Source organism: Melozone crissalis, unplaced genomic scaffold (assembly GCF_028551555.1).
Source record: "Melozone crissalis strain CALT ecotype California unplaced genomic scaffold, PUWL_Pcris_2 ptg000034l_1, whole genome shotgun sequence".
Taxonomy (NCBI): domain Eukaryota; kingdom Metazoa; phylum Chordata; class Aves; order Passeriformes; family Passerellidae; genus Melozone; species Melozone crissalis.
The window spans coordinates 19,060,414-19,132,502 of NW_026535812.1; the positions used below are offsets into that span (position 1 = coordinate 19,060,414).

General features: G+C 40.2%; 2 protein-coding genes across 2 annotated transcripts; one reads left to right on the forward strand and one right to left on the reverse strand.

The window, feature by feature from the left end:
• Positions 1-12,744: 12,744 nt before the first annotated feature.
• On the forward strand, positions 12,745-31,354 carry CCDC39 (coiled-coil domain containing 39). Its single transcript, XM_054282345.1, has 20 exons — positions 12,745-12,934; positions 13,312-13,431; positions 14,466-14,612; positions 15,632-15,790; positions 16,769-16,861; positions 16,948-17,076; positions 17,605-17,796; positions 19,480-19,583; positions 19,885-20,017; positions 22,921-23,115; positions 23,782-23,946; positions 24,510-24,647; positions 25,462-25,670; positions 26,857-26,980; positions 27,694-27,853; positions 28,154-28,260; positions 29,536-29,676; positions 29,812-29,991; positions 30,216-30,298; positions 30,908-31,354. Exons 1-20 carry the CDS (start codon positions 12,833-12,835, stop codon positions 31,065-31,067), a joined length of 2,841 nt encoding a protein of 946 aa, XP_054138320.1. The 5' UTR covers positions 12,745-12,832; the 3' UTR covers positions 31,068-31,354.
• An 81-nt stretch (positions 31,355-31,435) lies between these two features.
• Positions 31,436-40,550, reverse strand: TTC14 (tetratricopeptide repeat domain 14). The gene is made up of 12 exons (XM_054282346.1): positions 40,381-40,550; positions 40,181-40,302; positions 39,766-39,965; positions 39,304-39,388; positions 39,085-39,214; positions 38,345-38,497; positions 37,615-37,686; positions 36,460-36,579; positions 36,259-36,381; positions 35,423-35,540; positions 33,360-33,469; positions 31,436-32,935 (listed from the first exon to the last, which is right to left on the reverse strand). The coding sequence occupies exons 1-12, from the start codon at positions 40,536-40,538 to the stop codon at positions 31,978-31,980; spliced, it is 2,349 nt and encodes a 782-aa protein (XP_054138321.1). The 5' UTR covers positions 40,539-40,550; the 3' UTR covers positions 31,436-31,977.
• Between the last annotated feature and the right edge of the window lie 31,539 nt (positions 40,551-72,089).

A 72,089-nucleotide genomic window follows, 5' to 3' on the forward strand; every position in this document is an offset into this window, starting at 1 on the left:
CTGATTTTCAGGGTTTAATTAATAATAACAGTGAAAATTAATGTGAGTAGAATTAAAGCCACTGTCATAGCTCTGCTGCATATTAATTCCTGATTTTAAGTCTCTACAACATGTGGGACTGATCTGGCTTCCTCTCCTCAGTCAAAACTCCTTTCACAATGTAAAATTCCTCACTGGAGACAGTGGATATTTGTCTGAACATAGAAAGTGTGCTCAGGCTCTGAAATACCTATGGCATTTATACAGTAAATTAAATGAACATTTCAGAAAGTCAAGAATTATAAAATTGCATAAAGTTTTGGAATAAATGCCCTTGAGTTCAGTTTAAGCTCATATACCTGAAAACCAATGAACACTCAAAATTTCTCAGTCAATTCTCTCCCAGCAATTGACTCAATGTAAGTTTATCCATCTATCTTTCGAATATTTATAACTATAATTACTTGGGTTTTTTTCTAAGTAAGAATTAAGGCATTAACTCCTTAATGGAAGATGTAGTAAATATTGGGGAATGGAACTGGAACTTCCCTGGAACTGCAAGAGCAAATCTGCTACTGAAACAAAGGCTTCTGGAATTTTGGATTTAGGTGCAAATAATTTAGAACATAGAACATTCCATGAGATAATTCCCTGAAAATAAGCACTGGTATCTCACCATACAACACAAGGAAATTTAATCTTTCACATAAAAGGATCAAATAAAACTACCTCAGTGTGGAAGTCAGTGTGGAGAGGGACCTGGCAGAATACTAGAGGATATTCCGTTCTCTTCAAAGTAAATAGTATTACAGCTAAAAAATGTGAAAGCATGAAATTTTCTCAACACTGCTGTGAGAAACAGACCCAGAAATCCCAGACGTATGCAAAACACTGTAGTGAAGGGTGGAGACAGTACATTCAGAAATTGCTAAAAATGTTAAGAACACTTTGTTTCACATAAAAGAACCTATTGTAAAATTCTTTTTTCCCCAGATTCTAAAATAATAAGTGGCATTATTTCATCTTACATTAAAACCTATGTTGTAAGTCAATATCACACATTTCAGAGGTTAATAGATAAAGAAAATCAATGCTATTCACTGTTAGGACTGCCAAGTAGGTCAAGGAAGTTCACAACTAAGAAACTTTCATGTAATGAAAAGTGAGAATTTATATAGTTAATGAAATCTATGCTGTTGCACAAATGAGAAATAAAGCTGACTTAATTAAAAATTCACATTATATTGTATATAGTGATAAATATTAGGCTGGAAGCAAATGACAGAGAATTTAATCTGTTTTCAGTGAAGCTGGATACATTTGAAGCACAACACAAAAAGGGGAGGTAGAAGGTTAACAATCAAAAAGGCTCTGTGGTGGTTTTCTACCTGCACTGTCTTGATATCTAAATGTGGGGATCCACTGTGGTTGTCACAGTGCAAGTCACTAAAAGACAGTCTTTGATCTGCAGAACTTAAAATCTAAAAAGAGAATTTGGTTAAAATGTTGGAAAAGGAAGAATTATCATTCAAAATGTTAGGAAAGAAAGAATTGTTATACTTTTTCAATCTAGAATTGAGGCTGTAGTTCCAGAGCAAGCTAAACCAGAAGTACATTGTATTGGAGGCAGCTAAATGATTGCTAGTGTTAAAACTAGGAAAATGATTCAAATCTATATGTGAAACCCTTAGAGGTGGGGAATAATGCTCTTTATGATTTGCTAACATCACTAACCAGTCTTCATAGAGACAAACTACCAACCAAACCAGAGCAAACTACACCATTAATCTGGAGTGAATCTTGCTCTGCTTCCACAGTCTTTCAGAACTTAAAGAATTGAAAAACCAAAGCAGAACTTGGCATGAGGACATAGTTTGCTGTAATCAATATTAAAAGCAGGGAATTTCTCAAAAGATGGAAAAAGCCAGTAACTGTTTGTGTATATCTATTGCTGAGCTATGAGCCCTTGTGTTAGATTAAGCTAAGTACCACAGCATCACATTCTCCTCTCTTGTGTTCTCAGTCACATGGCAAACATCTGGTGATCCAAGTGAAATCACGAACTGGATAATTTCTATTTGGATGTTACTTTTTGGCTCCTCTTATCCCTGCAGCTGGAGCATTTCCTTCCAGCAGCTCTATGCTGTTTTGTGAGCAACGCTGGAAAAATGCCACAAATTTATGAAAAACTTTGAAGGGGTTCAGCGTTAATGACTTCTGCTTTCCAATCAGTACAGCTTGAATCAATGGCACCGCTGCTCAATGTAAACAGGCAAAATGGGAATTTTACAGAGCAAGACTATTTGTATGTAACATCAAAACTAGCACAAAGTCCTTTCCATAAGAGTGCAAATCACATTTAGAGTAAGACCAGAGAGAAAAGCAAGATTACTTTGTGATGATTTACTGAAAAGTTCACTACACTCTTTGCTTGATAACGAATTTCACTCATATTGTCATGTACTTCAGGTTTTATCAACAGAGTGATCAGCTGCCAAAATCATGATTTTAGCACATCAGAACAAAGGTGAAAAAATGAAAAATAGTACACATTATTATTTGATTTTCTGCAAGCAATCATAAAATATTATTATTTTACTACAAGTACTGCCTAACCACAAATTCCAAAAAAACAGAAAAAGGAAGGGAGAAAAGATGGAGGATGATGCTGGTGGGAGGATGAACGTGAATTCAGGTATATGAAATATTGTCTTGTTATGTGATAAGATTTTGCTTCCATCAGAATAATAAATGGGAAGTGATTGCTAAATGCATTTCCACTGCAAAGGGAAAAAAGCAGTTTCTAGTATGTTGCACTTGCAACAATCTGATTTTTTTTTGGCTTGCCATTGTTTACAGTATCTTATGTACTTTAGGGATAAATACAAGACAAGCAGCATCTTTTGTTGCCTCTCAAGTCACCCTTCCTGGCTGGTCTATGTGTGCTTTCTAAGAGCTGTACACACTGACAACAACTGTGAGTGGGTCCAAGCAGCCTTCTCCTGCTTTTGGACATGAATAAAAGCATGGCCCAATTGTAAATAATGAAAGGATTTACTGGTCAGGCCAGGCTCCAGAAGCTGTAGCACACACCAGGGAACAGCTAGGCTTGGTGCCTCAAGTTCCCATGTGGTACAACAATTACAGAAGTACACAGATCTTGGTCCATTCCCCTCTGCTTACATTTAGCCTCTGGCTGCTTCTGCTCATACAGCTGCTCCTCTCAAGGCCATGGATATGCTTTTGAGTTAGCAGGAGTCACTGGACAGGGAGGCAGAGAGAAGTTGCTTTTGTCAGAACTTTTGTAAAGAACTTGCAGGGAATCCTTCAAGAAATCAGTTCTCTGAATTGAAACTTTTCCCTGGAGTTTATTCATTTTAGCAAAACTTTCAGAAAGGAAAGCATCTCAAGTCAGTATTTGTGACAAAAAAAAGGAAAGAGGTGCATGGCCAGCATCCCAGGATAGAGGTACCAGCCTGGAATGCCAAAGACAAAGCATTCAAGTGAACCTGAGGCAGCATTTGTTCAGTTGTAAATCCAACGCTGTGCTTACAGAACACCTTCATTTTCAGGATTGCTGTCAATAGAGAAGTTGTTTGGGTGCATGAGACTCCTGGCTGTTGGCTCAGGTTACGTCCTGATGGAGCAATCCATCAGGAGCCATCTTTCCTGAGATGTGCCGTGCTGGGTGAGAGCCCAGCCTGCCCAGATCCCCCAGCCTCAGGGAAGATGTAAACAGGAGCTTGTGGTGAGTATTGAGGAGCAATGACTGGAAAGCTGCCTAAGGACTGTGAAAGTGCTCTCCCAACGTCCATTTGATAATGAAGTTACTCCAATGGCTTCAGTGAAATTATCCTTACTTTACATAGGAGTCAGAGGAAAATGAAGCTGCCTCAAACTGTAAAACCTACCTTGTACATCTAATCATGCAAATTAAATTAAAAACCCCCATGGAAATAGTCCAAAGAACTTTCTCTGCATGTGGCTGTAAGTCACTTAAGCCATTCAGTGAGACAGGATAATGGCCATCACTTTTCACTTGGCCAGTTCATATTGTGGCACTGGGAGGAAGACAGTCTGTCAAGTTTTTGTCTGCAGTGTCTGATTTTTCACCACACTGCTCCTGCCCTCCCTCCATTGTGTCAGGAGTGCATTAGGTGTTGGAAGGGCAACAAGAGGCTCAGCCAGTGGGTGGGGAGGCTGGAGAAGGGGAATTGAATTGTAGGCAGCCTGCAGAGTCTGCAGTAGTTGGAAAGGCTGTGCTGGCTCCCTTTGTGGCTGATACCTATCTGTGTCCCTGTGCTATATTACATGGAAGGGATTAGAAACAGGATTTCTGATATTTCAGCTGACATGACAGGAGTGATAATTTCATGCAACTATGTTGCAACCTAAATTCAAATATTCCACCTTTTAAAGGGATTGTATATATTTTCATCTGTGCTCTTAGGCTCAGAACCTTTTCCTGAAATGACTGATACAAAAATAAAATGCACTTCAAAGAGGCTAATACATAGATAATGTCCTGTCTCTCTAAGTGTACCTTACTCACACCCTAATGACTTAAATGACTACATGAAATGGCAATAAGTGTTAAAATAACCTCCAAAACCTCCATGGATCATAGTTTATAAAAGTTTGGGAGATCTTTTGAAAATCAAAAATCAGAGTTTTTGTTTCATTTTTGGGGATGCTTTTCATTTTTAACAAAGGCCAAAAAAATAAAGAAACAAAGTCATAAAAATATCTCAACTCTGAGTAGAAGGTATCAAGGTCACTGGCTATAAATATAAATAATGCTGCTTCATAAATCTTAAACAGCTTACTGCAACTACTAATATAACTTTAAAGTATTTACAAGATTAATCTTTTTAAAGTAAATTACAGGATCATAATATCAAACAAGATTATGCTCTGTCCTATATAGCATTTTACTATGCACATAGCAGTTACATGACAGCAAATATGCACTTCAGAGGTATCAAGTAGCTACTGCATGAAGGGGGTGACACTGCATGCCAAATCCCAAGCACAGCAACAAGTCTTGGGGCCATCTGATCTCCCCATACAAAATACTTTGTTAAACCTTGATAGTCTCATTGTATGTTTAATGGGGAATGCATCATTTTTCATGCCTCCATAGAAATATGCATTGAGTATCCCAATATAATATACAGGTGTAAGATTTTCTAACTGCTGGCTGAAGTAATTGAAGCAGAAGTAATACCAGGAATACTACAATGCACACAGTATCTTTGGATCCTGTCCTTGGGACAGAATGAAGGAACTTCTGCTAGGTTCTATGCATTCTAGGGCTTTTGCAATGGCATTTTCTGTGTTGGAATCATGCAGCTCGCAGTGTGCTCCAGGTAAATTTTAGCACAGGTCTGTTGGTTCAGGTGAGCCCTGTGCCTTATTCTAGCTAAGGATCTTGTTCACTGTAAGGTTTGGCCAGCATGAGAAGCAAATCTCTCAGCAGAGGCAAGCAAGATCACCACAGAAATCCAGTTAGTAATTAGACCAATAAGCACCCTTCTAGAGCACTGAATAGTGATAAAATTTTTAAATAGAAAGATTTGCTTGCTAAAAATTTTCAGTAGTAAAGAGAACCAAGCTCCCTTTCCCATCCAAAAGCCTTAACCCACTTGATTTATGCCACTATTTCAGTAGGGCCTTGCCCAGCAGAACAAACACACTGCAGAGAAGCCCAGAGTGTGCCTGTGATTCCAGACCAGAGTGCACATCAGGATGCTGCTCTCAGAAGCTCCACCTCACTATGTTACTGTAACTTCTACTTTCCCTGAGACACCCATAGATGGTGTTTGCAGTAAAGGACCACACCTGTTTCTGTGCCCTGCAACAAAAGCCCTGAGGATGTTCCTGTCCCTTTCTCCTCTGCAGCTCCCCAAGCAGAATCTGTTGCCTTGACAACTCTGGGGTGTTCTCTGGCTCCATGGATGCTGGCAGGAGGAAGGCAAATTTCCCTCCACAAAATACAGAACTGCTAAGGAATAAACAACTAAAAGTGTTCTGATTCCTTCAGTAGTGACAAAACCAGAAAGCAAATGAAGAAACTTGCTACAAACACAGAATTTTACAAGCCAAAAGCAGAAGGATTCAAGCACTGAGAATTCACCAACACAAGTAGGGAACAGAAGAAATTGCAATTGCTCGAGATTTCAGCAAAGAGCTGGGAATGGCTGAGGTCAGGCTCAGGCTCTTCTCTTTGATCACCCTTCTCTAACTGCAAGACCTCTGGCCTTCCAAGGCACCACCCTTGCTGTACCATGACACTCTTTGTAAAGAAGGTGATAAAAACAAGAATGAAAACAAAATTAAAACAACACAAAAAGAAATTTTAAAAGCTTTGCAGTTTTCACTGCTTTTGTGTATAACCTTTCATAATATTAAGTAGAACAAACTTCCTTTATTTCTAATTTTGAGCTGCATTTTTATTTTTTACTTCAACTCTCCTTCAAATAAACATATTTTTGAAGCAAAAAAGAAGATACAAGAAAACTGATGGTCAGGAAAGAGATCACAGTAGCTGCACTCCACTAGAAAGGACAGCAGACAGAGGTGATGTATGTAACACAAAGCAAACATGGTGCCTTGAAGCTCTGGTTTTGTGTGTCCAGTAACTGAGCTGAGTGCTACTCAGCTGTGTGACCATTCTGTCACATCTCACTGCATCCTTGAGGAACATCACATCCATTGAAGGACAGATATGCTGTTGTAATCTTTAAATTCCTCATTACCTTAAGCACATATAAGCACAAAAGCTTTTGGCTTTTCTCATTTATCAAACCTTCCCCTCCTTCAAGGGTTAGCCAAAGCACAAGCTGTGCTATATCTACTGCCAACAGATATCTAATGATAACAGATTATGTGCATCCTTTACCAGAAATAAAGGATTTTTGAAAGTATCCATTAGTAATTAGAGCTGGATTTTCAGAGCCAATAAAAGCTAAAAGTACAGGAAAAGCTACTCACAACTTTATGATGCCAATGAAATCTGTAATAAAAAAGCAATGCACGCTGTATTGAAAAAGGCTGCAGCATATCAATAAACACATCTGACAAAAGCATCTAACACCACTGAAGCTCCAGCATGCATTATTGTATTTTATTCAAGGAAAGCATAGACAAAAGCTACTGGAGCAACATTTCTGCTAGCAGTTAAATTTAACATGTAACCAGGTATGACCAGGCTTCATGATACACCAACCTGCTAGTCAAACTAATAGCACTTCTATTTTAAGCTAAATGAAAGGGGATTAGAGTAAGAAAACTCCCTCTATTGACCGCTGACATTGTTTATTACATAAAAGGTAATTGCTTGGAGAAGATTCCAGCTCTTTTTGCTGCAGAAAATGTCTTGGTTTGCTGTTAACCCTTCTCCCATTACAGTGCGGCCACACTTGTGCCACTGCTCACAGAGGCATAGAGAGCCTTCTGCATGATTGAGGGCAAGAACTTTGTAATGCACTACCTTTATCTGTCATATTTTGGTCTACAGCAGTAAATTTTGTATGCCTCTACTGACTACTCCCTGGAAATATGGTAAAGATGTGGCCTTTTATACAAAGATAAGGTACACAGAAATGATATCCAGAGAAAATATGGTAATAGAAAAGAACAGGCTCAAACAACAATGAACAGCTCACAGTCAAATCCAAAAGCATTAGAAGATTTCAGGCTGTGTTGGTAGAGTACAAATCCATCTTGGATCAAATTATTCACCCATTTACTGTGGTCCCTCGCTTGGCCTGGCAATTAGTTCAACTGTGGAATGCTACTTAGGAGTACATTCACAATCCCTACATATTCTCTGCAGCACAAATGCACTTTGGGAAGGAAGAACTGGATCCAGGCTGCCCATTGTAAACAAAACAGCCATTACTTCCCCAGAGGTGCTAAAGCTGTGCCTAGAAGTAAAATAAAATATATAAAAATTAAAAATAATTACAAATAAAACATTTCTAATTTCCTACTTGGTATTCTAGGCAATATGAGGGAATTTACTTAACCTCTTCATGCTTCTGTTTTGTCATCTCTAAAACAAGGATCACACTACTGCCTTCATAGGACTCACTGCTATTTTTTTGGGTCTGAATGAGCCATGAATTTTTCTGATCTATGTAACATACATGTGGAGCTTGGAAATTCTGTGCATTCCTGTAAGACAATTCTCTCTTGTTAGGCCATAGAAAAAGCTCATCTGTTAAGCAGAAAGTTTTGTTAGCAAAATTAATTCAGCAAAACAACAACAAATAAGGAAAACCAAAATCTGATCTTTAACACATTGTTGAGGAACTTACCTGCACAGACAGAAGGTAGAAATTAATGTCAGTGGATGGGCCTGATTTGCAGAAAGAGATTTTTCCATTTTGTTTAAGAAACAAAGTGAAGGAAAAAGCTATTTTTAGAATTACAATTTGAAATGCCTGTTGGAAAAATTAGGAAAAGCAAAAGTATATTTTGCCCTCTTTTTTTCGTACCACTTCTGATTCATCATTGCATGACACAATTTTTGCAACAACTTACAGTAAAATATTGAAATTGCTTTAATCCCTTAGGGATGTAAGCTACTTTGTACATGCGTAAATAAACTGCTTTATGCTAAGCACTGAGTCTCAGACTCTTCCCCAAAATTGTTTAAAGTAATTTTGGATATAATTAGCAACCCCTGAGAACGCAATTAGTCTATGCCTGGCAATTCTGCAGTAATGATTCCCCTCTTGTCAAATGGGTTTTAAATTGAAAGGTCATTTTGGATAATAATTTCTATGATTTTACCTCTCTTTCCCCTCAAAGTTAAAACTTGAGTTAACTTGTGGTGTCTTAAGGGAAATGAACATGTTTTCTTGGAGAGTTTTCGAAAGGTAAAACCTTGATCAATACAGAAATCTTTCAGAGCTGCAGTTTTGTTTCTCAGAGTAAGTCCTTAGCTTTACTTCCAAATTCCTCAGAAAGCTGCTACTCATAGCATCAAACACAAGGGTGATTTTTAACAAGTTTTGTGCTTGAGTCTGTAGAATTTGCTCCCCTAATGCACAATGCTGCATTTTCCTTTGCATTTGTCTGCTTTCACTGAGTACAAGCAGGCCCTCAGTTATCCTTCAGCTGACTGGTGTCAATGATAATAACAATACATTTTTATTTTTCGACCACTCAAATCTAAAGGCAAGTTAGCTCTGCACATGTATGCACCCACACACAAATGTAAGTAATATGTGAACATTTCCAAAGGACAACAAGTCCTTTTGGAATAGTAATGAATAGAGAAATCATCTTGTGCCCTGCATGAGATAGGTGCATTTCAAAATTTTCCTGTATAGCTTCCATGAAAATTGGCCCCTAAGCAAGGGTGTGAGTCATTGATGAATACAGCTCTGAGGCTTCACGCTGTGCAGCAAGAGCTGTAAAAGGCATTAGAGGAACAGAGGGGAGGAGGAGGAGAGAGAGAGAGGGTTAGGAGGTTATTAAATAAAACCCGGTAATGGTTTTACACGAACGTGTTCTGAGCAGCGTTGGGAGCAGGCACACCCGGGCAGGGGCTGCTCTGCCCTCCGCAATCGCTCCTGCCCCGCCAAGGGCGCTGCTCTCGCTGCTGCCCTCCCGGCACCTGCGAGGAACACGAGTTACCCTATGGCACACTGTCCTGTAGTAACTTTTCAATTGAATCTTGCAGCAAAAGGATGGGGATTTTGTCCTCCTCACCCATCACACAAAAGCCAGTGCACTGTACCAGCAATATTGCGGCCTTTGCCAGCACAACTGTGCAAAAAGTGTAGAACAGGATAAAGAGAATAAATTTAAGCTTCCTCAAACTTCAAAAGAATTTGATTTTGGCTCATATTTGTCCTTTTTTCCCCCCAAGATCAATATATGAAATTGCTGATAATTTATATCATTCGCTGGTTAGTGATAAACAGAACTGATAACACATCAGACCTGAATTATGAGCAATTCTCATTTTTCATGCAGTTGTGCTTCTCCTCCCCAAGTCAGGAGCTCCAGGTTTCAATAAAGACATTGGGACTTTGGTCAATACTTCAGTCATTATCATGCCAGATCCTCCATCCTTCAGACTTCCTGCAGGTCCTGATCTCACACTCACTTGTGTGGTTCCCTCAATCTCTCTTCCTATTTTTGCTTCTTCCATTTTGCAGCAGCCTTAGTGCACCCATCTGAAAGAGAAGATACAGTGTGGGTCATTGCATCCCATCATCAAACACCCTGCCACTTGCAGGTTCATGTGGGAAATTGATTATCAACAATGATTAACTGACAACAACTGGCTACACTAGGTTAGTTATAAATAATCCAGCAAAACATTAAATGAGTCTTTTTTCAGAGGATAGCTTAGATGTACAGTCAGGAAAAAATATTTCCCCATATTTTATATAGCAAAGGTATCATGTATTAGGAAGAAATCCACAACTGAAATCTTTATTTTCACACAGATAACTGTTTAAGGAGATTACATAAACAAAAATGATGGTTTTTAACAAGTACAAGAGGAGCTTTAAGTCTTTTGAAGGCCAGAAACAGTGGTACTAAATTTAACTCTTTTGAACAAATGGGGACAGTGGTCTACATAAGTGAAAATGCAACCCAAAAGGAATATCAACAGAAAAACTGTTTCTCATGCTACAAGTACTCCTGTTCCTCTAATACCTTTAAGAGATATAAAAAAAAAAAAAAAAATGAAAAAAAACCAAGCTTCTGTGTATATGTATATGTGTATATATATAAGAACAGAAATTTTATATTCCCTTTAACTGAAGAGTCGATAACTGACTGGAGCTATTTTAAAAAGAGACACCAATAAAACCCCCCTGAATCCACAGACATGCAGCACCATCTGGTGGATTAGCAGGTCTGGCAAACAGTTCTGCATTTCCTGCATTTACTGAACACATTTCCACAGGCAGGAGAAGAGAGAAACCATGCAAACAAAAGCATCTCATGGAGATTTGTTTAGTCAGCATCAGGCAAGAGAAAGTGAGGAGGGTGGAATTTCCATGAAAATTGTGAAATAACACTCTTTACTCATATAACACTTTATACTTTTCAGACACTATATATAAATCTGGACTCAAAAATTTGTGAACAGTACACTTATGATGACAAAAATTCAAAAGTTTGGTATGCAATTTAGCTAACTGCTCCAAGATTTATTTAATTTGATTTCCTTCATACATGCATGAAGGCACATGTTTTTAAATTACCATTTTTTCACTTGCTTAGTGAACAGGACTGATTGCTCACCTGATAACAGTTTTCCAATAATTTGCTTTCTTCTTCTCAGGCACTATATGGTCTCATGTTCTTTCACACAAAAGCTCAGCTTGGAGAATACATGATTATCAGGTGCTCGTCACTGCAAAGCCACAATGAATTACAGGTGTCAGTTTAAAACCCCTGCAAGGCAAGTTGCATTTATTCTTCACATACAGTGAGTAAAAGGAGCTTCTCACTTAGGGTAGAAAAGGAAAGGGCCCTTATATGTACACAGGGATGTGCCGTTGTAGTCTCTGCTGTCTCTCTAGTAGCTTGTAGTGTCTTTAGAATTGCACCTTCCCATTGAGCCAGGTCACCTCCCTGCACTCTGCAATAGGTGGCTCTTGGCACACAGCCCTTGAGGGGGTCAAAAGGCTCAGTCCTCTGCAGACACTCACCCAACACTGTCCAAGCAGCTGAGGCTCAGCTGAGGCTCCCTCCTTGTCATCACAGCCCTGCATCACCTCTGCACGCATCCCTTTGTGCTAATCCCCATTTCTGACACTGTGCTGAGAGCTGCTGGTCCTAAGATGTTGTTTTGAAAAGACACCTGGCTACACATGTCCAGCTTCTAGAAGTCTCCTTCATGTATGCTAGAATCAGGAATATATGTGTATATATATATACATATATCTTAAATATGAATTTTCTGCTATAGAAGTTTCCCTTCCTCTTAATGGCCATATATCCCAGCTATCTTTCTGCACCATCTGCATCTTTTTCTTGCCCACATTGGTAATGAAGGTCCCATCATCCCTCGTTCCTCTGGAAGGCACTAACTGTACTCAGCACATCATTCTCACAATCAGTCACGTCATCAGTGAGCTGCAGACTGGGAAAGGGTACATATAGCAAGATCAAAACACGGGTCACTGGCCATCACAACTCCACACATCCCAGAGGGCAAGCAGGAAGGTGGCAGAGGGCTCCTTGCTGCCAGTTATTGTCTCAAGACACTGTGTTATCCTTGATGCTTCAAAAATATAATTCAGTGCTTCTTACAAGCATCCACAGTCAGCCATGCCAGGTAGGACAAGAGGCAAAAAAGATCTTCCTCATGACATCTGTATTTTTTTCGCAGGTAGCTTGAGGCACTGAACCCTGTACTATCTGTTTATTTTTAAGAAATCTTTTTAAGCTGCCGGCGGCTCTGGGCTCTGGGGGTGACACCCTCCCCTGCAGCACAGCCACGAACGGCACAGCCCGTGCCCGGCCCGCTGATCCCCAACGAGCCGCGTCCATCCTCAGCGGGCCCGGCCCGGCTCGGCTCGGCTCGGCTCGGCCCGGCTCGGCCCGGCTCGGCTCGGCTCGGCCCGGCTCGGCTCGGCTCGGCTCGGCCCGGCTCGGCTCGGCCCGGCTCGGCTCGGCTCGGCTCGGCCCGGCTCGGCCCGGCTCGGCCCGGCTCGGCCCGGCTCGGCTCGGCTCGGCCTGCGGGCGCAGCAGGGGCGGCGCCGCCCGAGGCCCCTCCCGGCCGGAGCCGCCGTTGTCGCCGTTGCCAAGCGCCCGGAGCCGCCTCAGCCCCGGGCCTGCCGCAGCCCCGGCCCTTGCGGGCCCCTCCGCGACCATGGAGAACCCCACGGCCGCCTCGGTGCTGGCCGATCTGCAGTGGGATCCCGGCTATGCTCTGCCTGTGGCCAACGCCGAGAACAAGGCGCTGGAGGAAGAAGTGAGTGCGGGGAGAGGAGCCCGGCCTTCCCCCGGGACGGGGAGGGATGGATGGATGGATGGATGGATGGATGGATGGATGGATGGATGGATGGATGGATGGATGGAAACCTCACGGGTTCCGCGGAGCTGCCCGGGGATCGGGAGGGCGATTCCCGCATCCCCCGAGCCCCGCAGGAGCAGTGGTGCGAGTTGTCCCTTCACTTAGCAAACTCCGGATTTTCTCCTGAAATCCCTAATTTCACTGCTTTGGAGGGATGCAGCAGCTACTTCTTACGTAATTTTTTCATTAATACTTGCAGTGACTGTATTTAGGTAATTGCAGGCAATAAACACTTGACCACAAACAGTAACTTGTCGATTCTGACTCTTAAACAGCTGCACAAGTTGCAAAAGGAAAAAGAGAACCTGCAGAATGAGCTGACCGACTGTGAGGAGCGCATAGAGGCAATGACGTCTCATTTGAAAAACGTGAGACAAGAGATAAACTTCTCTCAGGTAAATCACCCACCCCCTCTGGCAGGTCTGTTTAGACAGACAGCCCTGTAACCTGAGTATCTCTCTGTGCCTGGTGTCCCTAACTATTTTGCCAGCTTTGTTAGAGATTTGTTAGGCCTTTATTCCAGGATTTCCACAGGAAACAAAAGTTAAGCTACGTACCTCAGTGATATTATTTGATGGTCATTAAGACCATCCAAATTCAAAGTACTGTACCTAGGAAAAAGGCAGGAGGGGTGCATTTTAGAATTCTTCCTGAATGGGGACTTTTGTAGATATTAATAGAAAAAAAAAATTGGTCAAGGAAACACCAGTGTAAGGGGAAAAAAATTATAATCTTTATAATGGTGAAGCATTAGTTGTGAAATGCTGGTGAAGACTTAATTCACAGACCTGAAAAATGAATTGAGATGGTCAAGATCTAAGTCTTTACCTACATTCTGAATTAACTGACCAAAAGGGCTGGTTTAGATTTCTAAAGAGTCTTGAGACAAAGATTTACACCTTTCAGATGAAATATCCTGGTGGAAAAGTCTTAAGAAACTTCTCTGCAGCTGAACAACTTCTTGTTTTTTTTGGCCAGGTTCAAACATTAATTTGAATTAAAGGAAAGAAAGGTTAAGCAATATCCAGGTATTGTTATAGCAGGGGAGATCTCTCTCAGCACAGAATGATAGAATAATTTTTATGCTGTGCCTCCTGGATCTGATCACCAGTAAAGTCACTGGTGATCAAGAGCATCAGGATTTTGGTGCTGAAATGTTAAGATTCTAAATCTTGGGTGAAAAATCTTAGAATTGAGTTTTTAGGGCTACAAAAGGGCTACAATCTGTGCATACTTGATACAATGTGTACATATATATAAATAACAATATGTGTATTTAAGATACTAAAATCAAATCAATAAATTTTCTCTGAAAATTCCTTCATTTACATGGTGAAACCATCTCTGACTTGGGATTCAATTATATAGAAAAGATTGCTGATGTGTGCCTTTTGTTTATTGTAAAATACTGCACTTTATTATTCTGCAGTCTCTTTACAAAGCCAAAGAGAGTGAAATTGAAACTGAACATCACTTTAAAGCCCTTGCTGAGAGAGAATATGGACGTCTCAAAAGCGACATTAAACGACTGAAAGATGAGATAGCTTCCTTGAGAGAAAAGAGAAACACTCAAGAAGTAAGGTTTGAAATGTTTGGAAGGGAGCACTTATATTGCAAAATTTTATGGCTTGTCCTCACTTGCACATGGTAGTATGTCATTAATAGTTAATTATAACAAAGCTTATAAACTGTAGTAGATGATCTGGATGGGCTTTTCCCTGTGCAGGCAAGTAAAATGAGGATGTTATTGCATAGACTGGTCAAGACTTAGCAAATATTAATTAGATATTGAAAGAAATCTGTTCTTAATGCCAGATACACAGCCATGCATCCATCTCACTGTATTTCTAATTCTCATAGGTACTTTCTTAATGGTTTAAAAATCAAATGGTTGGTGGCAAATCTTCTCTGCATAAAATAAACTTGGGTCATAATTTCAAGATAAAAGATTTGGTTTAAGTTACAAAGTAATCTAATGCTACTCAGTTACAGGTGGTCTTCTGGGTTTGAAACGGTCTCTTTTTCTTTCTATTCATTATTTAATTATTTTTTTAGATTTTCTCTTTTTCTTCTTAAGTCTGTTTGTAACTCCAGTCTCTCAGAATGGGTAGCAGGATGAAGATATTCACACTGTTCATCTGGATCTAGATTCTTTCATTTTTGTGTCAGGATGTCTCTTCACAGTCATGTGAAGAGGTCACATTTGAAAATTGATATGTAGGATAAGGGTCTTACATAAGGTCTAACAACTGGGCCTCAGTGAGTAAGGGAGAAACTTTCCCTTTGGATGCCTCAGATCAGTTTATTATATGGAACAAATACCCTGCAGATGGGTATATCTTGCCAGAGGTTGACTTTTATGTTTAAAATTATTTGCATTTTAAATTTGTAGCAACTTACTGGCTTGTTTCTTCTTTAAGACCAGGATGTCCAATAGCATTCCTCAAATATAATTATTAAAAAAGAAAACTATCAATTCTGTGGACAAGATGTGGGCAGACTTGTTAGCAGTAGCTTGAACTGGTTGCTTCAATTACTACTCAATGGATATTAGATATTTGATATTGAACCTTTCATTTTCTCTTCTTTTATTAGAATACTATAATAAAGCACACTAAGAAGCTGGAAAACTTAAAACAACAGATGGACTGGGATGAGGAACTTCTGGAGAGCTGGCTAAAGGAATTAAACCGCACAGATAATGATGCCAGTGCAATCCAGAAGTATGCACTGCAAGATGAAGGGAAACTAGGAGTAAGTACAAATGACAGCAATTTTCAGAAGCAAAAGGAAGAATCATTTTACCACTTGAAGACCTTGTTATGTTACCAAGTCAGATAAAATGAAGACAAGATTTTGTACAACACTGCTTTGAACCTGGTTTCCATTTGGCACAACGGTGCAATTCCATATGAGACTCATTTTGAAGTTGAGAGAGCAGGTTTTACAATAATGAGAGACACAATTGAAGACATTAACTTGCTTATTCATCTGCATAAGATTTAAGTTTAAATTTTTTTGAGAGGATGCACAAATAGATAATGAAGTCTAGAAAACGGGGCCACTGAATTAAAAGAAGTTAGTTCAAAAATTCACCCAAGTATGAGTGAATAGTGTAGGATTTCCCTTTAGAACTGAATTTATTACTATTGCTGTTGCATTTATTAATATTGCTGAGAACAAATTACAGATGCTTCAGTAAAGCTATCTGGGATAATGGAAGACATAAACATATATGTCTGTACAAAGAGGAATTCCAATCAAAAGTTCAGAGTTTATTAGGGTGAGTTCCCAAGTATATTATTAATAAAGAGGTAAGTAACCCTGGTTATTACTCTTTTTAAATATTCTTTTTTCTTTATTTATTAATATTATTATTTTAAAATTTTCATTAAATAGAGTAAGGAGAAATTTGATTTTTACTCATTAAATACTTAATCCAAAAACTTTGGTTTACACAATCACTCTCACTGCTGTATGCCAAGGACACCACACACACATTTAAACACAGTTGAGGGTTACTTTGGTCTTGCTGAAGTTTGGTTCTTATGGCCAGTTGTATTGACTGAAAATTTTGGAGTCTACACTGTCAATTTTTTGTTTTCTAAAACACAATCAAATTGATGCCTCAATAATTTAAGCCCTGACTGTAGCAGGGCTTTAAGAATTTATAAAATGTGATCTATTTTCAAATACTTCGTTTTCAAATATTTTCATGTCCTTTCATTTTAGGCATTAAACCTTCAGATAGAAAAGTTGACCATGGAAGCAAACCAGAAGCGCAGGGCTCTGGACAATGAGCTTACAGAAACCATCACAGCCCAGGTTTGTGCTTAAGGTTCTCAAAGATCCCTTGTTTATATGTAGCATTTTTAACTTCAGAAATCATGGAGGTATTTTCTTTTAAACAGATGGAGCTTGACAGAGCAGCTGAGGATTTTCGCAGGGTTCATCAAGAAAGGCAAGAAGTCATCAGGCAATGGGAGAATGCAATTCATCAGATGCAGAAAAGAGATCAGGAGATAGATCAATGTGCTTTGGTAAAACTGCTGTAACTGATCCATTTCCGGGGTTTGGGTTTGATGTGGGGTGTTTTTTTTGTTTTTTTGGTTTTTTTAACATCAAAACTCCAGTATAATTTTCTGGGTAGCTAATGTTTTACTTAACCTTTAAAATGCAAAATTTTCACTGAGTAGCTATAAATCTGTCAGATAGTAAGCATCATTAATGCTGGTAATTTTCCTGTTTAATTTCATCTGTTTCAAGTCTACCTGAAGTTCTGCTTAGCTTCTTTTTTCCCCAATTCAATCAATAAAGAATTATTTTATTTTCATAAGAGTTTACAGTGTCTTTTTGTTTTTAAATTATTGGAATATTTTGGAAGTTTCCTGTCCAAAACCACTGTAGTGTTTGGTGTGATGTATCCATGGAATAAAGTAATTTTAAGAATGATAACTGGGCTGTCTCAGGAAAATAGTAATCATAATAGGAATTGATCTTCTGGTTGTACCCTTTATTAATCTAACACAACTCATGCAAGCAAATCTAAAAAGTTTTTATCCTGACAGCTAATTGCAGAGATAAAACAGGAGATCCGAAACAAGGAAATTTTGCTGAGAGAGAAGACTGCCTTTTTGGTAAATGAAACTGTTAACAACATGGAATATGAAAAGAAAATCCTCACTGCTGAGCGGGAAGCAAACAACCTCCGAAAGGAGTTCCAGGCTCAGGATACTCGAAGGACTCAGCTGCAGGATGAGGTAAGGGGACCAAACAGTTCAGGAAAACAGACTGAAACTAGAACTGAGCACCAGATGGAGGAAATACAGGATGGATGGATGGATGGATGGATGGAAACCTCACGGGTTCCGCGGAGCTGCCCGGGGAATAGCATCTCCTTTTCTCTGGTTTTATACTAGGCTCTTAATAATTCAGCATAATGTTGCTTTTCTCAGCCAAGTCCTGTTTATTGGGATCTGAACCCTCAACTTAATCCAGTCATTGAGAGTGGTGAAAAGGTTGGAATGTATTCTCTGTTGTGTGGGTGTAAAATGGATAAATTCTCTCTTAAATGGTCTAACACTGTTAGATGCCTCAGGAGGCTTCTTTCCTTTAGCAGACATAGACTGCAGTGTTGGATAAAGATGAGAGAAATGTCTTCCAGATTCCAAACAATTCCTGTCCTGTGCTCTCAGGGGTGTGAGTTGATGGCCTGGTAGTGAGGTTACAATTCCTGGGGAAAACACCCACTGCTTTCACGTGGATTTCTAATCAAGAGGCAGTGGGACAGGGCTGCCCTGTGAACAAGCCATGCTTGATGCTGTCCACATAGAATCTGCACTTACATCTGGGAATAAGCTGCACTGCTTAATTACTTAAATGCCTGTAGAAGTATTTCTAAGAAGTAATTCAAGTTTCATGGCTCTGCTGAGAAGGGTTACACTTGTATTACCTGAGTAAATTTTTTCTTAACAAGAAAATGGTAACACTGGGGTACTCAGCAAGCTTGGTGATTTTTGAGAAACCCTGCATCTGCTGTTGCCTTAACTTTGGGATAGCTTTTCTGTAGCAGGTGGTTTATAGACTGATCTCCTAATTAAACTGTAGGTAGCTCAAACAAGGTGTAAGCTATTAGATTACCCTGTAATTCATGCAAGCTTGAGGGTTTGTAAAATTGGTCGGTTTTCATCTCAAGCTGTGAGATTCTTGCTTGAAGTTTTTCACAATTAATACTCCATGATGGTATAATAGAATCGTCTCCCGTTATTAGAATATCTGTGGGATGCATGTGAGAAACAAGGAGGGAAGGAGACAGTTCAGCCAACAACTTGTGACCTCTAAGAAACCTGCTATACATGCTCCTGATCAGTTTTCTTCATCTGTGAAAGTGAAAACAATTGAATTCATGCTGCTAAGTGATACTGTGAAGATGAAAGAGCTACTGATTGTATTCTTATCCCATTTAATAAGTGTATGCTGTCATGTATTTATTACCAAATTAAATATCTGTGTATTTTTGTCACAGTGATATCTTAATCAAAATCATTTTATGTATCCAGCAAAGTTTGACATAGAAATGTTTATTAGATATATAAGATTATCCATGTTCACAAAGAACCTCAGCCAAGTCAACTGTGCAATATAAAACCATGGTTCCACTTACACAGATGCTGTTGGACAAGAATTGCAGTCCATAGCACCTCCATAATTCATGTTCTTAATTATTATTATTTTTTACTAGTACTCATACTGTGTCATTTCTCTATTGAATTTACTAGCTGGGCCAATTTACAGTACCTCAGAATTTGCAGCACTCCTCATTTGGAGACCACTGTTTAAAAGCAATGGAATACTTTCCAATAAATAGGAAAATATAATTTTAAGCATCTTAACATGTACCAAAGTAAGTAAGAGCTTTCTTGCTCTATTTTTTCATTTATTAGCTGCAGAATTTGAAATCTGTTGTGAACAGAACTGCTTCTGATCTAGAGTCTTTGAGAACACAAATTACCAATCTGAAGAAAGAAATTCAGGGAAAACAAGCCAGGTAAGAAACAGACCTTTAAAGATAACTTTTTTAAGGCTCAATAATACAACCAAATCCTTGAGATAGAAAAGAACCTTAAATAATGTTGATGACTGAAACCTCCAACTTTCTGGTTATTCAGGCATAGATTTAGTACTGGGCAATTTAGGCAAAGTAATCTTGGTAATTCTTGTGGGGGAAAACCAATCAGGGCCTTGCTTATCACAGATTGAAGTTTAGACTGAGGGTCAGTCTGATTTGCTGCTTCCTTTTGGCAGCATTGTCTAGGGAACCTCCATTTAACCTCTGTTATTTTGTTTAGCTTAAAACTGCTTAATGAAAAAAATGCAAGTCTTTCTGATAAACTGAAGCTTGCAATTGAGGAGACACTCACAGCAGAAGAGAAAGCTTTGAAGTTGGAAGAAATATTGAAAGAAGAAGAAAAAAGTGTTGAGGTAAAATGTTTTTTGTGGTTTCTAGAAATGAGGAGTTGTTTCTATTTGCATGCTTTATATTTTAAAATTATCTTTTTAATTTAAAAATTTTCTATTAAAATGAAATTAAACTATTGATAGGACTTGTAGCTATTTCATCAAATATTGAAGTGTGCGTGTAGATATGTCTGTGCTGAGAAAACTCTGAAAGAAAATAAATGATCCTAATAATTCCAACTATATTATTTCAGGATACTGATACCCATCAATAGATTTTTTAAAGAGTGAGAATCTTGTCAGGATGACTTTTCAGTATCACTGCCACCAAAAACTTCTTGGATCTAGTAAAACACCACCAAAATTTATAAACCTGCAAAGAGCTGCAATTTTGGCAAACAGTTTAAAAATATTTAGAAATCTTTTAATCAGATTTGGCTGGCCTGGTCTGCTCTTCATTATTTTAATTCTACTACATGATACTCTGACACATCCAGCTTGTGGACTGTTAAATAATTACTGGCTCACTTTAGATTCTTTTTTGTGAATAAAGATTTTGATCTGGGAAGTGACATATACAAGCTATAATAAGGTGACTTTTTTTTAACATGCCTAATAATACTTTTCTAAAACTGAAAGCCCACTTCTTAGGCTGCAAATTAAGTATAGGGAAAAAAAATTCTGTATCATCTGCTTAGCTGTAAAGAGATTTTGAATAAATGCAGTGTTGTAATGCAATCTTCTGAACTTTCCTGAGTTTCAGGAAATCCTTATGCTGTTTTGTCATTTTGCTACTAATTCTCTTAAAGTATTTTCAGTACTTAGCTTCTGACTGAACATGACAGAAATAGTCTTTTACATTTTGCTGGAAAACTGAGGACTGGATATTCTGAAGCTTTCATTGCTCCAGAATGACCAGGTTAAATTAATGTGGCAGCAGGTGTCCCACACGACTGACAACAAAGCTGTACCTCTGCATGTTCTCTCATACCACTGCATGCTCTCTTTTTTCTTCTCCATTTTGTGTTTCCTAGAGCATGCATGTGAAATGATGCCTTGCAGTAGAGTGAATGTCATTTTTCAAACTTTTTAACTCCACAGGCATTAATCACACATTTTAAATACACTTTCAGAAACTAGAGATGGGATGTCTTTCCTTTATAGAGAGTTTCTTAAATTACAGGCCTTGCTGTTTTGGCTTTTCAGATAATTTGAAAACAACTAATGATGTAGCATTTCATTAAAATGAAAACCTTCTTTTCTTCCCCTTTAGACAGTTTCCAGGGTGGCAAAAGCCTTAGCAGGGTTTCTTTACCCATGTCTGTGGCAGATAACCTAAGATGACATTGAGCCTGGCAGCTCTACAGCTGCAGAGGAATATTTTAGCTAGGATGAACTGTTCTTGAACAATGTCTGTAATGTATTAGTCAGAAGCCTCCCTTCCATCACCATTAGACACACATGGCTATTTGCTGCATCTGTTAATTTGCTGTGAAGAGATATTTACAGGAACAATGTGGATGAAATGTCACTGTTTTGCTCTCTAGTTCTGTGGTACTTCTCCCTGTTCAATTTGTGGCAAAACACTGTTGAACAGTGAGACTCATTGAATGTCTTATCTCTTTCAACAACCTCACTTAAAGGGAGAGCAACAATTTCTGTTCAAAAAACTAATTCAGATATGCAATAAGGACCACGAAGTGAAGGTCAAATTAAGATCTAGTGTCAGTGGATGAATTTATAATTGTTATTATCATCAGAAATACAGCTCAGCATTTGGCACTTGCTTAAAAATCACTTTGCTTCCAGAAGAAAGTTCCTTTGTTCAAGCATGATGCAAAACCTACTGACATGTCCTACAGTCCATAATAATTTCATATTAAACTTACACTTGCCTTTCACATCTGGAGTTTTAAATTTGGAATTGCACTTACAGCAAGTTCAACTAAAAAAAATTCTGTTGGGTAGAATGGGCAATGTGATTACAAACCCTTAGAGAAGGCATTAAATTATCTTTCACCATTATTTAAGCCAGCAAGATGGTTACATACATATTAAATCCAGAATAAACACATTGTTACTCAATGTAGAAAAGTGATTTCTTAGGTGTTTTGCATATTAATTTAAATGTACATCTTCAAATTCTGTACCAGACTTGAGCTGAATGTAAATGAGTCCTTTGGAACAGGAAGGGGAAACATCACTTGTTGTAGGATGTGAAACTGGTATGCTCAATGGCCTGAGCTTTGGAAGGGCTTTGGCTACTTGTGTGGGAGAGTTGGAAGGAGGGAGGGAAAGAATAAAATTGTTTTCCTTATTAGGGTTATAAAAAGAAAATAATCTCAATTTTCATTGTTTTCAGTCCATTTCAGGTTATCTGAAATGTTCAGCATTGTTTTTTATCCTGCTAAAACTTCATTTCCTGCACTGTGTTAATGCCAACTTACCTCTGAGTGATTTTAGAAAGTGTTATTTTTCAAAATTATTCCATCTTAGATAAACACACATGTACATATATGTGCACACACAGTGTTACAAAAATTAATAAACCATTGAAAAGCTTTGTATTATATTCCTGAAATATTCACAGATGCTGGAGGCAGTAAGGAGATTTTTTTGAAAAGAATGACAGGAATTTAGTTTTCTGAAAGGCTGAAAAGAAGAACACTCCTATAACTGGGAAAAAAAAGTCATGTAATTGTAGGGTAGAATTAGATTTTTAAAAAATGAATAAAAAGTATTACTTCCTCTTTAAGTCAATTAGATTTTTTTGCCAACCATTTTGAAGACTTACAAAATTCCACGTTCATATTAATGGATATTGTAATAATATTTTTCTCTCTATGATTAATAAAAACAATTTCTCAGAAATGAATTGATGTGATTAATTACTTACTTCTTCTACTTAATGATCAATTTGTCACCAGGAAAAAGAAAATGAAATGAGACAGTTAAAGGATCTACTTTTCAAGAAGACTCGGGAGTTAAAAGCGCAGAGTGAAAAGGAGAAGATTATTCTGGCAGAAATTGAGGGAGGTCAAAAAACACTTAAAAGTCTCAAGAGTCGACTGTGCAAACTTGATACAGATCTGTTAAAACAACAAGAATTAATATACAACCAGGTAAAATAATAATGTATTTTCATACTATGATTGTTTCTTGAGTCTACTCAATAGCATATTGCTTGAATTCTGTAATCTTGAGCAGTTTTCCATTTTGGAAATGTTACACAGTATCATTTGAAGGCTGCATTTATTTCTGTTTCTAGATGAACAGATAAAATTGAAATTACTGAAACTTGACAAAGTATATCACCTACATTTTGCACTTGTGTGTTTCATTATTTTTTGGATCTGCTGCTTTTACAACTAATTCCTAAAATCTGTTCTTTACTTTGATCCCTCTGAACCACAGACACCTCAGGGTACATTTTTAAAGCAATACAAGAGGTACATGCCAAAATCCTGTTATTTACTAATTGGATTATGTGCATATTTCCTATGCACCACTTTGAAAATTTGCTTTTATATCAGCATCCACTGATAGCAACAAGATGGCAACTCCACTGTAAGCCTCCCTACAGCAGCCTGTGCTGAGTGTGCTTTGTTACTCTTCTAGAAGATTACCCCAAACCATCACTGCTCATCAGTCATCTGAGATATTTTGCTAATGAGGTCTAAAAGCCAGAAAACAATAGCTTAATTGGGTGACTGTCTTAAAGCCAACATTTAGTTCCAAGTTTATTGCTTATCTCAGACTATTAATTCTCTTCAAATTTATTTTAACAGGATTTTTATATTCAGCAAATACAGAGACGGCTGTCACGGTTAGAAGGGGAGATTAATTCAGATGAAAAAGAAGTTTTGGAAGGAAAAGTTGCTGAACTTAAGAAAACTTTAGAAGAAAAGAAAAAGGCATATGATGCTCTACAGTTACTGTACAGGAAACTTCAGGTAACTTCCTTAGAACATATTTGACTGTGTTTCATTTAGAACCCTCAGCAAATTAAGTAGATTGGATCTTAGTAATTAAGAAGTTGGTAGTAGATTAAAGGGTATCAGAACTTTGTAACCCATGTGGAAAATTTCATAAATTCCCAATAACTTCCAAAAAAATAGATTATTACTGCCCAAGTGAGACAGCTTAGCATGAAGACAAGCATTGAATGTTGGAAAGACAAGCTGAGCTTTCATCAATGTGTGACTGACTCCTTGCAAATGTCTGAGTTTATCATTACGCCCATGCAGAAGTAGGAGAATGCTGTTTTGTAAAGCTATTACTTTTAAAGTTTTCATAAATTCTTAAGTACAGTTGCATTTAAAGTTGTTCAAATTCCCTGTGCAGCACTCTGCATGAGGTCATGCCATGCAGTTTGCAGAGCAGCATATTGGACACATCATGGTGATGGTTCTGATTCCAGGACTTAATACATCTCATCTCATTTAAAATTAACTGGTAGCTTTTGTTGCAATTTACATTCACTGAAATAAGCTCAATATAACCTATTTTGAAACAGAGTGATATCCAAATCACCAAGAGAACAATTGATAAGACAAGAGAAGAAACAAGTGGTTTGATAGAGAAGATAGAAGAACTTACACTTTTCAATGAGAGATCACTTCAGGAGTTAAAAAAAGCAAAACACATTAAGCAGGTACAGTATTACTTTGCAACTTTACTAATACAGGACACTGTTGTTTGTTTGGGGTGTCATCTGCCTTCCACAGTGTTACATCCTTACAAACATTAGTACACCTTCTGTAGTTTTCTAATTTACACTTCTTTCCCAGACTTGGAGTCATCTTCATCACTATCATCTTGCTAGGCAAAGTGTTGCTTCTCCTCCCTCCACAGCAGGAAGTTTGATGAAATATCAGTTTAATCCCACATTAGTTATACTACAATATCCACCAGGTCAAGGAGTGTTGCTGGTTTTTCCCCTGAGAAACAATTAGCTTTAAAATAGAAAATATATTTACTGCTCAAGGATGTCTTTACATAACACTGAGTTTTTACTCTCAAGCTCTGATGCCTACTAATAAGTTTGGCACAGTATTGCTATTAAACTGTAAGCAGGTTTTTTCTAACAGATGATTTGAATCAGTTTGTATTCCAGTTTAAGGAATTAGAAACACTGTGTAAATCCTTTCCTCACATTTTGATAAGCATAAGAATACAGTTCTCGCTCCTCCTCTTACTGCACAATTCTTTTTCTGCAGTAGCCTTCCTTCAGGAAGCACTGACATAGTAGCAAAAAGCAAAGTAGCAGGGGAAAGAGTTTTGCCTTTGACTTCACTGGTGCACTTTCTCATCAATGAAAGCTCTTTCCCTAAACATGGAACTTTTTTGAGTTTTACAGTTGTGTATATATTAAAGGTAAAATAATGAATAAATATTAAGTTACTAAATTATAAATAATCTTAATTAAAACAATATTTCTTATTTTGATACCATTGGGCACTGATTAGGAGATGATGGTGGAAGATAATCTCTTAAAACTAGAACTGAAGCGCCTTCGAAATACTCTGTGTAATAAAGCAGAGAAAGTTCTAACACTGGAAAAACAACAATTGGAGTTAAAGAAAGTCATAGCAGAAAGAACTGAGGAAATCAGGATCCAAAAGGCAATGCTGGATTCCCAGATAAGGCTGCTGGATCAGGAACGGCACCAGCTGAGGTAACTGTTCTTACAAAAATTCAACTTGTAGCTTTGACCAAGTGCATTTTTTATGGGGACTTACTAAAAAGAGAAGCATTTTACCCAGCTTCACCATTAGGGAAATTGAAGATTAAATTCATCTTTAAATTAAATAAATCTTGCTCAAAGATTTCAAGACAGCTGAGGCCAGCAAGAGATCCCATGTGTGACTCCCCAGGCTGCAGCTTTGACTCCTTGGTGAACAGATCAGTGGCCTTGCTGTGTGTGAGTGAGGAGCCTCAGCAGAAGTGAGAGGAAACCTCAGTCACAGACATCTTTTTACAGTAAACACTGTGTGTGTGACTCTGCCTTTTTCAAAATAATCTGGACATGTGAAACCATGTGTCTGGAGGTATGCCAAAATATATGAGACAGAAAAGTTGCTTTTAAAGATGGTTTACTCCCAGCTGCTTGATAAAACTGCAATTTCTTTGATTCAAACAGTAAGACTGGTTTGCTTTGTGGTGTATTTCATTTGGTTGAGCTTTTTCTTCTTTTTAACTAATAAAGTTTCCATTGTGTGTCCTATATAACAAATTAAATCTTATTAATTACATATAAACCCTCTTATAAAGCAATGACATAGAAATAATGCTTCCCTCCTGTAATAATCAGCCCAAAGTATCTGGGATGGTTTTAGCCCTGAAATTTAGCCAAAAATAACACTTCAGCAGCTGAGCTGCCCTGCTCCCCTCCCAATGGGAATGAGAGTGATTTAGTGTGACTGAGAGCACAGACGGTCACCCTTTGGTGTCACCCAGCTGTTGGAAACTCCCAGAGTCAGATCTGGGTTTGTTTCTGGCTGTTCTCACACTTATTCTGCCATGGGAATGTTAAGGTACCATCAGCAGGGGCAGCTGGGGCAGCTCTGGGAGTGCATTGCCAAACCTGTAAATTTGGCACAGCCTCCTGGGATGCAGTGATCTGGGATGTGAAAACAGATTTGACTCAGTTTAGGTCTTCAAAAGGCACATAGGTAACCAGAACAAGGGATGTTTGTGGCTGGGAGAGCACAGAAAACCACTAAGACCTGTAGCAGCACAATTCCTGGTACAGGCTGCTGGAATGACACCACGAATTTAAACTGCTGCAGCAAGAATTGCCCACAAAACACTACCAGACAAACATTTTCTCAACCCTTTTACTTTCTCCCCAAACAAATCAGTGCTGAATTTCAAGATCGCCTATGGAAAATTGATAAACTGAAACGCAAATACGAAATTTTTACTCTTTCCATGATGCCACCTGAAGGAGAGGAGATGAAAAGTCAGGCTTACTATGCAATTAAGGTATTTTATCAACATCATTCATTATAATTCAATTATTTAAGCTATAGATTTCCCTGGGCTCTTAGACAACCTCCATGCCTACTGCCTATTTGGAGTCTAATTGTTTTATCTGACACCACTGGTTATTTAAATGATACAGTAATTTCACAAGAATTTATGCGGAGCTTTAATTCTGAGCACTTCGAAAACTTCAGTGCTCATTAGTTTACAAATACAGAAGAATTAGTGGTCAAGTTATAATCCACTTTGAACTGGAGAGAACTTTATTGAAATCTCCCAGGACCTTAAGTTCTTTCTACCTTTCATTTTATTATATGGGGTTTATACCTTGAAGAATGTCTACTTTCCCCTTTCACTTACCAATCACCTATGTATACTTCAGCTTTTCACTGGAAAAAAGAGAAAATCTGTCTTTATCCAAAATGTAATACCCTGGTTCTTGAATAAGAATCTATTTATTTTGACCCCCACAAAATACAGATGCTGCTGGCAGGACTAAGTGAGCTCAGGCAGAGAGGCAGGTATCCATAATGAAACACCTCAAAGAACTTCAATACTGTAAATAACTCCTCCTTCCAGTTCCCTAGGCACCCAAATCTCAGTTCAAGTGGTTTTAACCCCTAAATATTGCTGTATAATAAATATTTTCTGTATAATTATCTTAATATTTTCAGTATGTCTGCAGTCACCTAAAATAGTGGGTTTGCTTTCAGGCTGCACAGGAAAAGGAAGCACTTCAGCAAGAAGGTGATGATTTGGATGCAAAGATCTGCAAAGCTGAAAAAGAAATCATGGCTATGGAAAATAGTTTGTGTGTACTTAAAAACTGGAACAGACACTACAAAAACTCTCTAAAGGCAGTCCCTGAGACAAGTATGTGAAATAGAAATTAGATAGAAAAGAGAACTTAATTCTAAATAATACATATTATTTAACTTTTGTGCCCTCTGCTGGCTCTGGAACCAGTAGCTCTAAAATCATTCTCCCTCATGAAGTCAGTTACTTTTTCATAGTGATTTGGAATTAGTGGGAAAGTACTTAAAAACCCCTCAACCTAGAGGCACTGAAATACAGCCAACACCAATACAGTAATATTCTGAGATGCAATTATTTTCAAGTGAACATTGAGTTGTATGCCCAGCAATAATGCTGCTTCATTGTTTGGGATCACAGGTGAGGATATTGAGGAAAAATTGAAACTAGAAAAGGACAAAAAGGATGCTGAGGAAAAATACAAATACAAAAAAAGAAAGATCAAGGAACTTCAAGAAAATATCCAGGTAAATACAAGTAAAGTTCAGTCAGACAAGACTGCAGCATGTAGCTAAATCCATGCAAGTCATCCTAGAGGAAGAATAAGAAATTGTGGAACAATTTTTTTTCTGCTCTTTTATTAAGATATGATTTTTTAAAGGTTCTATATCCCCTTTCAAAAAGTGATTATTTGAATTTTCTTGAATCACACCAAAACTTCAGGGGTTTAGTGACATTCAGCTAGAAGTTTCAGAATCCCACACTGACAGCTGCTGTTCTGGCAGCCACTAAAGCAGCCACATGTGCAGCACACAGCACCATGGTACCATCCTGCCCAGCGCCACAGAGAAAAATCCACACAGCCTGGGACTCTGGCATCTACACCCCAGGATTTTTCTGGAACAGATTCAGTTTTTTCAGCACTGAGGGTGCCTCAGTTAAACAGGATTAAATTAGCTGACTTGCAATTTAGCAGGCTGAGCACTGAATGCAGGCAAACAAGAGCATGTGTTCTCATGCTCCATAGCAAGGAATCACTCGTGGTTCCCCTGGTTATCAAAAAGCCACTTGGACCTTAGGAAAGAGCAACACTTAATTCTGGTGTGTGACATTTCAGTTATACTTTTATTAGGCAGAAAAAGCAAAGGCACATGGTCCTATTCCACAAGATTGTTGTAAGCCCTGAGTCACTGCCTACAGTCAATAATCATTCCCGTTGCTTATCTACCACCACAGGACACAGCTCTTATTTCAGAGATGTTATTTCTTAAGGCAAAGAAAAGGGACACAGATCTTCATCAGGGAGTAAGTCCTGATATATAATGAGGTGTTACAGCAAACCCATTCCTGCCTTTTAATTTTTTTAAGTTCCTTTTATTTATTTATTAAAAAACCCAGTTGCCCTTACGGAACTGATTTTATTTATTCCAGTCAAAGGTATCCCTCTTCTCCTACACAAAACTATGTTGGGGTTTTCTTCAGGATAGCTTGCACTGCTAAATTGGTAGGGTGCCAAGTAATTAGTTTTTGGCCACTATGAGATATATCTGAAAAGACATAACTGTAACTTCATTACCAGTGCCTTTAAGAGAGATGCAAATTACCTGGGAGTTTCTTTGTCCAGGTCTGTATCCACCAAACAGGTGGACTGGCAGAAAGTTTTGAGTTAACATTAGCACTAATTGCTTGAGCTACATTTAGAAACAAGTAGTAATGACAGCAGACCCTTTCACAAATACAAAAAGTGAAAGAATACCAAACCTGCTTTATAAACTAATATTACTGTTCAAATGAATTTGCAGAGCATGCAACAACACTTTGATGTAATACAGATGCAGCAGGCCCTCCTCAAAGAGCAAAAGAAGGAAAAAGAAGCTCTTATTTTCCAGCTGAAGAAAGACATTGAAGAACAGAAGCCAAAACTAAACAGGGTTCTAAAACAGGTTTGTGTGTTTATTGATGAGAGCTTTTAACTTTATACACTAGTGTGGGTTAAACTCTGTGATTTTAACTTAGCAGGTTTCTGAAGAAGTGTTGTATTTTCATAAGAATAATGCTTTAAAAATATTTGTGTTAAGTGTTCCAAACTATCCAGAGAAATTGAGTCTCAGAGGGAAGATGGAACAGAAACACTGGAAGAGAGAGACATTCATCTTCGGGAGCTGAAAGCCTTCAGCAAAACTGTCAACCAAGTGATAGCTGATGTTCTAGAAGCAAATCCTGATTTAATTGCAGCCTTTCAAATGTACTTTGACAAGGTGAGCTTTCCACTTAACAGCCACCAAAATCTTGAGTGAGAGCTCCAGCCTAGTACTGAGTGTCTTTCAAGGACAACTCACAATATGGGAAAGCATGGGAAAGCAGGGAAGATTCACCTGCTTCCAACATCTCTGCAAATGCCAAGCACTATAAATGCTCCTGATATCCTAATCCTATTGTACAACAAACAGGTCAACTTGTTTTTTCTTTTCAAATTTTCTAGTACAATTTAGAGCTTCCTGTGGCTCTTTCTCCCAGTGGTAGTCAGACTTCTATGTCCCTACCGAGCTCACTACCTTCTACCAGGTAAGTTCTAACACTCTTGGGTTGCTTTCGGGTTTTTCTAAGATCAAGTTTAAACCAGCAAAATTAGTCCATAACTGAAAGAATTCTTTACTCTTGAAGGTCATCTCAGTTTTCTTTTTACTGAAGACTCTGTAAAAACTGTTTCCTTACTCTGTCCTTTAAGTTTACTACAATCTTCTAGCACATGAGGGAGTTTACTTCAGCATCCATCAGTTTAGATGACCCAGTAATTACAGAATTGCATTTACTTTTGTTTACTGTGCTCTAACTAAAAAAAGTGGTTTGATATTATAAAAGGACAATCTTGAGCCACATTTTACACTTGGCAGTGTGAGCACTCCTTCCTAATTAAATAGAGAAGATACTGATGCATTTACTGGTACTTTTTCCCCTGTTCAATGTATGCTCAAATAGAACCTGTGTCATGCTGACCCAGTTATGATCCAAAATTCTCGGGGGTTACTGAAGCCATTTAGTGCTACAGAAATCTTTTGGGGAATTTCTGGAATGAACATGGCTACTGGGTGGCTTCATTGTGAGCCACCCTTGGCAGCACTGTTTTAGATGCAAGGATTTTTGTATCCTAATGAGTAAATTTTTGTCTTTCAGAGCTCCTACTAGAAGAACTTCAGCCTCTACTGAGGTTTCACCACCCAACGTGGTGGAGCTGACCCTGCCCATCCCCACCCCTGAGGAAGCAGCAGCTCTTGACTCACAGCCAGCCAGCAGGGGCAGCATCTCTGGGATATCTGAACGCAAGAAGAGTTAAGTCATTTTTTGCAGGCCACTGTAGTTGAGATTTTTTACTTTCTGCAACAAACTTTTATCCATGGAGTTACCTGGAAGACTTGCAGCTGAACTACAATTGTCATTGTGTGGTTCTGCCACTCACCTCTGCAGATCTCCCTGGAAACCATGTAAAACCTTTTCTTCAGCTACACAGCTGCTGCCTCCAAGTGCTTGTAAACAAATCCCCCCCACAGCCCAAACCAAGGGTTCATGCTTGAGCTTACCTAGACAATAAATGGTGTTGCAAAATTTGCTCTTCTGCTTCAAGTTGGGTTTTGGGTTTTTTACATTACTCTCAGAGAACATGCAATACACTTGCCTTCACAGACACAGCACCATTCCATGGAGTAGACAGCAAATGTAACAGTGCACTAGGATGAAACATCCCAGCAACATTCACAAAAACCCAGACACAAAAAATTTTAAAAAATTAAGAAAATTTAATGATCAAATGGGCTATATACATTGATGGCACATGACTTCATTCTGTTATCCCTTTTCTATAGCTGGAACTTAAGTTTGATAGAAGAATATCAACAGTCAATAGTACCCCAGGGACAAGGAAAACCAAGCCCAGCTGTTGTTAAAGTGCATATCTGATGTGAGCACAGCTAACTACACCCAGGGGTATCACGGGATTTCAGCCCATCAGACAGAATGTTGTACAGGAACACCTCAAATTAAGAGCACAGGAAACTTGCATTTTAAATAACTGATATTTTATGTAAGATATTCTTCCATCTCTTTCCACCATACGATCTTATAGAATTGACATTCTGAAATGCAGAAAAAATTCTGCCTTTCTCTCACTTTGTTTGTGTTTCCTCACAAGATACTAAGTTAAAAGATGACATAACTACACTCATCCAAGTAGTGTATTCTCAGGTACTTCACTGTTTCTTCTGCTTACTTCCTTTTTCCCTCTCAAACTCAGCTATCTGATTAAAAATATTAACTAAGTTCTGGGGCAGGTTTCTTTTAACACCACCTTCTGCTTCTTCTGTACCATTTAATGACACTTCTTCATCTGGTTCCTTTGTTTTATCAGTCTCTTCATAACTTATTTTTCTATTCTTAGACTCACTTTCATTTTTATGCTGCCTGTCACTATCATAACCTTTGTCACCTTCATGTGAGCAGCTGCTAGAATATGACCTGTACTTCCCCCCTGACCTGCCATAATAGTCAGACCCTGGGGACATGTAATACCTGTCTTGACCTGAGCCATGTCTCTTAAACTGCTCCCTTCTCCACTCTCCATCCCTGTCAAATCTCCTGTGATAATGCATCCTGGGTTTATAATCTGATTTATGATACGAACCTGAAGGACCCCTCCAACTGGAGAAAAATCTCTCTGGTTTACTATATTTTTCAGTTTTGCTATGACTTGGCTGACTTCTGGAGCTACTGTAAGAATCTCTTGAATCTTCAGACCTACCTCCAAAAGTGTCTTCATCATCACCTGAAGTCCTCGAAAAAGAACAGTGTCTGTCTTTCTCTTTTCCCTCCATTTTTGGGCACGCTACGCTGTCCTGCCTTTCCAGCAGATTTTCCACTTCAAAACTTTGGTTAAGAAAGGAAGCAGAGGTATCAGCTGGAGGGGAATACCACTCCTCTTTCCTATTCTGATCTTTGTAATGGGAAGAAGCTCTAGATGAGCTTTTTTTGGAGCTGCGAGCAGACTCAGATCTATGTCGACGCTTTTTCCTACATTTCTTGTGAACAGAGGAAGAGGAGGAGGAAGAAGCTGATACATCTGATGATGAATCGCTTGATGATGAGGAGGAGGAGGAGGATGAAGAAGAAGAGGAGGAGGAGGAGGTTGATACTTTCCTTTTCTTCTTCAACCTAAAAGAAAATAATTAATCTGTGAGATAACCTTCAGTGTCAGGCAAAAACTACACATAGAAAGCAAATCTGCATACCCCAGCTTGAACTGTAAGGTGGGAACAGAAACTGAGCCTGACTGACATGACAATTTTAAATGTCATTTCTTCATTAACAAATCCACTGAACATTTTGTTATAAAAGACCTCTTTCCCAATTTCCCGTGGCATTATGCTTTGCAAATATGTTACATTGCAAAGTATCCCTTAAACAACTTCTCCACACACATCTCCATTAAAGGTTCTGTACACTAAAGGACACTCTCCACAGAAACATTCTTACCCAGGGAGAAGTTCTCCCCAGCCTGCTGTTTGTTGAGATGGATTGCTCACAGTCTCATCTGCACTCACTGCCACATAACCAGCACACTGAATGGAACAGTTACCTCTTTTCTTCTTTTAAGAGCTTACGCAATTTTTCTGCACTTGTTTCTATTTTCTTTGCTTTCTGTTTCTCTTCTTTGGCAGCTTGTTTCTCCCTCATTTCCAAAGATTTCTTTTTTGAACCCAAGCATCATAAAAAAGATTACATTAGTAGTGTTAACATGGGTATTAACCCCCATTCAACCCCATCCAAATGTATACACCAGAAATGTTTTACCAGGATTCCCAGACCAAAAATGAATATTGAATTTGGTATTGGCCATTGTGACAGGTTTATATTTAAGGACCATATTGCAGTTTTTATTCCATTAAAAATATATTTGACCAGTCATTGCAGTGGTACCCATGATCCAGCACACCAGGAAGCACAGAGCCCAAACGTTATAAATAGAATATGCAAAAAATCCCCAATATTTTTTACCAACATGTAGAAAAATACGGACAAAACCCCCCAACAACCAAAAGAGAGAGAAGAGTTTGAGGGAAAGTGTCATCATTATTGTAGTTTACAAGAGGAGCACGGCAGAACCCAGTTGGAGATGAATTCAAGTTGGCCATGTTTGAATACAAACCGTGAGGTAACAATTTCACAGAGCAGTTTGATGCAGAGTTTACGTAAGAAATCAAGTTCCAGGGGTTGGGTGGTGATGAGCAGCACCAGATGCAGGCACAGCAACAGCAGTTCCATTCAGAGGGAAATGCATTGGAGAAAAACACATAATCAGAATTACAGGAAAACACACTGCAGTTATTTCAGCCATTCTACACAGCAGGGACAGTATCAGACTTATGTACTAAGTTACAGGTAAATGCAGGAGGGCATCTAAGTAGATAAATAATTCTTAAACTACTTAAGTCCATAAGAGATCAGACTTCTGTCACTTACAGCCCTACAGAGTCACTCTGTTCAGACTGAGCAGGAAATCTGATTTATAGTTCTCAAAGCTCAGCAACTGTCTTAACAGCTATAATAAAGGAAACCCTTCACTGCAGCCAAGGCCATGGACAGCAACAAATAACAGCTGTCATATTCTTTATCTGCTGCATTAGTGACCACAGGAGAATGTCTAAGGAGTAACATTTATCTTCTACTTGCTGAGAATATTCTTCATCATTTAACTGACACCTCTTTCTAAAGCAGCCAAATGCAGGTACTGCTCAAATTACACCTCTTTATCTCTGGTGTAGCTCAGTTTTATCAGATTGTCCTATCTCCTCTTCCCCCTTGTTTCCACACATCCTGTCAGCATTATGGCTCCACCAACTGAAGAACTGCTGACTAAGGCCATCTACCCCAGCCTGTGTACATCCTCACATGCAGAAGCACAGAACAACACAAGCCTGTTCCTCAGTGCTCTATTTTACTCTTTGACCCACTCTGAAAGACGACACAAGCAAAGGAAGTAAATAAAAAGGAAAAGATGACAACTCAGATTAGCACAGAGACCCAGCAGGCTCACCTGGGAAACATGCTGCGTGCAAGGGAAGAGAGAAAAAACCCACCAGACAACAGAGGAGAAAGCTGAGATATTCAAACTGTCTGCCCACCCACCCTCCACCTCCTGCTGTTTTCCTTTAAATTACCTTTTAATTTCCCCCTCATGTGAGCTCCCTGTGCCTCAGCTTTGCCTGGTGTTACCCTCTCTAACCACCCACGGACCAAGGGTCGGGCCAGACTTTAGTAACAATGTTTATTTGGCTTGTGGAGTGTTTTGCACTTTGAACATTTGTATTCAGAGAATGTTTTAATTTAAAGTCATTAATCACCCTGTGTGGTGGGACATTCTTATCCCTGCTTTGCTCTTTCCCTTTTTAATACCATTCTAGTGAGGCCACTGTATGGCCTTTCTTTACTATCCCAAAACAGTGGGGTCACCAAGAGGTACCTTTCTTCTGGTAGGTACAGCCATAATGCTCACTAGAAAACATTTACTGTGGAGTAGGGAAGCAGAGAATAAGACAAACCTCCAGACTTTGAACCTCCCTGTTCAAAGGATTTAATAGGATTTTTGATGTTCATTTACTGTCACTGAGAGCACCATATGAAAAGAAAGTAAAGAATCACCTGCATGTGCTTACGGAGCTTTGTTAAGGCCTCTTCTGCTTCCTGAAAAGTCTCATCCAAGCTCAAGGCTTTTTTATAATAAGTCTCAGCATTTAGCAGTTTCTCTTCCTCTTCCAACCTAAAATTCAAGTGATAATGCATACACAGTTAGGACACAGATTTTGACAGCTATTTCTTATTTTAGGGCTTTCTTATTGGCAAGTATTTCTTATTATCACTCTGACACTATCACTGCATCCCTCTGAGACCCCCTCTACCATCTCAGCTCACCTCACTAACAACACAAAACAGTATTTCTGACCTTATCATCTCCTAATTCTGACCTGTAACACTATTCTTTGAAGTACAAATTCCATTTTTAAAAATACTCTCTCTTCTTATCACAGGGCTTAAAAGAAATCTATTCCCTGAATACTCAAAACTAAAATTTTGCATTCAAGCGGGTCACCAATATTTCAGCAGAGTAACAGAATGTAATGTTGTTACAAAACTTTTTTTTAAAAAATAACCAAACAATCCTCAACCTTCTGGAATATATTCAACCAATTCAGAGGACTTTATGCTAGCCTGGTACCCTACCAGCGAAAGGGTATCAAGGATTTAAAAGGATATCAAGGATTAAACCTCAAATATTTTGCCAGGATTTTAACTGGGACAGAGGACAAAGTGTAAACCAATTACACAAGGACAGATATTTCCAAGGACTTTTATTTTTCTTTAAACACATAACCAGAAAGGAAAGATGCCATTTTGTGTCCTCACTAGTATGGTATTAAAAAAAAGTATTATGAGAAAACTTGTTAATAACCAACCAAACTCATAACCCCAACACTTACTGCCCGCCTCTTTCCACAAGGGTCTGACACAGATATTTCCTTGCATTTCTATGGGTAGGACAATTTTCTAAAGCAACTTCAAAATCCCCAATGGCTTTGCTCAGACTTCCTTTGGTTGCATACCTAGAACAACAAAGTTGCATATGAAACAGCGATGCTTCTCTTTCACAAAAGGGGAAAAAGTGAAACAAGCAGACTTACAGAGCTCCACGTGCTACCAAAGCTTCAACATTTTGGGGATCAATTTCCAGAGCCTTGTTGTACTCATTCATGGCTTCCACGTGGCGCCCAACCTTAAAATAATCCACCCCTGCCTTTACACTGGAGAAAAAATAGACAACAGTAGGTACAATTAGTCTATGCAGATTGTTCTGTTACTTGCAAATTATGATTCCAAACAAGAGGCAGGTTAAAACATGACCTTGTTATTGTGTACTTTACACTGGAATTCCAGTTAGCTGATACTGACCTAATTCCACAAAAATATATTGTCTTTAATCCAATATCTTAAGGCATTCAAGAGCATTTCTGCAGACAGGGCTACTATACAACGTTGTTTTTTATTTATGGAATTACTGTTTAAGCAATTTTCTGCACAAAACTATGTGTGACCTACCACCATTACCCTTGAACAGGCTTAATTATATCCAAAGCTAAAAATCCCCATTAGAGCAATGGCACAAGGTGGCATGGGCAGATGGTACATGCTCAAGCCAGCTCACCTCACACAAATATCCTCAGGCTTTACATTTCATACTCCCTGAACATTTCTTGCACATTTACCAAGAGATTAACTTATTAGAAGAGAATTTATATAAGTTGATTTTTATAACAACTCATTACAGACTTTTCTTAAAAATTAAAATAAAATTTAATTTAACATTATATGCAACCTTTTCTGCAATTAACATTGCAAGTGCACAGCACAGTGTAAAAGCAAAAGTAAATATCCAGGGCTGCTGCTCCATTTAACTTTCCAAAGACAGTAAGTGCACTTGTTGCATCTACAGTCTGAGACTTAAATGACTTGACAAGTATGAGGTCATTCAACACTCAATTATAAAACAGAAGATTGTGTGCTTGCTGTTATCACAAATCTTGCTCTCAGCTCCAGAATGGGCCAGGATATTAAAAGTATTCTAAGAACAACTCCCTTAAACCTGACACACATTTTGGAATTGAATCTCAGGACTGTTATCTGTCATACTCCCACTTGGCAGATAGATTTATTTTCAATAAGATCCTGGTTACATTGCTATACCGCAGTGGAAAAATTGTTTCAATGTGTGTTTTCTTTGCAGAAATACAATCTGCAACCCAATCTAACAACAAGCTTTGAAAAGAAATATCACGTACCATTTCAAGGCCCAAGATGCAGACTGCTTTTTCCTCAATGCAGGAGCAAAATCTTCTTCACTGAAATTTTTACTTCAAGGAACAAACAAATAAAAACATCAAACTGGCTGTTTGAGTCTACAAAGTTAAGCTTACAGTATGCAGTGGAGTTGAAATAAGCTAAAATATTATTTGTCCATGCCTTGCTGCTCTCCCTCAGTCAGGCCTGTTCTTTCATATTTTTGAAACCACTTTTTCCCAAACTACTCCAGAAGGGCTAAACTGAACCAGTACGACTGCAGTACATTTAACAAAAACATATAAAGTCCACACCTGCTTTGAGCCTAATATACATAGGGGTCACAGCATCCATCATTGCATATATTTGACTCTTATTTTACAAAAGGGGTCAAATCTATTAGTAAAATAAACAAGACATTAAAACCTAAACAGCTTGCATTTCAATCCACAGATGCTGACAGCAGCTACACAATAAATTCTGTAAGTATCTGATATCAAACATTGTGTGTGGTAAGGTGTCTTGCTTATTCAGAGCAATAGGATTTCAAACGCAAATTTCTTACTCTAGAGGAGTTTGCTCTTAAATATTTAAGGACGTGTACGCTGCAGTCATGCAAGTCAAACTGTAAAAGGTTTACGTGGTCTAGGACTCCCACTCACAAGTCTATTTCAATGGATTAGAATAATCTCCACAGAGCTACAGGAGAGGAACAATGCAAAAATCACTTACATTTGAAGACTTCGCAGCAAAGACGGTGGATTTGACTCACTGAGTCCCAGTTTTTCTGCTAAATATTCAACTAATGATGGATTAGCAAATCCTGGGGAACGATGCAAAACCTCTTCAAATGTCTCTCCTGTGTTGGCAACTTCCAGGCTTCGCCTTCAAAACAGCACCAATGTACACAAATGAGACCTCAGGCTCTGTGCCCTATTTCATCACACTTATGTTTAGAATAAAAATGCCCATATGCTATATGTATTACTGCTCTCTTCTACAGGCACGTGTTTTCCTGCTATTTACTGACCCTTGTGTCCTTTTACCCCAAGTGAGCTTCTGAAACCTATTTAGGCACCCACCTCCTATTGCCAGGACATACAAAAACATGGCAAATATCACAGACAGCTGTGTCCCCATCTTCTAGGGGGAATTTTAAAATGCTAAGAATTAACATTCCAGTCTCCCAAGGCTTTGGGGTTTTTGTATTCATTTGTTAACACAGTCCAAAAGCAACAAATATCCCACCCTGTCTTTTAGTTTCCTTGTATTTTTGGAAAGAAGCTAAAAAGCCAACCACAGCTTCATATCCAGGCCCAAGTATGCTAAAGAGAGGAACAACAAGAAGGATGTGATCAGCCCATTAAATCAGAAAGCCCACTGTGGAGTTTAAGGGACAGACAGCCTGTCAGAGATGCTCTTTAGTCACCCTGACTGCACCCAGCAAGTGCAGCCAAACAGCACATCCTTACTTATAATGCAGTGGGAAGTCATCAGAGGTGATCACACCCAGCTTTGTGCTGGAAAGCTTGGGTGGAAGGGCTGAGCTGTAAAGTGACACCGCCAGCTTCTCGTGGTAGCGGTCAACATCCTTGAGCGCAGCTGCAGAAACAATACAGGGAGGGATAAATTCACAGAAATGGCTCAAACCCCAGGCAAACCCATTCCTGACAGCTTCTGCAGCCACTCACCTCGGATAAGGTCTCCAGTTTGATAATATGACAGAGGATCTCCGTGGTTGCTTTGAGGAGGCACATCCCTCACAGGACACAGGGCCTGCAACAGAACAGAGCAGGAATGCCATAAATGAAGACATAGGGTTAGTTGTTGTTTTTTTTTCCTCCCCAAGAGCAAACAAAAAAAAGATTATTTTAAGCTTAATGCACATCAGAACTGCAATTCTTAAAATATGGCTTGATTCAAGTAAAAATTCATGCATCCACAAATGATGAACTTTTCAACTCAATAATGTGGGTCACTGCTATGAAAGACGTGGTCACTGGCTGAACAAAGCATCACAAGCTGCCCACAAAGTCAGGCACTACCCATCATCCCAAAGCTGTTTCACCTTTACATGTTTCACACCACTAAGAGATACAAGAGGCAACAAATAAATGTCAAAAAATGAACTATTGACCAAAGCTGTATCTTACGGTGATTTCCAAATCTGCAATTTCCCGTATGACACCACTTCCCAGACAAATCAACACCATGAAAAAGCCAAATTCACGGATAGATGTAATCCTCCCAATGACGATATCGCCCCGCTCGATGTCGCGGAAGAACAGCTCTCTCCTCTCCTCCCTGGGCACCTCCAGGAACCTCTCCAGGGGTGGCATGACAGCGTAACACTCTGCAACAGGGCACAGCCAGTTACAATCGGCCAAGCTGCACCCCGACATCACAAAACATTTGACGACAGCAAAACACGTGAAAATACGATTTCCTGGGCTAACAGGAAGCTTACGCATAGCCTATAAAAATCAAGAGGGGAAATTTTAAGCCTCTTTTTAAATACTGCAAATTCAAGTGCTTTCCTTACAGAGTGACCGCCCCCAACTCACACACCCTCATTCTCCTCGATGCTGTCCTCGATCGGCCCGTTGGGTTTCCACGAGTGCGCGAACAGCAGATCCGCCTTCTTGGCGATGAAGCGCTTTATCTCGGTGTCGATGCTCGCCCTCTCTTTCCTGGGGGAAGGAGAACGCGGTGAGTCGCGCCCCGCGGCCCCTCACGGCCCGCCCGGCCGCTGCCCCGGCGCCCCTCACCAGGCGGCCGGCGGGGCCCCGCGAGGCGGCTCCGGGGCGGCCCCGGGCGGCGGCAGCAGCCCGCGGAAGTCGGGGTTGTCGTGCTGCTCGGCGCGGAGCAGCGACAGCAGTGCCGGGCCGTGGTAGTTCAGCGCCTGCCGGAGCAGCTCCCGATCCATCCCGGCGCCAACGCCGCCGCGCCTAGCCCGGAACGGGAACCGCCGCTCGGGCAACGGCGACGGGGCGGGACCGGGCGGCCACAGCGCCCCCGGCGGGCGGGAGGACCGCGCTGAGCGGCGGCGGCGCTGCCCGCCCTGCTGGCGGGTCCGTCTCTAGTTTATAAACAGACAAGAATGAAAGAGAGAACAGTAAAAAACACACGGCGCAAATTCCACAGATTTTCCCCACGGGAATCCTGCCCGGTTCGGCAACGACGGCCGGGGCAGGCAGCGCCCGACGCGCTGCTGCCGGGAGGGGGCGCTGCGCCCCCGCCGGCCCCGGCCCGAAGCGCCCAGAGCGGGTGACACCGGCAGTGTCACATATGCGAACCGGCGGTGTCACCTATCCGAACCTGGGGTGTCACGGCCCAAACCGGGGGTGTCGCGGCACCGCCGCGTTCTTCTGGTCGCTATCGGGAGCGCGTTCGCTTCCTCGGGAGCGGCTCTGGAGCAGCACGGGCGGGTCTCGGCCGGGGCTCGGCCGGCGCTGCCGTGTCGGCCGCGAGTTACGGCTGTGGAGCGCAGGGAAAGCCAACGGAGCTGGGGAAGGGGCTGGGGCACAGTGCGGTGAGGAGCTGCTGAGGGAGCTGCTGAGGGGTCTGGGAGAGCTCAGCTGGAGGAAAGGAGGCTCGGGGGGGACATTGTCACTCTCTGCAGCTCCCTGACAGGAGGGTGCAGCCAGGCGCGGTCAGGCTCTGCTCCCCGGGAACCAGCCACAGGACAAGGGGAAACGGCCTCAAGCTGCTCCAGGGGAGGTGGAGGTTGGACACTTGGCAGAATTTATTAATTCAAAGGGTGATGAGACATCGGAACGAGCTGTCCAGGGAGGTGCTGGAGTCGCTGTCCCTGGTGGTGTTTACAGAAAGACTGGACATGGCACTTGGTTCCATGGTCTAATTGACAAGCTGGTGTTGGGCCACAGGTTGGACTTGATAATCTCAGAAATCTTTTCCAGCCCAGTTGGTTCCATGATTCTGTGACTAAAGGAGAGAGCGTGAGCCAGCGCAGCAGTGCAGGGCTGAGGCTCAGCTCCACAGTGTTCCTAATCCCCATTCCTTGCACTGTCCCTGGCCAGGGTCCCCTGGCACGGCCCACAGGTGACACATCCTGGCTCTCCTGAAACAGGGAATATGAGTGATTCCCTCGTCCTGGCTCTCCTGAAACAGGGAATACGGGCGATTCCTTCGGCAGAAGGTGATGGGCTGAGGGCACAGCCAAGCTGCTGCCGTGGGCCTGGTGCCAGGGCAGCCGCCCTGCTCCCCAGAGCTAACTTTGGATGCCAAAAAGACACTTCACTCAGGAGGCTCTTCATGCTAATCACCTCTCCAGCTAATGGAGAAAGGTGCTTAAAACCAGCTGAAAATAATCCAAGCCTATTAGAAGGATCGCAGTTTTTCGGCTCCCAAGAATAATTTGTCCCTGGCATCGCGTTTAATAATTAATTTTAAAAGGGGAGGTGGGTGTGGGAGAAAACCCACTGCAAACAGCATAATGTCACTTCTTCCCTCAGTACAGGGCTGAAGAAAAAATAGCAATCTGGCTGTCAGCAGACCAGGGACATGGACTCCTCTAGGAAGCAGCATGACTGAGAGGGCAAGGATCATATCAAAGACTCTGGTCTCAGAAGCTCAGTTCAAAGCCAGTAGGGATATCACTGGTGTAGCAGACTTGGGGAAGACACTGGAAGGACAAATTTATATTTTAGGTTCATTTCACGTCCCCCTGTTTTAATATAAAAGAAGATAACGGAGGCACAACACTTACTATGTACCAAACAGCTGCCAAGAGTTTGATTTAGAATCTTCCTGATCTGTGTGAAACCAGGTGTGCTCTTAGATTGCTGGTTACCATAGTGGGGAAGCACCATTAACACCAGATGGAAATTTCTAGATATTAAGAGTGATTAGACACGGGTTGACATGGAATATGCACCTGCATGGATCCAGTAAAACAGGAGCCTTTCCTGGATAAATTTTCTGACAAGAGCAGTGTCCTGAGCAGGGTGGCACAACTGCAAATAGTGGCAGTTTTATTTGAGGCAATGGTATTTTGAGTAAGAGTTAATTGGTGTTGCTTAGCAAATACAAGAGCTAAAAAAAAAGTTGTTTGAAGCATGAACTCTGCTTGTGTAAGCGTTTCCCAAGCCTCATATGCAGATACACATACACACACAGAGTGTACAAGAAATTAGGCATTATGAGTAGACTTCCAGTGTGTTACAACTTCTGGACTTGAAACAGCAGCCAAAAATCACTATGAAAGCACACCCACCTACAACAGCAGATTCTTCTTACAGACATTTTTTTCTTTGAATAAAATCAATTGCATTTCAGGAAATCCAGTAATTTGTACACATAATTTATATACACAAATCTACCTCTACAGAAGGTAGATTAGTGGCCCCTGAACATGACAGCTAACTTCATTTTTAAAGTCATCCATTCTTTATCTGGGCCAAACACATCCCAAAGTTATCTTAATCAAGCAAACTAAATTACCCCAAATAATTCCAGCTTCAGAAACAGCTTTGCCAGAGCAGAGTATATGGTTGAACTTGTAATTTTTGTTCCTATTTTTCAGGTTAAAGTAATGAACTGTGAAGTAATAGAAGATTGTGACATACTGTATGTTGTTCCATCTCATCCAGAGCACACAGAAGCTTTTGCATCCTTTTCTCTCCCAGGATACTTCCTGGATATTCACTCTGATTTTAAAAACATCTCTCCATCTTTTCAGTGGAAGTTTTCTGCTTTTCTTTTCATTCTTTGCTTGCTTTGCTTCAGTTGCCCAATAGGAAATGCTTTTGATAAAAGAGAATAGCAGCCACCACAGTTCAGACAGGAATGATGATAAATGGGAGAGTCTGGAATAAAGCCAGGGCTATGCACACTGCTCAGGAGATGCCAGGCCTGAGGATGGGGCATGCTCCATATGCTGTTAATCCTCTGTTCCATTGATTTAGGAACTGCCTGCATGAGTAGTGCCTGATCCCATCTGCTGAGTAAACACAGGGTGGGCAGGAGTGTCCTGATTCTGCAGGAGAAAGCAATGCAAGTCAACATCTCACCCTGCTGGAGGAGGAACACTCCGCATACTTTGAAACCAGACGTGTCTGAGCACGCTTGGTGTAGATTTCTGACAGCTCAGGTCAGTGCATGCTGAAAGGCAGCTCACAAAATCCATCCTGCAGCCCTTAGCTCCCCCAGTAAAAAGATGGTGAATTTACACCTCAATGGCTTTGGACCCAGGGTCAAACTCGCAGTGATATTGCCCCTGAACAACCCAAAACAGGCATGATAGAACTTCAGAGGGGGTATATGAAATACTAAGGAGATTTTCATCCAAATCCAGTGAGCACAGCTTGAATGCAACAAGGTCAAGCTGCTTCTCAAATGTTTCCAAATATCCAATATCACTGGTGAAGCTTACAAGAAAATCTCATTGCAGGAAAGAATTTTGTGCCAGAGCCCAGAGCCACATTTTATCACTGACAAAAAGATTAGATTCTCCAAGATCATACATGTCAAAGTATTATTCTCTGTAAATTTTGGGCATCTTTGAAGATAAATTTTAGCCTGTTGCAAAGAGGAGTGAAACATTCAACGAAATATGTCCTTTGGGCTAAGAAGAGGAAGCTAATAGTAGTAATGAGAAGGAACATGAAGAGTTGTACTTCCAGCTGTGTTATACTTATGAAATATTCTGCCAAAAGCAGTCCTGCTGCCTAGACTTGCTAATTTATGGAGCAGCAAAGAGATTGTCCAATATCCAAGATATTATTTTAGCTCAAGACCGATGAAGGGACTTTCAGCACAGATTAATGCTAGCCAGTTAATAGCCCTACTGTGAGGAAAACAAGATATCTGCAGATATACTCATAAATTATATAAGATGGAGGAAATGTGGAGACAACCCCAAACTCTGAGTGATGGAGCAACCCAAGTCCTGGCCATTCAAGCATTTCCCTTTGTAATGAGGTCATTGTTCAGTCCAGCTTTGGCATGGTCTGTAAGAGAGTACACTTTCAGTGGTGTAGACTTACCTGGAGTGTGCTCAGCACCTGTTTTTGGTGTCAAGGACCTTTGCACTTCTCAGATTTCTAGAAAGATGTAGACAAAGAATAGTCAGTTGCGTGTTATAAATATACAGTGACAGACTGTGGGAACTGCCTGGGCTCTGAATCGACAGTCTGGATTATTCAACATTATTCCTGCTGGAGTCCAACAGGAACAATGGTTCAGAAATGTCAGTGGAGACCCCCCTGGGAGTGCTGTGGGTTTCAGTCAGGCTGCAGGCAGTGGCACTGCTGAGCCTTTGTACTCTGGGAGTTCAGCTTGTGCAGCAGTGCAGCGGTCTGTGCCTGCACAGCAGTGACAAGAGCTTAGAGGTTCCAGGTGAAACTGAAAAGGTTACTGCAGGAAACATTACCCTTGCCATTTTTTTACCCTAAATTGAAAACCAGACTGTGTTGAATGAAAGTTTGCTTATTTGGCAGGAACCCCAGTCAGGCAACTTAGCAGCAATCATGACACAGACAATATGTACACACCCACCTGTACAGCTTGCAATACAGCTAGAAATCCTGCCTGCAGAGCAAATTCCTCTGGTACATGGGGGCTCAGCAGCAGGTATGCTGAGCAGACAGGCTTTTGTGAGGTTTTCATGGATTTTCCAGCTTCTAACGCTCCACAGACTGGCAGTATCTCCTGCTTTATAGCAGGGGAGAATCATCCTGGTTTTCCAGTTTTAGAGTGATTGCATCTTAAAGCAGCATCAAAACTTTCCTGTCAGCAGAGTAGATTACTACTTAGAACTCAAAATTACATTTCCAGGGTGTAGCAAAATACAGTGTGGATGTTTGATCTCAAGGCTGCAAGCACTACAAGGAGATCTTTAAGCATGCAGCTTCTCTCAGTTATTGAGCCTCTCATTTTTAGTAGAGCAATATTCACGTTCTCAGTATAAAATTCTTTTTCCAGAAATTTGCATCTTTATAACTGTCATATATCATGCATGAACTTTCAAAAGTTGTCCAAAGAGTCTCTAAAAATATTTTGAAGATCTAAACCAGCTGAAGTTCTTCTATTTCTGGTAAAACAAGTTACTTATTTATGTATCTCATGGTCAGTTGCTCTAACATTCTATTTGTGCAACATGTGCAATAAATACTGCCTAAATAGCAATCTGCAAAAATCAGAAGTTATTTTCTCAATGGCTTGCAATGAGCCAGGCATGTAACCATGGTCACAAACTAATTAGCAGCCTCCTAATTTCTTTTAAATTTGTCACTATTTAAACTACACTAAAACTAGAAAGTTGAAACTGCTTTAATTAACTTATGAAGAGCTAAACAGTTGGCAATACAAATTCACAATACAGATTAATTATATTAATGTTTGCTCCAATTTAATGCATGAGCATACCTTGAAAACAAATAAAATGTACCAAAATTATTTTTGTTTTTAGCAGGTGTATCTCTCATTAAAAAAGATAAGCTGAATTGGTGTGATATGATTTCCAATTAATTTTTATCTCAATAAGAATTTTTTGGAGATACAATGATTAAGGAATACTTTTAGAAACAGAAAGAGAAGTTAATTACAGAATTATCTGTTTGATATAATTCCAGTAAGTAACAGCCATAAGTAGATATTCATTAGTCTCTCAACAAATGAGGTTTGTTTTTCCTATCAACCAAAAGCAGAGGCCAGATGGAACAGTGGAATGCCAAACTGATGTATGGATATGATATTTGTTTGTTTAAACATTTGGTGAATTCCTCACAGTGTTAAATCCAGAAAGATGAACTTACTTGCAAGTAAATTAACAAGACATGGAAAAAAATATCTGCTCTGAATTTAATAATTATCTTTAGGTTTGTAATTTATTATTAGAAGCCTCCTGTTTCTATCATAAAACTTTTTAAAACTGTAAGTAAAACCTGTTGCCTGGTGTTCCAGTCTGTTTTTTGGCCCAGTGAAGAAACTACAAAGGCTGAGACAAAAACAACTGCCCCTGGTTTAATGGGCAGTTTTGTGCCCATGTGAGGGATTTTGGAAGGAAACTTTGTGGACTCCCACTGACTTCAGCAGGTTTCAGGTCAAGCATGAAAGACAGAAATTGGTAACTAAACTTTCTTTGCTTTCCCTGCTGTCTATAATTATGATTTAATCAGAGCAATCAAGTGTCAACGTCCAGACATGGTTTGGCTGGAGCTTCTGGAATATAGGAAATATACAGGTGTTAATTTCCTCTTGATTCTTGTCTTATGAAGGCAGTTGAACAAAATACATAATCACAGGGAATAGAGGCTCTGAATCAGATGAAAATCTAAAGCAGAAATGGGAGGAGGTAGCTTGAAATGTGAAAAAAAGAAATACCACAGTGAAATAAAGATGTGTATGTGTGCAGGTAATGACTTACAGCAGGAGAAAGGGACCTCTGCCAAAAGTACAGCAAAGGCCAGAACTGGTCTCTTACAAAAAACCCCAAACCAAACCAAAAACCCCAACCTTCAATACTGTGCCCCAAATCAAATGCAGAGACAGCTTAAATACAAGTTATGCATTCCATGCATCTCCCTTTTGTAGCACATTTTACAACACTGATACCAAATTGTGTTTGTAAAGATATTGGCAACTAAAAGCACGGAATGTACCTAAGAAGAAGTAAGAAAAACATAAGTTGGGCATCTAAATACCTTTGTGATCCTGGCCTAAGAATGAATGATAATTTGTATAGCACAAATTAAGTTTTTACATATGCAAATGGAATTGTTTGCTGTCGCAACTAATTACAGAAGTAGCTCTGTGCTGATTTGATTGGGAGTGAGAAATAAACATGCAAATCTAAACCACTGGTGTCTAAAACTCCCCTCTTGTAATTGTGATGATCTGATCCTCCTACAGCTGGTAAATATATACATGGGAGACTGTGTGTACGTGCGTAGGAGAGCAGTAAGTGGGAGAAAGAAATCCAGATTTTTCCATCTGTACAAAATGTCAACATACTCTCTATAAAAACGCATCAACAAAACCCTTGTAAACCCAATTCAGGCTACTTGAGTTCTAATCTGTATCTTCACTGGCAGTGAGGGTTAATGAAAGCTCCAATACAATGTTTCCTTAGTTGAGAAGCTGCGGGGAAATGATGTAGCACTTTCAAAAACGCTGTAAAGCTTGGGTAGTACCAGATAGCATACGTGCAATTTAAAGTTTAAGCAGAAGGTTAATAGCCCAGGAAAAGGTTGGTCCTGAAAAGTAACGCTTCAGGCTGAGGTGGTTGAAGTGCCTGGTTGCCCACACCAGAATATGCCTCTGAGAAATTCTAGTGGCAGCCAGGAAAACTGATAATTGTCAGTTCCCCAATGCAGTCTGCTATTTTTTTTCACCTCTCTAACCTGGTTTGTAATCTCATAATACAAATTTAGCTCTTCACTTTAAAGATGGAAAAACCCGCCTTGTGTTAGGAGCGATCACAAAGTACATCTAAAAAATATGAAGAACAGTTTTTATTCAAAACTGGTGAATTTAAATGAATTTCAGCATCCAAAGAGAGTTGTGGCTCCTGCAATCCAGAAGAGGTTTGGAAATTTCAAAAGAGGGAGGGGATTTTCCCCAGACTGTGAGAGTTATTTTGGCATTGAGTGCCAAGATAAAAGGAAAAGCCTTCCCTGCCCAGAACTACAAGTGCCTTCTTGTAAGGATATTTTACAGGGTCAGGTGGTCAGAAACTACAGAGAGTCTTTGACAGACCAGTCATGGCAAAGTGCTGTCAAAAAAAACCCCACTCTACCAGCAGCATGTCAAGGGAGGATACATGACAGGGAAAGGATAGGGAAAGTAGAGTAGGATACGCAATATTTTCTGTAAGATCAAATGAATGTATCCAAACATAACAAGAGCTGCTGTGGAACTTTGAGATGTAATGGCAGGCTCTGAGCAATAGTTCCTGCTGGTACCTAAAATCGACCACAAGCCTCTGCATTCAGCTTCAGAAATTGCACTCACACAGCTGAGAGATGAAACAGTCATTTTGGTCTCTAATAGCTGTGTTAGAAGCCAGAAAGAGCAGGAGAAAGCAGCAGCCTGGCTACTCTGATATACCAATCTTTTTTTTCCCAAAGTAAACATATTATTGCTTTGTAATTTAAAATAATGATCACTGGAAAAATAAATTATATATAAAGTAAGATAAGAGTACAAGAGTTGTTTAGCTTCACTGATGCCAGAATGGAAGTACAGAAACTTTTTCTGTAATTGCAAATAATGCAGACACTGCTTTGTAACAGGCAAAAAGGAAAGCCATTATTGACAAAAAATCTGTAGATTCTTTAGGTGGAAAAATACACAGCATAAATTGTTTACGTTTTCAGTGGGGAGCATCCCTCAGTGCATCAAGCTGTCACACAGCTTAGCAGCATGACACATCTTAGTGATTAAATGTTGGCTCCCTGGCAAAACGCAAAAAACAAAACAAATGAATTTTTCATTGGAGAAAGCTACTGTTCTTTAATACAGTGACTCTCACAGCCGAAAAGAGGCAGCAGCAGGGTGGTAGAAATCACAGTCACTCAGCAGGTGAGCTGTAGTTTGAATGTACCTCTTCACAGGGTAACTTTATCTGCCTCTGGTATCACTCCTCTGTTGGGGTAAAATACACCTTGACTTACAAGTTTCATTTCAGTTGTTGACCATGCAATGTGATGGACCTTGGAAAGCAGTTATTACATCCCTTCACTTTTTTTATTTGACAAGCAGAGTTAATCCTGTTACTCAGATGCATAAAACCAGAGCAGTGACAAAGCAAGAGCAGCAAAGGCCACCTGTGAGTGGAAGAGCAGATGAGCAGGACACGAGTGTCAGGATCAGGGCTGAGAGCAGGGATCAGGGTCAGGCACAGCCCAGAGGTTGCCTCAGTGATGAGACAGCTCCAGCTGGACAAGCAGCCAGTGGGTTTGGGTGTAGGCTCAAATTCTGGAGGTCAGAGCTCAGTGCAGACACAACTGCAACAGGGCTGCAGAGTAACATGGGGAAAATGATATTAAACCCTCAACTTAACAACACCTACCTAGGGAGAGCAGGGGAAGGCCCTCACTTCTAGTTTTCTTCATAGTAGTTCTTGGCAGTGAAGAAGCTGATCTTGAGCTCAGCCCATTAACTCATCCAACTCAACTCCATTAGGACACGTACTCAAGGCCCTGGTATAAACTCAGGCTTAGCTCTTTGGCCAATGCAAAAGCACTTGGAGCAGATGGCACAGGTCCATTTCATCATGCAGGTGCTTGTATGTGACTCATCAGCCAGTCTGAAAAGCAGAATTATCTGTATTTCTTGCAAAGTTCACACTTTGTTATGCCCCAGCTGTTCACTGGTACCAGTCCCACCCATCGGTTGCCACAGGAAGAGTCAGCTCAGGCTTACTTGGACTGGTACAAAAACAGTATTCTTTTTTGGGGTGACTTAGCATTGTTTACCCACTTTTGTTTTCTTTATGCTGTTTGCAGTTCCACAGGGGTCACATTCAGCAGCTGATCATGAAAATACTCTCGTTAGATCAAAGAAAGCAATGAGCAGTCCAGCACTGTCACATGGGGCTGATGAAATGCACGAGCTGACACTTGACAGGACAGCGATTATCCCAGAGTTTAATAACATGTTAATCATCTTAAGAGTCATTATTTTCTCCCAGGCACACACTGTACTCCCACAATGACATTAAAAAAATCCCCAACAAAACACACCAGAGGGTATTTCTACAGGGCAAAACATACTGGAAAACTAAAAACATGCTGCATATGAAAATGGTTTCTTCCACTGTCCTAGAACACAAAACCACCAGAAAGGCTGTGCTCATTTTGTGCAGCTCTGTGCTACTCATCCCAAATAATTTTGAATATAATTTCATAGACTTTTATTTACTAAATTTAATAATAATGTGGATGTGAACATGCAATGTAGTCTTGGCATATGAACACAAGCATCAAAAACCTTCCCCCACATGCATTATGTTTTTTCCTAGGTTGCAAAGGTTCCTGTGGGAAATCTGTATTTGATTCATCTTTAGGTGACACACCTAACTGTGACTTCCAACAGAGTTGTCAGTGCCAGGTGCAGCTTTTAGTACTTTTTATCTGCATTATCTGTGATTTGAGGTCACAGCTACTTTCACGTATGATACCAGTCTGGAGGCTTTTAATTTTATCTGAATCTGCCTGAACTAAAGGTGGGATATGAGTACTATAGGAGGTTGCAACGAACAGTAAATGTTTGATTTGGGAATTTTCAATCTGAGAACATTCCTTAAAAGAGTGTCCAAGTTCAACAGACCCATCTAGCCCGCAGGGAGACTGCTCCTTCCCAAGGAAGCAGCTGAGCCTGTTTGGTGAAGATGGTCCCACTGGCACACATGGCAAAGGAGGAGTGAGAAAATGACAGTCAGGAGCTTTGTCTGAAGCCCAGGAAAAGACAGGGAGACACTTGGTGCTCCCATGAGGACAATCCCTAAGGACCAGAACAGAAAGTCACTGAGTTATCAAAAAGTCAATCCAGAAGGAAAGCCAAACTCTGCAAACTCCTGAACAAGAAAGACAGAGTTATTTTTTAAACCTCATTTCACTTTGGAGTTATCATAGATAAAGAAGTTAATTACTGTAGATCCTATTCTAATACAAATGACTTATGAGTTTCAAAGTCTTTGGGGGATACTCACTTAATGTAGATCTATATGGACTCATCTGGGAGGTGGGACTGGTCCCAGGCCCTGCCATGGGTCTGAGCTGCATTTGTTTGGAGTTTATTGAGTTTATTGTCCCCAGCCAAGCATTAACAGCCAGCCCAGTCCCTGCTGCTGCCTCATAAGGCACTTACACAATGTAGATTAATAGGAGTTGGTGAGAAGGTCATGTCCTGATACTAATGGAAATGAATTATTCCCAGAAATATATTTAGTCTAGACTGTGTCCAAGTCTTCAAGCAGTGAGGTTCAAATACTTCCCTATGAGATTTTTACAAGTTCATTTCTGTATCAGAGTTCCTATCTTGGTGTTCAGCTTAAATTTTAATTTCTTCATCCTTTCTGCCTTAGAACAGTCTAAAGAATTCCTCTTATTTCTTGCTGCTTATCCGATTTGCAGACTGTTGGCAAGTTCTTTGTTCTCAGCCACTTAACCTTCTTTTCACCAGCCTATAAATATTGATCCATTCCAATCTTCCCTTTTTGTCTATACAAAAGTCCCTCTGTATTTATTTCTGCCCTATACTGAATAACCTTCAATTTGTTTGTTGTAATGAGCTACCTAAAAACACATGTACTCTTCTGCCAGTGTTAAATGGAGATGAACAATGCCTCCTTATTCATGCTGCATGGGCACAGGCCAAATTCCAACAATTTTTCAGTCCTTCATGTTACCCCTTCCCAGATGTGTATGTAAAACAGGAAAGTCTTTCCTTGAGATGAATAGGCATTTTTCCAGGTTGAGTTCAATTTTTTTTTGCATTTCATCAAGATTCTAAGACGTCCAAGAAAGACACAATTTGCTTCCCAGTTTCTTTCTATACTTTTCCCCTAACTCATCCAGAGTGCATCCAAAGCACATGTGGGAGATTTTATTAACATGGGATTTACTTCTTTTTCTTTGCTCTTAGTGACTGCATTTTCCCAGGAGCTACAAGTGATCTCTGCTGTGCAAGTAATCACCTTATTCTAACCCAGCATTCGCCATTTACCAAACTGCATCTTGATCTTGACTCACCATTAGCTTCAGGAAACAAACAACTGTTTGGCAACATTAAAAGGTATCATAGGAGTTGAGTCTTATTTCAGGAATGGAAACATCTGCAATTTTGGTGTCTATATGAACAGATATATTTATGAAAATTAGTATGATTCACTGCACAGATGACAATTTTATGTTTCATAGTCATCATTTCATAGTTCATATTTCAATCAGCTTTTAGTAATAGAGTTTATACTGCAGCAACTGCTGCTTGCAGCAATAGGTCTGGGAGCTGTAGTCAATGCTACAATGCACTGTGATGCCATAACATAAACTGCTCTGGATGGTGACCTGAAATTAAGAAGTTAAAATTCAAGATGAGAATTAAAAATAGAGAAAAATAATTCAGAGGGAATTTTTCCCAGTTTAATTCAACCTAAAATGCAAATTCCCATTTAAAAAGTCTGTCTCAGTAGTCAACCACTTCCACTTAATATCAACATACAAAATAAGCCTGAAAATCTGTTTAAGGGAGTTATTTTTCGATGAGCTGTCTGGTGAGAAGAAATTTTCCCTCCATATTCCCAGCAGAGCAATTGAGATGCCACTGAGCTTTGGAAGCAGTGCCCCTGGCCACCTGCACCCATCTGGCCTTGGTCTAAGTCCTTCCTTGGATTTAGACAAATAAGGCTCCATGTAGCAAAATCCCACTGTTTAGGGCTTACAGCACCTGCTAAAAACATCTGCTTACTGCTATTTATCTAGAGCTCAGAATCTCTTCTCTTCATTCCTGTATTTTTCCTCCAACTTGTCCTCACAAAAGGTCATAGAAGAGAAGAATATTCTCCCTTTTTTGTGAACCTGGTATAATCCTATTGATTTACCTTGTGTTCAACCCAGTTCATTTCAATTTACCCTTTTGTGATTTGTTTCCCTCTAAGGTAATAAACCTGTGCTAACCATTTTATTTCCAGCTATTATTTGTTTTTGCCAAACACCAGGGAAGAAAAACGAGTGGTGATCTCCTGTGGTGTGCCTCCAGGTGATGCAGCACAGCAATCCCAGCTACAGCTCACACAGAGCTGCACTGTGACCACACTGGGTGACACCTGTGGCTGGTTCCTGTCACCCATCCCTGGAACACCTGCCCCATGGCTCTGTGTGGGCTCTGACACAATTCAGGATCCTCCCTTCAATGCACAGTCTTATCTAGGATATTTATTTCAATTTTGGTATGGCTTTTACCCAGCAATCCTGCAGGCAGCTCTCAGTGGCAGCCGATGCTGTGAGAGGAGCACCCACCACTGTGACCAGCATTGGATACTCAGTGCACACAGCACTGAGACATTGACAGCACCAAACCTCTTTGGTGGTTCTTCTGAGCTAACGAAGAGCCCCAGCTTCCCAGGCAGGCTCATTAGTTCAGGAATATTGTGTTAGAGAAGTTTCACTGCCCTCCATTTCTTCCTGGGGTGTAGATGTGCCCATCACGACACCTGGCCATGGGAAGGTCTTTCCTGGCTGGGACTCTCTTCTATGTCAGGTGTAACAAGAGAACCTACAGAATCCATCACACACACAACAAAAGAAATCAGGAGAGATTGGGACATATGATAATGTAATCTGTAAGCCTCTGGATGAAGGATATGTTGAAGTGATGTTGAACAGGATGTTTTGTTAAGGAATGGCCTCTGCATTCTCCTGTGATCTTTCTCTAAATGTGTTTTGCAGTGTTCTGGGACCTCCTCAAAACATGCTGAAATCCCCATGGATTCCAAAAGCTACATCAATTCCCACAACTTTTCTGATTGTACTGATATAGGAAGGTCAGAATCTGATGATAGCAATTACTACTGAAGTCACAGCACTTGGGACAGCAGTGATTTCAGCCCAAACGCATTAGCTCACAATCATATTTATTTCAAAACATTGACATGAAACTGCTCCCATGACTAACGAGGTGTAATTTGGTGTTCCTTTCTGTATAAACTGAATGTTCTCTCTAAAATCCAGTTTCAGTGTATATCTGTATCAGTTATAAATTTTTCAGCCAGCAACCATTTCAGCTCATTGCTGAATTTGAGGCCTGTAGCTTAGAGCAAAAGAATCATTTGAGAGAAGCTAATCTCAGGAGTCCGGTATTGGGTGGCAAAGTAGGGCTGAAATGTACCACACTGTGGCCTCCACATTACCCCTGTTCCATCTCAGGCAAACACTTTTCCAAAGCAAAAACATAACTGGATCCTGTACCAGTATTATTTTAATTAGATCTGTAGCAAATAGCCCAATATTTGATTGCTGGCTGACTCAAAAATAGCTTCAACTACAAGTAATAAGAAACAGGTTAGAGCAGGGCATAGAGCCTGGAGATTTTACCAGGCAGGAGATCAAAGAGCTGAACTCTTGACAGATTCTGCTGCTTCCCTTTGCCTGCTGTTTCCTGGAGCAGCAAATTCAGGAGCCATTTGTCAGTCACTGACCAGCTCACCCTCACAAACCATTAATGGCATACCTGAACTTCCAAATCTCACAATGGAAACAGAAAAAAAAAAAAATCCAACTCAGAAGATTCCTGTGTCTCAAAGAATTGTTTCCTTGTGCTTTCTGGACATGCTTGTGTAATGCGTATTTCAGGTGGTTGACAGGCCTCTGTTTGACATAATTTTGGGTGGAAAAATAAAAAAGAAAAGCTCTTAAAATGTTCTCTTACAGTTACTCTGCTGAATAAATATTTTTATTGTGGCCAAGCATCAAATGCAAAGTGCCATTTCCTGAGTTCTCGCTGAGAACTTTCAAATTTTCTTTTCTTGAGAAAATCAGTGTGATTCCCACAGTTCCCCAGGGAACTAATGCATTTCACTCTGGCAAGAACCACAGGGACATAAAGCTCTATGGGCTCATATTTTTTAAGCCATTTTACTCATTGATTTTATGCCTTAAGGAATCCAGAGTTCAGAATAGCCTTTTGTGTGCCACAACAATGAGGCCACCAGCCGGTGACATTTGTAAATCTGCTATTAATTTCTCGTATGCCTGGGTTCCAACGCTTCAGTGCTTTGAGTCACGTATCTAATGAGGCCAAAACTAAAACTTGCCAGCCCTGAGGCAGAGGGGAGATCATCAGAGAGGGATGAAGAGCCAAACTCTCCTGGCTGCGGGCTCCCAGGTGCTGGCTGATTGATCAGGGGTACCTGGGACACCCCTGCGGCTGCTCCTGCTCCTCTCGTGTCACCAGGGCACTGCTCACCTCCACAACATCTTGTTAGTGCCGGGCCCCAGCTGGGAAGAGCAAAGATGCCAACAACAAGAGCTCACCTCTCTTGATGATGAGCAAACTCTTTACAGGAGTCCAGCTCCTCGGATCTAATTGCAGGCAAAGTCTTCCTCTCTACTCACTGTGAAGAGAAACAGAGGAAATCTTGCCTGACTCAGAGCTACAATTGGACTGAGAATATTGTCTGATGGAGATATAGAATGTATTTTTTTATTTAGGTACTTTAATATCTGGCTTTTTGATACTTTGCATTTTTAAAACTATTAAAAATATCAATGCTCTGAAATTATCAAAACAGTATTCTAAGAATACCCTTAGATGCCTGTTGGAGAATTTTGTTCAGACATGCCATAATCATATACAGCTGATGAAAAAGTAAAAGGCAGCTGTAAGCAGCAATTCTCAAGCCTGTTTCTGTAAACAACAAAGTTCTCAGGCACGTTTCTGTAAACAGCAGAAGTTCTCAGGTTGTTTTTTAATAACAAGTAAATATCTTGTCCTTGGATAGATGTGGGAAAGCAGAGTGACAAACATGGAGGCCTTGAGAACCATTCATAACAAGATGGGAAAAAACAATCTTGGTCTCAATAACAAACCACAGGTATTGAAAACAAAAGGAGGGGTTGGTGTTTAATCTGTAACCAATGATGAGCTCGGGTTTTGCAATATGTATGAACTTAATTAACACGGTTATAAAATGTGCATGTTGGATCAATAAACTGGAGTTCGATGCTGATCAAAGGATGGGTCGTCTCCCTTTGCTTTCTACAGATGCCCAAGGTCCAACCTGTTGCAGAGAGAAACAACAAAAAAAAGAACAACAAAAAAAAAAAACAAACAAACCAAAAAAAACCAAACCCAAAACAAACAAACAACCCCCCCCTCCCCAAAAAAAACCCAAACAAAACCAAACCAAAAGAAACAAATACAGCCAGAGGGAGGTTAAAGCCCTGAACTTTCCAGGAAGATTTTCCATAGAGTAAATCCACAAAGAGAATTATAAATCCAGACAAAAAAAAATTACATCGCAAAAACGTGAATCCACAAACTGCCCTGTTCTGTTTAAGTCTCTTATCACTTTGAAATAAAACCAAGCTGCTTTAATTAACAAGGTGGAGGTGTTGTAGAAAAATTAAAAATATTACTTATAAAAATAGTACTGTCTTTGTACAGCACTTGCAGTCTTTAGGTCTCAAAGTAATATACAGAAGTATGATGATCCTTAATATCTAGATAAGGAAGTTAAGGTACACAGAGGTGAAATCAGTTGTCTAAAACCCTCCAGTGGGTCAGAAATACCAATGAAAAGAGCAGATTTCAAAACTTTGCATCACCTTGACGTGTTGAAGAATTGAAAAAGAAATTACTGATGTTCAGATCAATTCATAACCTGAAAATGGAGCTCAGGTTCCCAAAATGAGCATCTGGCATTGCCACAGAAATTTATCCTCCTGAATTAGGTAGAACCTAATGTGCCAGGTATGTTATATAAAACTAGTAAATATTACTGTTTGTCTTGAAGAGATGAAGTTATAGTCCTTTTTGTTATCAAAAATTCTTTCTTACATCTTCAGAGTTTCACAGTTTTGGCTCCCTTGCTATAAACTACATATCTATTTCTTAAAGTTTTCATGTAACAGCTGCCTTAGAGATCAAAACAATCGAAATATCAGGGGGTGCTGGGAAAGAGTTGTATTCTTTTTGGTGCTTTCCTGTGGTTTTGATCAAAGCACACAGAGATTCCCACTAAGCAGAAACTGAATTTAGTGGGATTCAGCTCTATTCAGCTGAGAAATAGGAAAATAATCTCCTCTAGCTCATTTGATGTATAAGGCTGTGTTTATCCTCTTTCTATCTCTCATCTCCATTTTTCCTACAAAGTGTTCATTGTGTATGAGCAAACTGAATGGGTTCAGGGGTGTCCATAAACCACAACTGCTCCCACTTTACTTCTCCTGCATGTTCTCAATTGCCAAATTGAGGCTGTAGGAGCACAAGGAGGAGCTGCATTAGAGGTCCACAGCAAAGGGTGGAGAGTGGCTGCTAATGCAGGTGGTGCCAGGCTTTGCTTTTGTGAGCAGAAGTGTTCCCTCTCTGTATAAACACACATTTCAAGGGCAGAATACAATGCCTCAGAACACATCTTGTATTATTTAGGAAAAGGTCCAGAAGGCCACTGCTGCATATATTTGAAATTGAACAAACCATCCTTTACATGACTGCTCAGGTTCACCTTAACAGAAAATTGGCAGCCAAGCAGATAAAATAGATTTTTTACAGCTGTTTTATTTTCCATTGCCAAGTGTTCTCAAATGGATCATTAGAAGCAAGAGAATCTATAAGTTTCTTTACAATTTTGGAGCACAAAGGATGATTATATGAGAAAGCAGCATTCATATAAGATAAACAGATTCCCAACCAGTGTAATTACAGCAAAGCAAAAGATTTAATACCCTATTATTTACTGAGAAGAGTAGCTTGTTGTCAACTAGATTAAAATACTTCTAAGAATTTCAAATAAAATGAAACAAAATAAACCACTCAAATTGGACTAAAAGAAAACCTGAGATTTTCTGCAATGGTTTAACCATCTTAGATGAAACTCATTATTAAATTAGACCAGTGCAATTCTGTGATAAAAATAGGGCCATAAATGATATGTTCATTAAAGCCATGGGAAAATGGATGGAATACTAATGAAATTAAACATGAGGGCAAGGGCCAAGTATATGCATCAGTCAGGCCTCATAAAACCCATAATCTGCTCCTGAAGCTAAATCAAACACACACGTGGTCAAGGCCCCTGAATTTCTGAAAAGACTAAAATTCTGAAGACTTGTTTGTTAGAGAAACAGAGGCTCAATTTTGTGGTATTAGACCAAAGAAATAAATCTTGAAGAAAATAATAATTTATTCTTTTAAAACAAACAAACAAACAAACAAACAAACAAACAACTACTTAGTGGAAATATACATTTCAATATTTTCTGTGAAGGTAAACATGAATATTATTATTACTAAATTGGGAGAAAATTCTCTTCAACTTCTCAATAACTGAGAAGCAGCTTTTTGGCCCATCTCTATGAAACTCTCTAGGCCAGCAGCTCTTCAGGGTCAGGCCAATTCTGTTTGTTCCCAAGAGCACAGAATTCCTTGGAGCACATGGGGCAGGGTGGGGAATCATGTGGATGCTCCCAATGGCACAGGATAACGTGGTGATGGGGGGAGAGGGGGATGTGAGCACCCCAAGCTGGTTTTTTAACAGTGGCTTGAAAAAGAGAAGTGTGAATAATTCTGTGTTCTGGCATACAGAATGGATCTTTGTTCCATGCCTGAAATTCAGGGAAAAAAACACAGCTGGGCAAGGGGTGAGCTCTGGCCTGGGCAATGCAGGATGTGGCAGAGCTCCCTGCTTGCCTCATTTCTGGGAAGGGCAGGGCCACAGAACACAGTCCAGCCAAAGGTTTTGATGTTGACATTATCAGAATTTTCCAAAGGAAACAAATTCTTCCTGAGAATTTCCAATGAGCTCTTATTACGTGTTGATATTGAAATGTCAGCACAGCCAACATTTTTCTTATTTCATTTTATCTGTGCCCCTAAATTCTCCCTTTTCCATTTGGGGTCTCCTCCTCTTGTCCTGAGCTCAGCTGTGACAGTCATTATACAACACTGCAGTGATCTTTTGCCCTCTTAAAGGCTTTTTTTAAGTGCTGGATTATTACTCATTTTTAGTTAGATTGCTACTCACTTAGAAAGGGCCTAATTCTGCTTTTGCAGTCCCCTTAATTGCGAGACATGGCACAGAAAATATCTAAGTGGTGAACAAATAGGGAGAAAGAGAAGGTCAAGCCCAAACTGATGAGTTTCTCTAGAATAAAAAAGGAGTTATATAAATAGACAATTATATTTTCTCATTAACAAGAAAGTTTTTTCATTTTCTTTCTGGGTCTTTGAATCTACTGTAACAGTCAGTGGGAAGTTCTGTTTTCACTGCCTAACTCTGGTTATTCTCAGAAACTCCTAATAGGGAGTTCAGCTTGCAATTTCCTTGTGCTATCAGATGGAGAGCTCTGTGATTATCTTAGTGGGCAAGTGATGAAAACATTCCTCAGGCTGAGAGCTGTCTGAAGATGAGCATTTCAGCCTTAATGCTGAGTGGCCAAATTTTGCTTGCTGGTTCCTCAGCATAAATCAAAGGCAACATTATCACAATCATGGGAGGGAGAAAGGTAGAAGAATCCTAATAAACGAGAGGAAAAACAAAACCTCAGGGGGTTTTAAGAATGTGGATTAGTTTAGGTAATTTTGAGCAACTATTCTCAAGAAAGCACCTGGGGACAGTTAAGTTTAATTAGGCTGCAGCTCGTCCTCACTGCAGGTGGTTTTGTTTCTGCCACAAAGCTCTTTCCTCCTCTCAGGTGGAGTGAGCACCACAAACCCCTGGAACGCTCCTGCTTGATGAGGAAGGAAGGAAGGGAGAGCTGACTGGGCCCATCTATTGAAAGGGGTCTCACCAGTGTTGATTTTGGATTACCAAGAGCTAAATCTCACTGCAAGAGGCAGGGCTGGGTAGGAAGGGGTACTGGAGAGTGTCAGCAGGGCTGGGGACACACCTGGGCTGCTGCAAGAGGAGCTGGCCTGACACTGCTCCTTCCAGCCCATCATCATTCCTGCCTGGGCATCCCCCCGAGTGTTTGGTGCTCTACCAGGAGCACAAAATCTCTCTCTATATTCTCCACCTTTTCCTACTCGTAGCTTTACAAAAATTCCATTTTTCTGCCATTATAAAATTCCATATCTAACATTTATCTGCTGGAACACTTACAGCTCTGATCTATTTGAAGTCAACACAACTACAGGAAGAAAACTTCAGCCAGTGCACAAAGCTTAGGAAGAGGTTTCAGATTGCTGGACAATTTTTTCCCCAGTATTTTTAATTTATTTCAGTTAAATTTTAATCAGGCAAAAAAAAAAAAAAAAAAAAAAAAGTGAATCTAAAAGCAGTTGGAATTAATTATACTTTGTGTTTTCTATATTCATCCACAATTTTTCTTAACGTGGTGTCCTTGACATGTTGAGTTTGTGACAACAACGTGGTGGAATGGTTCCATTTTATACATAATTTATTGAAAAAATTTAAACTCTACATTCCTTGAGTCATTTTCATGTATAATTGAGCTTAAATTGCGTTTGGGTTATTTTGAATTAGGAAATCTTATACTCTATCAAGTCACATTAATATGTGCTTATCATCTAATAAGAAGCCATTTCTAGGTCCTTGCTGATTTTTAAAATATCCTGGAATCCCATGAAAATGAAACCAAATTGCTGTGAAATTAAAATCTAAACTTGGAGTTTGAATATATAAAAATAGGGATTTTTAAACTTCCTGAGTGTTTCCTTACTTTCTATTGAATTATGAAGTTGTCCCAAAAAATATTTCTGACTGTACTGTCTGGTTTTAAAGTATTGATCCTAGTTTTAGAGACATCAGAGAACCAATGAAATTTTGGCAAAACAGACAAAATATATTGCAGGCCAGACTATAACCTTAAATGTGCTCTTCGACACATTGAAGCTCTTGTGAGGAGCCATTTACAACATGTCACACTCATGTCACACTGGCAGCACTCAGCTGCCACCTTCTTTGTACCCTGGCAGGGGCAGCTGGTCTGGTGCAAAATGGGACAAAGAGCAGGAAAATGGGTGCATGGAGGCTGCTAATTTGGGAAGATGCGAATTTTCCCTTCCTTATCACACAAACTCTCACGGTAGTCGCTGAAGTGTCCAAAAATAGGAGCTTGCAGCCCTAACTATAGCCCTGTGAAACAACGAGGAGCTCGTAGCATCTCTCCATCTCTCCTACCAGGGAGCCTTGTGCTTTGGGAAGCAGATGGATGAAATGGTGCAGCACATTTCAGCCACTCTCAGTAAGTTGGCAGAACGTTTCAAAGCACAGCACAGTTCAGCAATATCATTTTAATTATGACACAGCTCAGGTTTTAGCATAAAAATCATTTTGGCCTAATTTTAATTCATATTGACATGCTAACAGGAAGAAGGGATGATGGGAAAAGAGAAGGAACTCTAAAAGACATTAATATTCATGGCAGCAAAAACTTCGTCATGCATGACCTCAAAAAGTGTAAAAAAGAACATTATTAAGAAAGGCAGCACTTGGGAACATGGCTGGGTTTGTGCTGGTGTCAGCATTTCTGTAGGACATAATTAGCTTTCTTTTTTCATTGTAATTGGATCTTAAAACACTTCCTCGGTTCTGCAACTTGGAATTTCAGTGCCAGCTCAGCAGAAAGATCTCTTAGAAAAATATTTGGAAATTCAAATCTCTTCTGAATATTGAATAAAACACAGTTACTTCCACTCTTTAAGACAGGCTTGTTCTGATGAGCTCTCATGGCACCTCCTTGTTCATTCAACAAGGCTGCTGTCTGACATTGCTGCTCACTAAGATGCTGCAAGTAAACTTTTGCTCTCCCATTCCTCCTGGAACTGATGCATCTAAGAAGATGAAAATTTGTTTACATTGCTGCTTTGTGCAACAGAAGAATCACTACATTTTCATTGCCTCCCTTTGAGGATCTCCCTGAAGGCACAGGGGTGGAATAGGTCTAGAAGTCTGAAGAGTCCAACCTTCAGAAGTTTTGTTCTTGACAATAACATATGAAAAAGTGTTTAATTTTTTTCTCTGAAAATTCTGTCTTCGTAAAAGATATTTTAAGATGTAAAGAGAGTGTGTTTGATATGGAAAAATAGTACATTAAGCAAACAAAGCACCAACAAGATTTATTTAGAGCAGAATTTCACTTTAAAGGGTTTTTTCCTGCATCACCATAGCAGTAAAAAAGTTCTCATTTAATTGTAAATACTGTTATTAGAATGCGTCTATTCTGCAATTGCAGATTTCTATGCAATATGGCTTGACTTCTTTCAGATTACAAGTTCAAAATTTGTGAAAAAGTAGTTGTCAAATTATGACAGCAAATGGATAGAATTTGCAAGAGTTCAAGATGCTGAGAAAAGACCATTTTAAATTTCTGGCCATTGATGCCACATGAGATGTGAGATTTTGAAAATCAGGCCTTAAATGTTTTTTTCAGCTTTCCAAAGCACTTGCTTGCCTAGAGATGAAGACAAATGGCCAGGGAGATTCATAGAAGCACCTAAACATTGGTTTCACTCAATGTAAATTAAGCCTGCAAGCCTGTCAGAAGCTTCTGTAGATCATACTGGACATCCAACCATATATTTAAAAATAGAAAACAATTTTAAATCAGCTCCTTTGAAGCTGTAACCTCTCATAAACCTTATCAGCTATTGGAACTTCAGTATCCAGGGATAGATTGCTCACAACTGGGATCCTTATTTTAAAGATGCTCTTTACCTGTGTGATGCAGCAACCAAACACAGATGGACAAATCACAGCTGAAGCATCAGAGTGTTTCTGCTAAGAGACAGTACCAGAGCTACAATAGCCCTGCACATGTCATGGAACCATGGGGAAGTATTTTGTGATGTTTTCTCCTCTGAGATTTTATATTCATGTCAAGCCAGGTCAAAATGACAGTGATTAATTTTCCCATAATACAAAAGGAATGTTTCCTGTTTTAGCTTACTCCTGTGTTGTCTAATATAGACTTGCTAGGAATATCAGGGAGATGGCACATGCTTTGCTTGGAACAGATGCAAACTTGGTTCTAAAAGGAGAGGTGTGTTTTGTAGGTTGTTACCGATGACATATGGGCAGGATAAATTCAGAGCAGATTGTCATTTAACACCACCAAGAGCCTTTCCCTTCAAATGAGGCTGGATATGATCCTAACAGGTTACATCCTGCCTGCACTCATCTCTTTGTGTCCCAGAGGAATTGTTTCAGCTCCCCTGGCACTGTGGCAAATTCACAATATCACATGTCACTTAAAAGGAGGGCTTTGCTGACATTTAGTGCTGCAATGCCCCTGCTCTCGTGGTGCCCTGGGTCCCTTTGTGCTCCTTCCAATCCACACGTGCACAGCACAAGCTCCTCAGCTGTGACGGGGTTCACAGGGGTCTTAGGATGAGGGAAGAGATGAGGATCTGACTCCATGTTTCAGAAGGCTTGATTTATTATTTTATTATATATATTACATTAAAACTATACTAAAAGAATAGAAGAAAGGATTTCATCATAGGGCTAGCTAAGAATAGAAAAAGAATGAATGATAACAAAGGCTTGTGACTTGGACAGAGTCCGAGCCAGCTGATTGTGATTGGCCATTAATTAGAAACAACCACATGAGACCAATCACAGATGCACCTGTTGCATTCCACAGCAGCAGATAATCAGTGTTTACATTTTGTTCCCGAGGCGTCTCGGCTTCTCAGGAGAAAAAATCCTAAGGAAAGGATTTTTCATAAAATGCGTCTGTGACACTCAGGCCTCTGTCATACTGAGGCTTACAGCAGGAGTTCCAGCATGGAACACCCTCATGGGGCATCAGATTCCCCAGGATTTCACCTCCAGGTCTCTGTGGTGCAGAGCAGGTGAGAGCCACTCTGCCCTGGGCCTGCCAAGGGTGGAAGGAAGCCTCCCACAGCAATGATCACACTCACTGGCAGCCTGGAAATGCTGATTAGCAGAGAGGTATTAGGTATCAGCTGTAAATCTGAAACTTTTGGCTTGCTAGACAGTCACCTGTGGGTGACTATGGATTAATGATGGGAGAGATGGCTGCTGTCCATGGAGCTGCCTTCTGGCTTGTAATCAGCTCCTTATTACCTCACCAGCCCAAGACAATTTCCAGAGAACTGTGCTGGCCTTTTCTCCAGTGATCAAAAGAAAGGAGGGAAGTAAAAAGAGATCAGAAACAAGTCACTTAGTGTTCTGCTGCTGTGACAGGAGCTCAGAGTGGGGTGAGGAAAGAGCTGTGTGAGTTGTGCAGCTGCCAGAGGAGCCTGAGGAACCCTGAGTGCCCAAATGAGCACCTGGCTCCATGGGACTGCACGTTGTGCCTGCATGTGAGACTACTCCTAAGTGATGTTCTCCCTTTCCATATTAATTCAAGGACTGCAGCCAAAGGTAGAAACCCAAAGTCTCCAGGGAAGAAAAACAAATTGCTTTGAGTTCTGGAGGAAATCAATATTAGACGGTGCATTGGTTAAAGTGTTGAAACCCATGGAGCAGTTCCAGATCCTGTGTAAAGAGATCCCTTAGGAATTCTTAGAATAGATCTTCATTATATTCAGCTTAGAAGCCCTTCAAGCAGGAGACAAAGTAAAGCTGGACAATTCTGCAAGTAGCTTGTCTTTTGTCTTGGAACCCAAAATATATTTCAGTGAAGTTTCAAACAGACTGAAACCCTGTGAGCTCTGGCAGCAGAAACACCACTCTGCCTCCACAACCTCCCACCTGGGACAGCAAAAAGCAAAAGAACAAACACCTCATGTTAAAAGAAAGAAAAATTTACATGAAATGAGAGGCAGCACGACCATCTTCAATTACATTAACTTACAAAGCTGCATGCTGGAAGACCACTCTGTGGCCTTAAGAAATAATGTGAAATTAGGAGTAAATGTACAGGTGTGTTATAGGAATATGAGTTTTAAGAACAGAGAAGACTCTGTATTGGTTTAACCACTCCTAGGCAGGAAAAGGACATGCTCTTCTGTCCCAGCTGTGCCAGTGCAATATCCTGCCACTCTCAGCCTAATCCTCATGATAAATCCTCAGATTCCCCGTGGTAGAAATTATACTGCCTCAGATCTGCTGATGCTCAGGCTGCTTAGGTGACTTTTGCTTAACCTTTATCAGTCTAAAAAAAGACACATTAGTTGAAATGGTTCAACAGTACATGTTTTCACCAACCCATCTAAATTTTGAATAAAATGGGTTAGGGAGTGCTGCTGGCATGTTTGAGGGGGCTGTTACCTCCAGCACAGGAATGCTAAGTAGGTGCTGGGGACTGTAGAACTTTCGACAGCTTGAGAGGGCTGTTTGCAGAGTGAACCTCACACCTCAGCCTTCCTCAGTTACCTCTTTCAGGTTCATTGCAACCTTAATGCTCTGGGCAATAAAGAAAATTAAGCCAAATGGTGAAGAACCAAAAAAAGAAAAGATAAAAAAAATTAAAGGCTATTATAAAATCTTGCTTTTCCCAGTCCCACAATCCCAGTCAAGGATTGTAGCTACTCTCATTTAATTAAAAATCAGAAGCAAACCACCTCTTTGGCAAAGACAGTGTTGGTTTCATAAATCAGTGAAACAACCCACGTTTTCAAGAACTTCCTGAGTCTTTAAAAAGCCAGTAAAACCCATATCATCATCATGATACATGGTTTCATAACTAAACACTTATTAAAGACCAAAAGCACACATACACTCTCAAAGTCAAAAAGCATACAGAGATCCATGCCCCACTCCTTTTACACAAAAGCCTGGTTAAAAAAGGAGCAAGTCACCATCTGCTGAACCATCTGTGCCATCCAAGTCCTGCTCTTCATTTATGGTCACTGGGATAGGAGCTTCCACAAGGAAAAAAATAATGCTCAGCATCATCAACATCCCCAAATAAATATTTGGTACCTTCTCATGCCACCCTCAGCTTAGTCCAAATAGTGATTTCAGAACAAAATGTTGGCTGTGGATAGATTTGTCTGAGCTTGCTCTATACTTAAGCATTGAGGACATGTTTTTAAACAGTAGTTCAAGTGCTGAGTGAGTTATCTGAGGGGTTCTGCTGTTTCTGCTTCACTGCTTGCCATGGCAGTAGCCCATCACTCTGGCAGAGAGCCACTGTGGGAAAAGGCTGCACTGTTTGAGCTTGTGGGACTGGGGCCATGGGCAAAACCAGAGAGTTTTGGCTGTTCATCCTGGTGTGCTTTCAGTTTAAAAAGGAAAAGCAGTGAGACTCACAAGCCCTGTATTTCTTTCCATGCAACCTGGCAATTACATCATTTTTGCTACATGATAACTGTTTCAGTGTAAGCCTACCTTGATGTTTAGCCTACCAAAGCATTTGGGCATTCAGAAATTACTTTCCTCCTCCAAAACCAAGTGTTCTATGGAAGAAATGTCCCTCTGAACGTGATGTGAGCAATGAAGGATGGAATTTTCCTTGGACATCTAAATATTTCCTCAATTGTTCATTTCTCTGTGTCTCAGAAACCCAGGCTTTATACTTTCCTGCATTGAAAGCGCCTGTGTGTGTAGGGGACAGCTGCATGCCTGGGTTATTTACTGTGCAAACAGCAGGGGATGGAGCAGACAGCTCTTCAGTCCCTTTGTCTGCAAACACTTTAGTAAATATTTAACCCAAATCAGGCCTGTTTGGTGCTGACCAAATTGCTGCCTTCCCTGGGTCCCAGCTGCAGCTTTACTGCAAAGGTCACAGCTCACTGAGATGGGCACGGGTACCATGAAGGGCAGGTGACGGAGATGTGGCAGAGATGTGGCTGAGATGTGGCAGAGATGTGTTCTGGACAGTGTCTCTGAAGCAGAGATGTGTTCTGGACAGTGTTCCTGAAGCAGTGATCACTCCTGGCTCTGAGCTTCTCCCAGCACAAAGCTCCCTCTTTGCTTCACTACTGCTCCAGGCTGTAAGAAAGTCACCTTCAGATGGGCTCCACTGCAGTGCAATAACAAAATGGGTCAGATGAGCACTGCTTGTCTGCTCCAGTGCAAAACAGATGAGTTACTCTACAAACCCCAGCCCAAGCCTTGCTGCTCTGCCATCTCATGTTCCTGAGCTGTCACAGGGCACCCCTGCACAGCTTTCCAGTGCTCCTGGCCTGGATGTCCTGCACTGCCTTTCTTTTCCTGTCCAAACCTCTTCTTCCCTTTACAATCCTTCAATTATTTTGCCTTCAACCACTGAAGAGAAAACATACATTTTAAAAAAACCCTAAAAAATAAAAAAGTGTCCCTTTCCCCCTCAAACTCTTATTCTTCCTTTTGACCCTTCCTTTCCTGAATCCATTTCAGTGGATTCTCCCAGAAGAGATTAATTGCAGCAGCCCATCAGCACAGTTACCATTTCCCACATACATGACTGTGTCCAAATGGCATTTTCAGTCACATAACAAAACCAATTCATGGCTGCTGTCACCAGGTTTCTGTGGCAGCTCCCTGCTCCAAGCTGCCCTGAGCAGGCACAGCTCTGGGTAAGGAAAAGTGACCTTAAATCTTCTGCTCTCTCTCTCGTCTTCAGCTGGAGATTGGCTTGGTTTCATGGCACAGAGCCATCTAATAGAGGCTGCCCTGGTGCATCATGGGCTGGCACAGCCCCAGAGGGATATTCTTGCAGAAAAGGATGTGCTGGGGCTGAGGGCATTTCCCAGACCGTGCTCCAAGGACAGCAGGCAGAAGGCAGCCAGTAAAGTGCTGCCACTTTGTCACTCTCCCACCTTGAGGGCCCATTTGCTAACAAGAAATTCCCAGGATTTTGGTAAATTTAGTCCCTAGAATGGGACTAATGAATGACCCTGGAATGGGTCATTATCTATCTCAATGGGTTTTATTTTCACATGTTTCATAAGCTGATCCCCGGAACTGCACAAGGCAAAGGGAATATCACTGGAAGGCTTTTACAGTCATATCTCATATACATAAATGATAATTCGGTGTGTAAAACATCAACTAACAGATTTTCAGTTCATGCTAATGATCTATTCTTTAGTACAAAGGGAAATATTTTGCACAACTGTGTTAGCCATTGTTTATATAAATATTGTACAAATTCATCATAGACTCCCAGTCTTACAAAATGATGAGCTATGGTAGCTGAGGAGTTCTCAAGGTACCTATTTATTAGAAAGGGAAGCAAGACCTAAAATGAGCAAAATGTTGTGTTTAGAGGGGGATCCCAGAGCACAGTGCTCATTTAAAGCAGGAAAGTGAATGCTAATCACAGCTAATAGACAAAGCAGACTCACTTCCCACAGAAAAATGATTTAGTGCTTCCATTAGGATTCCCACACAGCTTGAAAGCAAGACTGACAAAACTGGCATGGAACTGGGCACTGGTGTAGGAAAAACACAGCTCTGCCCTGAGAGCAGGAACCTGCAGAGGTAGAGATAAGTGGATAATGAACAGGATTAGCACAAAGCCTGGGACAGGACAGAGGCAGGGCTTATTCCTCTCCTGCGTCCAGGGCAGCAAATCTGGGCTGGGGAAGGTAAAAAAGAGATTCTGGATTTTTCCCTGACTGCTCTTTGTAAAGGATGGAATTCTCCAGCAGCAGAACTGTGGTAACCCGCTGCTCACTCCTGTAGGGACTGGCTCCTTTGGGATCCTTCCATGAAGCATGAATTGTAATGGAAATGGGATATTTATCCTTCTTAAACAACATTCATAGATTTTTGTGTCACAGTGCATAGACTTGCCTGACTCAGCACCATTTTAACAAGAAAGAGGTAGGACTCCCTCATAATGAGGAATATTCAGGCCATAAAAATAGACTACATTCCTATTCCTCTCTGGCCCTTTCAATCCCTGACAGAAAAAGCAAAGAGGATCCATTCTACCTGATCATTTCATAACTGTCCCTCTCAGCCCTGGCTTCTTGTGACCGCAGATTGCAGTGTCCAGCCAACAGGGCTGCACATATCCTGCTTCCTGCACTTCATTTATGTGGAGGATAAGGATTTAAGGGTATTTGGAGACAGTAATTTAGGGGAGAACTCCTCTAAAAGCCAAGAATTTGGCAACATTTTCAGAAGAGTGTGGCTCTGCCTGTTCAACCCTCCCTTGTGTATTTCCAGACACACCAATGCAGCCCCAGCATTTTCACAAGCTTGTTGGATATCTCACTAAGCACTCTCATACTTAGAAGTCACCAACATAAATTAATGCCTTTCTATTTTACAATTAGATATTTAAGAATATTAACTTTGTGCACCAAAGATTTCTTACTGCTACATTTCCAGACCACACCTTGTTTGCGCTACTCAAACAACCAAAGTTTTACTGAAGAGCCACAGCTGAAGGATGAGGAGTTGAATGCTGTTCCAATTTCTGCTTTTCCACCAGATTTTCTTCCTGGATTTAGGCCATTTGTTTTTCATTGGCAATAAATAATTCCAAAGGTATCAGAAGTGACACAGCAGCATTGCTGTTACCTACAAAATGATGAAGAAATCTGAGCCAGGTTCACTGGCAACCCCTAAATGCTGCAGTGTACCCACATTTGGCTGGGAAAAAGCACATTTAGATGAAATTGTATTCCTTCTGCAAAGTAAGAGAAGGTTAAACCTGCTCCTGTAAGGCTTCATCACTCTGTTAGGAATGTAAAAACAATTTCTTATTTTAATCAATCCCATTCCATAGCTGGTTTCTCCATGAGGAACCTTAATTTTGAAAAGCAAGGTCCCTTGTGGAGGTTAAAACAAATATTCTAACTACGTCATTAGGAAATAATTTGTGCATCCTTTTCACCCTTATTCATCTGCTTCATTCATTAATTTTAGGGAATTCTGGTTGTAGAGATTGTAAGTCTTGGTGGAATTAAAGGCTAAAGAACTTCATAGTGTGCTGCACTCCACCATAAATCATGCCAGGCTACATGGCCAACCCCATTTTCTATCATTAGCAGAAGTGATACTGCTCCCTCTAGGGTGAAACTCTTTAAGGGAATTCAAAATCCTGGGCCACCAGTCCTGCAAACCTATCAGCATTTGAATCAGGAGGATCCTTAAGTCCTGCATTATTTCCTTTTCAGTTACACCCCATCAGAGTGATTGAACTGGGGGGCTCAGTAGGACGTTACCATCTCCAACAGCTGTGATTCCATTTAGAGTAAATGCAGCCTTGTAGAAAGATTTCAAACTTGCAGTGCAGAAGGGAGCAAACCCATGATTTTCAAAATTTGAAAATTAAACTTTATGATGTTATTTTGGAGATTTTTCTCAAGAGCAAATGGCTGAATAACACAGGATTTAAATAAGAGATTTTAGTGTTTTTTCTCAACATGTGAATAGCCCTAACTTACTGCAGTTTTCTGCAGTGAAAAATCAGGACCAGCTCAGTATTAGAGATGATAAAATTGTTCTAATTATCTTTCTGTTGAAAAATACCAGTTCATCAAAGGAGAGATCAATTGGGACCTATTGGAAGCTGCTGTGCTTCCCAAAATTTTTCTGGGTGGTTTCTTACCAAGTCCCATCTTCCCAGAAGGTGCCGGTGATGCTCTGCCTGCCTTTGCACTGTGTTTGAGTCAAACAGTGCTTTGGTGTATGGTGGGCATGCTCAGCTTCCTGAGGTGTCAGAATCCTTGACCTGTAAACTCACAGGAAGATTTTTGGTGTCTCTGCTGATGACAGACTCTCCAGGTCTTGTCTGGGAAAGCAAAATTCTTCCTGCATTGGCTCAGGCTGTATCTTATTGAGCTCCAGAGCTACAATTCACTCTGAGCCCAGGATTGCTGGTCTGTAAGAGCTGTAATGTGGTGATGAATTGAACATTTTTGCATCCTGCTGTCTCACTCTTTTCACATCGCAATCAGCTTTACGACAATGGTGCTTAAAGACACTCTTGCAGAGGCCACTGATAAAATATTACAGTTGTGTCAAATGTTGTCCTTGTAAATCCCCCAGACTCTGTCCTTCCCATTGATTGAACAATTTCTACCGAGAGCTGATATTATGCCTATGAAGGTTGTAAGTCTAATGCAGGCTCTAGTAAAACTTATTCAATTTTTCTTGATGTTCTTTATCCAAGTTCTAGCCATGCATGCCGCTCTCAATTTGTGTTGGCACAGAAATTTCAGGAATGACAGCAGAATGATTCAGATTGCTTTCTTAAAATCTTTCAGCATATTGACATTCCATTAAATGCCAAATGCCAGAGGAACTGCCTTTTTCAATCCTGACATTGCTACTGTTATCTGTCACTGTTACTGAACTGCAGCAGCGCCTGGATCCCAAATTTAGATCAGGGTTTTAAAGCCCCCTCCAAAAAAAAAAAAAAGCACAGAAAGCCATAGAAAAAGTCTTTACTCTGATGAACAGTTTAAGCAGACAAACCACAAATGGGATAGAAATTAAATATAGATACCCAGAATCTTGGAGCAATTTACCAAGCGTTTTAAAGCAAGAGTGGCAACACAGGAAACAGAGCCAGTGCTTCTGAGCAGCTACCTCATGCTTCAATAATAAATTTAATATTTTCTTATTACATGATTGATATTTCCTACTTAGCAGACATCTAACAGCTGTTTCCCCAACAGAGATTCACAATAGAGTCGAGGGGGATTGCGTAATATCTGTCTTTAACTGGAAAAAAAAATGTAATGTCCTAATCATTGGATGCAGAGAAAATTAATTTATGTAAGGGGAAAAATAGAAAAAAAAAAGGAAAGGCACAAATGTGTTTTCCAAACTTAAGGCGTGTTACAAAGACCATATATGAACTATCTAGACAGAAATATAATAAATCACACAGCATCTGCCTCAGAGTCCTGCATGCTGCTGAACTGCAGTGACAGAAAGAGTTTATCTTTTATATCTTCCATTTCTAGTGAAGCTGAT

Coding starts and splice junctions, on each gene's coding strand:
- CCDC39 (XM_054282345.1), top strand. CDS start 12,833: ATGGAGAACCCCACGGCCGCCTCGGTGCTGGCCGATCTGCAGTGGGAT. Junction 25,671..26,856: donor CAGGAACGGCACCAGCTGAG/GTAACTGTTCTT, acceptor CAAACAAATCAG/TGCTGAATTTCAAGATCGCC. Junction 28,261..29,535: donor AACTTCAAGAAAATATCCAG/GTAAATACAAGT, acceptor ATGAATTTGCAG/AGCATGCAACAACACTTTGA.
- TTC14 (XM_054282346.1), bottom strand. CDS start 40,538: ATGGATCGGGAGCTGCTCCGGCAGGCGCTGAACTACCACGGCCCGGCA. Junction 36,580..37,614: donor GCATCTTGGGCCTTGAAATG/GTACGTGATATT, acceptor TTTTTTCTCCAG/TGTAAAGGCAGGGGTGGATT. Junction 32,936..33,359: donor CTCTTAAAAGAAGAAAAGAG/GTAACTGTTCCA, acceptor ATTTTCTTTTAG/GTTGAAGAAGAAAAGGAAAG.